Source organism: Emys orbicularis, chromosome 9, assembly GCF_028017835.1.
Source record: "Emys orbicularis isolate rEmyOrb1 chromosome 9, rEmyOrb1.hap1, whole genome shotgun sequence".
In the NCBI taxonomy this organism is placed as follows: Eukaryota; Metazoa; Chordata; order Testudines; family Emydidae; genus Emys; species Emys orbicularis.
Genome location: NC_088691.1, coordinates 46,703,236 through 46,764,183, shown reverse-complemented (window position 1 = coordinate 46,764,183; position 60,948 = coordinate 46,703,236). Strand labels below are relative to the sequence as shown.

The 60,948-nt window shown below is 47.6% G+C and overlaps 1 protein-coding gene across 1 annotated transcript; it reads left to right on the top strand.

Moving 5' to 3' along the window:
• The first annotated feature begins 646 nt into the window (after nt 1–646).
• On the top strand, nt 647–29,925 carry FAAH2 (fatty acid amide hydrolase 2). Its single transcript, XM_065411213.1, has 11 exons — nt 647–877; nt 2,346–2,428; nt 4,960–5,096; nt 9,316–9,525; nt 15,355–15,474; nt 16,367–16,502; nt 17,773–17,890; nt 20,851–20,970; nt 22,941–23,052; nt 27,970–28,164; nt 29,750–29,925. The coding sequence occupies exons 1-11, from the start codon at nt 647–649 to the stop codon at nt 29,923–29,925; spliced, it is 1,638 nt and encodes a 545-aa protein (XP_065267285.1).
• Nucleotides 29,926–60,948: the final 31,023 nt, after the last annotated feature.

Sequence of the window (60,948 nt, the reverse complement as noted above, 5' to 3'; positions counted from 1 at the left end):
AACAGTTTTATTATTTCTAAGAAATTCAAAATAAAAAATACAATATAAACATTTTCTTTTCTGATCACCATCTTCAGTGACATTATTGGCTCGCTGGGAGGATTTGAGGTCTGTCTCTGGCCCTAAGGTAAATTGTTTGAGACCCCTGGTCTAGGTTCTTATAATGCATTCCTCGCTGTAGTATCTGAGCATTGGCAATACTGTCTCTCAGTTACTAGCGTGACTTGAGGCCTTGGACAGAATTTTTACACATGGGTGGGGGTGGGCAGTGACTCCAGCAGTGCCAGACCTGGCTGGGGGATTGCCACCGCAGTGCTGTCCCTGGTGTGTGTGTGTGGGTTGCCCTGGCAGCACTGTCCCTGGCTGCGGGGTGGGGAGGTGTCGCTGACCACGGGATAGTCGGTGGGTGCTGCCCAGCGCTGGGGATTCCCCCCTTGATAAGCCTCTAACACACCCCTCCCCGCTCGACTGTGACCTTCCCTCCCCGCAGTGCCCCAGCACTCGCCCCTCCCTAGGGGGTGTGCTTCCTAGTGCCCCGCCCCGCGGGGCGGTGCCATTCCCGGCTCCCCCGCCCCGAGCCTGCGGATTGTGGAGGCGGCGGCTCCGCGCGCTGCATTGTGGGTCCCTCTCCTGCCCCTGCCTCGCTATGGCGCTGTCACGCGCGGAGCGCTGCCTTGTGTTGCTGCTGCGGCTCCTGTCGCGCGCCTTCCTCGTGCTGCTGAGCCTGGCGGCGCGCGCCTCCGCGGCGCTCGCCCCCAGGCCACCCGCGCTGCCCCCGCCGGCCGGGGCGCCCCCCGCGCGCTGTGTGCCACCGCCGGGCCAGCCGCTGCTGCTGCTGTCGGCAAGGCAGCTGGCTCGGCGCATCCGCCGCCGGGAGGTGAGAGCGGGGGGACGGGGGCTGCTGGGATTTGTAGTTCGCCTCCCGGGAGGTGCGCCCTTAGTGCAGGACTCCTGGGTTCCCTGCCTAGCTTTCCGCCCCGTGCGCCGCAGTGAAGTGGCCGCTGTGCGCTCCGCTCCCTTCTGGCACCCCCGGGGTAGAGGGGACCCGCTGCGCTCCCCGCCCTCTCTTGCCCCCCTGGGTGTGGGGGGGGACCCGCTACATACACTTGCTTCACCCTCCTGCCCCGCTGAGGTGGGGGAGATCCTCTCTATAGCTTGGCATCGTGCCTGCCTGGGGTGGGGGGCACCCTCTATATACTTGGCGTTGCACTTTGTGGGTAGCAGGTGGGAGTCCCAGTGCCAGGTGTGTGCTGTGGGATGGGGTATATGTGTGCGGGGTGAGGGCAGCCCCATTTCATCCCTTTGCTGGGCTTCTCTCAGCACCAGGAGAGAATACAGACAAAAGGGGCACCAGGTCCCAGATCAGGCTGCCTTGGCCAGGAGCCATCTTGGTGCACTCTCCTATGGGAAAGGACTAGTTCTCTCTTCTTCCTCTTGTCTGATAGATCATCCTGAACATCTGCTGGGGAGAGAGAGTCCTGGCTGACATGATCAGTCTGTTGACTCAATACTATGTGGGAGGAGGGGCTGTCTGGAGAGCTGATCGTGTGGAACATATGAATTCCATAAACTCCCAGCTAGACCTCTTCTTTCCTCTAGTAATGAGCTGATTGGCCTTGGCAAAACAAGCCATCCCTTTCTCCTGGTCAGGACACTACATAGTCCCACTTGGGCAGAATAATCCTTGAAATACAGGCAGTTCTGAGAGACGAGGGACTTTTGGGAATTCTATGTAGAGGAAGTGTACCTGTCATATGTCAATGGAGGCATGCCTTGATGGGGGAATGTGTCCACATACAATGCAGAAGTGACAGGTTCACCCTAACAAGAGCAGTGCAACATCTAGAGACTGCAGTGTAAACCTCAGTGTCTTGGCTAAATTCCATCTCTTGTCACTGCATTCCACCGATTCCCCATGCCATTTTAAGCTGGATACGCTTCTTATTCTGATCTGTGGTGTAGGGTTCCTAAATGATCTGTATCGAGGGGCTGTGGTGGCTGCATTTCTATAATGGCTAGCTGATCCCTATGTATTGAATTTGCAATGAAGAGATCCTGACTTTCCATTCATTTGAATGGGAATTCCAGGGAAATGGCTACTGGGGTGCATGGGTGTTTTGGGGGAAGTGAAGCGGTCAAGGAGGTAAGTGACCACCACCCAGTGAACTGTGATATAGGGGCTCAAGGGAGCCAAAAGGCAGTCCCAGGAGAGCAGTAATTTAGTTCCCTCTTTTCTTTTTCTCAAATCTCTAATTGCCCGAACATCCTGGTGACCAGCAGCCTCCCTCTCACCCTCTGTCCAGCCACCTGGTCCTAGTTGTATCTGTTATTATCGTCTTTTGCAGGTGAAATGCACTGTTGTTGTTCAGGCTTATATCAAGAGGATTGAGGAGATAAACCCGCTTGTCAATGCAGTTGTCAAGGCCAGGTGAGCCAGGGGAAAGGTGGGAAATGGACTTTTCTAGAGTCCAGTTTAGCAGCTGTTACAAGCCATGATTGGCAACAGGGCAAGATAACCAGCCTCCATGTGAGGTTCTTCACCTTTCCAAATGTGATCACCCCTCTCCCCCCCCCATGTCATGCTTGCTGGGGGAGGGGGTATGTTAGGACTGAATGAGTTGTCAACCAGACATGACTTATGCAACGAATCAGTGCTGAATGCCTCAACCATCTGTTAGAATTGCAAGATTAACCCGTAGTTTAGGTGAAAGTAATTGTCACTGACTCCTGGGGAGGTTGTGATAGGTGGAGGAGCTTTATAGATTCATAGATTCTAGGACTGGAAGGGACCTCGAGAGGTCATCGAGTCCAGTCCCCTGCCCGCATGGCAGGACCAAATACTGTCTAGACCATCCCTGATAGACATTTATCTAACCTACTCTTAAATATCTCCAGAGGTGGAGATTCCACAACCTCCCTAGGCAATTTATTCCAGTGTTTAACCACCCTGACAGTTAGGAACTTTTTCCTAATGTCCAACCTAGACCTCCCTTGCTGCAGTTTAAACCCATTGCTTCTTGTTCTATCCTTAGAGGCTAAGGTGAACAAGTTTTCTACCTCCTCCTTATGACACCCTTTTAGATACCTGAAAACTGCTATCATGTCCCCTCTCAGTCTTCTCTTTTCCAAACTAAACAAACCCAGTTCTTTCAGCCTTCCTTCATAGGTCATGTTCTCAAGACCTTTAATCATTCTTGTTGCTCTTCTCTGGACCCTTTCCAATTTCTCCACATCTTTTTTGAAATGCGGTGCCCAGAACTGGACACAATACTCCAGCTGAGGCCTAACCAGAGCAGAGTAGAGCGGAAGAATGACTTCTCGTGTCTTGCTCACAACACACCTGTTAATCTGTTCTTCTTGCTCATAGTACATACTTTCTTTGCTGGCATTTTCTGTAACTATAAGCAATATACACTAGCAAGTAATTAAACTTGACCAAGTGACTGTGGCCTTAATGGATCATACATATTCCAGTAATATGTAACTATCAATGATCATTCTCCAGATCAGAAGTGTTGGAATACAAGACAGAGGCCATTCTGTTCATAAAACACAGTGAGAACTGTTTAAACAATTAACATTCACAGCATGTTCTCACTGTTTCCATGGATAAATAGAGGATTCAGGGCTATCAACCTTATACCTTTTTATACCAGCCCTGAATTCACTGAGCCTCTTGCAGCTATTTATATTTGCTCCATTTTTCTTTACCCTCCCTGTACTCCTTTGCAACAAGGAAGAGGCTAAAAATATGAATGATTTTTTTTCTTGCCTTTCACAGGCAGAATCCAGGATAGTTTTAAATCAGTCAAATCATTTTAAAATTTGTGACATACGTGTGTGTGTGTGTGTGTGTGTGTGTGTGTGTGTGTGTGTGTGTAAATTATCTTAATTCTCTATTCTAATTGAATAATTACTTACAGTATTGATGGACAGAACTTTTCTGTGTCACTTGAGTCACAGAAGTCCTGCAAACACAAGCTTCCAGGTGAGAATACTGTACTTTCTAATTCCAGTGAGGCTGGAAATGCCATGAGCATGGCGTGTCTCCCAGGTATTCTGCTGCTTCCGAGTGGTTCTAGGAAACAGAGGCAGCTGATTCATTTCAGGGTTTGCATCTATGTTCAAGTTGGTTCTTACTTTGTTGGGACTAGTTCATTCATCCCTTTTTCAGACTCACATGCAGAAGAAACACAGAAATTTGGGGTAGTCCATCTCTAGCTATTGATGAATGGATGTTCTGATATTTGGGGACCAATCACACCTAGTGGTGAATGCATTTAATTGCAGGTCTGTCTACCCTAAAGATGTTGCATAGATAGGACATATACAGTGTTCAATTATTTTCTGAAAAAAGTAGAACTGGTTAGGTTACCAATTTCTGGTGTGTGTCTGTCATTCATTGTGTGGGAGCAGCCTGATCTATAACTGTAAAAGTATTGAAATAAGGTGGCAATCTGCCTTGTACTTCATATACCTCTTTTCTTCTGAGAATAGCAAGGCATTATACCAATATTAATAAACTTACTGCCCCAAATCCCCTGTCTTACAGATGAGGGATTCAGCCAAGCTCACACAGTGAGTGTGTGGCAGAGCTGGGAATGGAGCCCAGATTTCCTGATTCCTGGTCCTTTGTCTTCACTCCCCACCCCCTCCCTTGTTCAGGAGCTGGCCAGAGAAAGGCTCACCATGGTGAAGGGATAGTGATGGGGGTAGGGAAATGAGTAATGGGTTGCTTCATGTTGTTTCCTTTACAACCTATCTGCTTTTAACACATTAACCTACCTATTTTTCACTAAGTCCTTCTCTTTCTTTGACCACCCCCATCTAAAGGGCTGATTAGCCCACTCAGATGTTGGTTGGGATTTGGTTAGAGATGGACTGGGGGTTCATCTGAGTCCAGTCAGAGACTGACCAGTTTTCTCTCCCCTCCCTCTCCTTACCAACCATTCCCCTCAGGTTCGATGCAGCCCTTCAAGAGGCCCACCATGTTGACAAACTGCTCTTGGAAGGTCATGGAGATGAAGATTCCCTGCAGGAAAAATTTCCCTTCCTGGGGGTTCCTTTCACCGTCAAGGAGGCTTTCGCGTTGCATGGTGCGTTTACACACAGGCTTTACAAGCTGCTGTTTGGATTTACTCTGCAGCCTGTTGTCAGTTTGCTCCTTTCTCATGAGGGTCGTGGCTTTGGCATGGAGGCCAAAGTGGTGGAGCCTGCTAAACTGAATCCAACTGCCTCTTGAGAGAGACAGGGTGGGGGAGGTAATATCTCTTGTTAGACCCACTTCTGTTGTGTTTGAGCTTACACCGAAGTTGGTCCAATAAGAGATATTACCTCACCCACCTTGTCTCTCTGATATCCTGGGACTCGCATGGCTACAACAGCACTGCAAACAGCTTCTTCCCGTCAGTCTCTTTCCTCTCCCCTTTGCATGGCACTGTATTAGACCCACTGTGTGGGAATGTTAACTGGCCCATTGAAGTTCAGCCATTGCTCCCTAAATATTTGCTTTCTCCCTCCTAGCATGAGCTTCCCTGGACCACTTCCCGGAACACTCTTCATTTCCTCTTATTCCATCGCTTTCAGTGCCATCTCAATACCTCCTGCTCAACTGCATTGAGGTTCTCTCCTTTTGTAGCCTAATTTCTCATTTGCTAGTCATTGGTCACTCAGGTCAGGTCTGTGTCTTTTTTGTTGATCATTGTTCTGTTACTTTGTTTTTTTTTAAATACTAGATAGGTGTGACGGGTTGGATCACAGAAACCCCCTTGGGAGCTGCTCCTGTTTTCCCTGCCAGCTCAGGACTCCAGCACCCTGTCTTGCTGAGCCAGACACTCCCGTCTGCTCCAACACAGACCCAGGGTCTGAATCACTTGTCCCAAAGCTGCAAGTTTACCTGAAAACAGCTCACAGAAGTGTGCTTGTCTTTGGCACTCAGATGCCCAACTCCCAATGGGGTCTGAACCCAAATAAATCCGTTTTACCCTGTATAAAGCTTATGCAGGGCAAACTCATAAATTGTTCGCCCTCTATAACACTGATAGAGAGATATGCACAGTTGTTTGCTCCCCCAGGTATTAATACATACTCTGAGTTAATTAATAAGGAAAAAAGTGATTTTATTAAATACAGAAAATAGGATTTAAGTGGTTCCAAGTAGTAACAGACAGAACAAAGTAAGTCACCAAGCAAAATAAAATAAAATGCGCAAATCTATGTCTAATCAAACTAAATACAGATAAGTTCCTCACCAGTTCCAGAATGCTCCCTTTTACAGGCTAATCTCCTTTTAGCCTGGGTCCAGCAATCACTCACACCCCCTGTAGTTACTGTCGTTTGTTCCAGTTCCCTTCAAGTATCCTGTGGGGGTGGAGAGGCTCCTTCCTTAGCCAGCTGAAGACAAAATGGAGGGGTCTCCCACGGGTTTAAATAGACTCTCTCTTGTGGGTGGAGACCTCCCTCCTATGCAAAGTCCAGGTCCAAGATGGAGTTTTGGAGTCACCTGGGCAAGTCACATGTCCCTGCATGACTCAGTCTTTACAGGCCGAAGCCATTGTCCACATGGTATCTCGCATGTCTCCAGGAAGACTACTTATGTGTATTGGAGCATTCCAAGATGCATTGTTCTCCAAGTGTTTCCTGATCAGGTACTTAACCTGGCGAATTCCTTCCTAAAGAAGCTGACCAAATGCCTCACAAAGCTTACTTAGAAACCAAGCAAGCATACCGCCCATATTCTTAACCTCAAGTAGAAAATTATATATATGTACAAATAGGATGAAGAGATATAGTAGACCAGGGGTCGGCAACCTACGGCACGTGTGCCAAACACGGCACGCGAGCCGATTCTGAGTGGCATGCTGCTGCCCACTGAGAGGAGGAGGAGGAGGGGTGGAGGAGCCGGAATGCACCACGCTGTGGGAAGAAACGGGGGAGGGGGAAGCTTGGCTGCCGCAGGATCAAGCTTCTGCCTCCTGCCCCCGCAGGGGAGAGCGGTGGGGGGGTCCCGGCCCCCCGCCCCACTCAGCCCCCCCGCCCACCGCTCTCCCCTGCGGGGGCAGGAGACAGAAGCTTGGTCCTGCGGCAGCCAAGCTTCCCTCCTCCCCCGCTTCTTCGCACAACGTGGTGCATTCTGGCCCCTCCTCCTCCTCCCCCCAGAGGAGCAGAGCTGAGCGGCAGCGTGCTCGCTGCTCCGTAGAGCAGGCAGAGAGAGGTAGGGACAGGCCTGGGGGAAGGGGGTGGAACAGGGCATATCCCTTCCAGCCCCCTGCCATGAGCCGCTCAGGGCAGGGGGCTGGGAGCACTCCCATGAGCCGAGCACCCCAGCTTTCTGCCCTGCACCTCCCCACCCCAACACACACCCATCCTTCTGCCCTGCACCCCCCACATCCCCCCAGCCCTCTGCCCTGACCTCAAGTTGCCCCCAACACCCAGCCTTCTGCCCTGCATCTCCACACACACCCCAGCCCTCTGCCCTGAACCCCCCCCACACCCAGCCTTCTGCCCTGCACCTCCACACCCCCAGCCCTCTGCCCTGACCTCGAGGCCCCCCCTAACACCCAGCCTTCTGCCCTGCACCTCCACACACACCCCAGCTCTCTGCCCTGAACCCCCCCACACCCCAGCCCTCTGCCCTGACCTCGAGTCCCCCCTCACGCCCAGGCCTCTGCCCTGAACCCTCCCCCCAGCCTTGTGCCCTGCACCTCCACACACACCCCAGCCCTTTGCCCTGACCTCGAGTCCCCCCCCAACACCCAGCCCTCTGCCCTGAACCCCCCCCCACACCCAGCCTTGTGCCCTGCACCTCCACACACACCCCAGCCCTCTGCCCTGACCTCGAGTCCCCCCCAACACCCAGCCCTCTGCCCTGAACCCCCCCACACCCAGCCTTCTGCCCTGACCTCGAGTCCCCCCCCCCAACACCCAGCCCTCTGCCCTGAACCCCCCACCCAGCGGGCTGAGCAGGCTGGCGACGTAAGATCAGCATTTTAATTTAATTTTAAATGAAGCTTCTTAAACATTTTGAAAACCTTGTCTACTTTACATACAATAGTTTAGTTATATAATATACACTTAGAGAGAGACCCCTTCTAAAAAAACATTAAAATGTATTACCGGCACGCGAAACCTTAAATTAAAGTGAATAAATGAAGACTCGGCACACCACTTCTGAAAGGTTGCCTACCCCTGTAGTAGACCATAACCTTTACGGAGATATATTACATGGCACAGGCAGCACAAAACATATTCCAGTTATGTCATACATTTATAAGCACACCCTCCCCCCCATAAAGCCTTATGGGGTACGCTGTCACAATAGGCACATTAAAATACTTGAGATCAGTGGATAGTATCCCTTGCCCAGCACTTTGGTTTTACAGGTGTTCTGTAAATAACTGTAAAATACCCATGTAGCTGAACTTCACAAATGAACTCACTTGCTCCCCTAAGAGTTATTGCATTTATCCTCCCCAGTGTGCACAGTAGATGTCTTCCAGGCCATTCTGCTCTCCTTCCATGTGTGGAACCTGGGAGTGCACAGAGCACCCCAATTATATGTAAGGAAATCAGAACCCCTTTGAAGTGCAGATTGGCTAAGGGATTATTAACTAGTTTCTTCACTAGATAGAAGCAGCAGTGTTATGGTGCGGGGGTGGCATATTTTTGTTAAGTGTGCTTAGCTGTCTTGTTTACATTCTGTAGGCGCCGATTAGTTAGATTTTGTTTTTCATTCTGATCTTTTCATATTTTTACAGTTGTTTTGTTTGAAATGTGAGCGCTCAGGGTTAGGTGCCCTTTTACTAATCAAAATAAATAGCAAAAATATTCCCTGCATGTTACTATCTGGTGTCCTGATAGTGTTCTGAAAGGTTATCTTATTGCTGATGGGTTCTTCATAGGAAGGAGATGTACTTCTATGTGTTCTCCAAATTGCATCAGGATTGTGACACAGATTGCATAGCAGTCTTATTCCCAGCGGAGCGCCAAGATAGGGATTTTTGAAAGGTTTCCTCTCCCTGGGGCGGGAGGATGTGGATCCAAGCATCACTGTTAGGGGATTTGGGGATATCAGGCATGCTCTCTCGGGGTTTGGGGAATTGGCGATCTCTCCTAGAAATCAGTATTGGTCTGTTGGGGATGGAAGCAGGATGAGGCCCTTGTTATTTCATGGGGATGAGACGACCTTCTGGATCTTGGTAGCATATGGAATGATCGCCCATCCATAGGATCTCACACTGGCATAGCTTGTAATCTCAAGGGGATTGTTATTGCATCTCTGACCCACTATATCTGGTTTTTATCTTGTCACCATAGGGATGCCCAACACCTCTGGCCTGGTTAGCCGTCGCAACTTGATCTCCACGTCAGACGCTCTGGTGGTGTCACGGTTAAAGCAAGCTGGTGCAATTCCACTGGGTGTGACCAATTGCAGTGAGCTGTGTATGTGGTATGAGTCTAGCAACAATGTCTACGGCAGAACAAACAACCCATATGACCTGCAAAGGATCGTGGGTGGCAGCTCAGGTGAGGATCCAGGAAGCCAATACGGTAGTGCACAGATGAGTTTGCCAAATTCCTATTGTTGATCACTTTGTACTTTAAAAGCTCTGCAGATGGTTTTTGTCCATTAATTCTTTTGCGTAGAGACCGTCCGGTTTGGCCAATGTACATGGCAGAGGGGCATTGCTGGCACATGATGGCATATATCACATTGGTAGATGTGCAGGTGAACGAGCCCCTGATGGTATGGCTGATGTGATTAGGTCCTATGATGATGTCACTTGAATAGATATGTGGACAGAGTTGGCATCGGGCTTTGTTACAAGGATAGGTTCCTGGGTCAGTGTTTTTGTTCAGTGATGTGTGGACACAAGAATTAATGGACACAAATCTGACATCAGGAATCATAATACTCAAAAACCAGTGGGAGAACACTTTAACCTGTCTGGCCATTCAATGACAGACCTGCGGGTGGCTATCTTACAACAGAAAAACTTCAAAAACAGACTCCAACGAGAGACTGCTGAGCTGGAATTGATATGCAAACTAGATACAATCAACTCAGGATTGAATAAGGACTGGGAATGGCTGAGCCATTACAAACATTGAATCTATCTCCCCTTGTAAGTATTCTCACACTTCTTATCAAACTGTCTGTACTGAGCTATCTTGATTATCACTTCAAAAGTTTTTTTCTCTTACTTAATTGGCCTCTCAGAGTTGGTAAGACAACTCCCACCTGTTCATGCTCTCTGTATGTGTGTATATATATCTCCTCAATATATGTTCCACTCTATATGCATCCGAAGAAGTGGGCTGTAGCCCACGAAAGCTTATGCTCTAATAAATTTGTTAGTCTCTAAGGTGCCACAAGTACTCCTGTTCTTTTTGCGGATACAGACTAACACGGCTGGTACTCTGAAACCATTCATTATAATGCAACCACAAAGTTATTTACAAGCAACTCTGTAAAAAGCAAGCCCAATTCTGCATAGTATGTTGCCGGCATTCTGAGCAGCTGCCTGTCTTGCTGCCTGCCTCCCTGGCTGTCTGCCCAGCCTGTCTCCCATTATTGAACGCAGTGCATCTGTGAATAGGGGCATATCCAACATGTACAGCTGCTACAGAGAAATTTACAAGGAGAAGAGGAGAACATCTGTCCAAACCTTAGACACTTTCTTTAAGTTACCAGAGAAGACTCCAGAGAAACCTGCAGCCCAGACTTCAGACAAGCCCCCAGCCAAGAGCCCTTCAAAAAGTTCTGGAAAGTCAAAGCATATGTGATTTTATACATTTATTTGAATGCTGTTTACCAAACATTGATATTGCTACATTAGTCATCTATAATTCATTTAGTACAAAAATCTGGGTTATTGTGGTGAAAATAGTGTATCAAGCCTTGGTTCAGGAACCAATCCCCCTTTATACTATTGATTCCTATGGGAAAAGCGGTTTCAGCTTACAACGTTTCGACTTACAACACAATTCTGAGGAACAAATTGTGTCATAAGTCTGAGGACTCCCTGTATAGTGGTTCAAACTGGATTCTTCAGTGATGAACAGACAAAGAAAAGACTTCTGGATAAAAGCCTGATTTTTAAATGACTCAGGACCTTCTACCTGATCCAGCAAATGGCCAGGATCCTTAGGGGAGGATTGGAAGGACTTGGTTCTTTGAGGCCTCATAAGACCGTGTGCTTGTTCTGTGCTGAAGCTCTGGTGAACTTGTAACCACAAAGAAACCCCGAGGGTGAGGTGATCACTGGTAAGCTTATTAGTAGGCATGAAGGTTCTTTTATTGATTGTAATGTTTTCTCTGTAATGCTTTTTGCCTTAAGAATAAAGTAGATTTGCATCGGAAGTGCTGTGTCGTAACTTATATCTGTAATAGTCCCTCAGTTATCAGTCTCTGAAGAGAAAGCAAGCAGGTCTTTTTAGGTCGACTGTCTGTGCTGGGAAATACACAGTGGAGGCAGGGAACTGTTCACCCTGGATGCCCCAGTCTGGAGGGAGAGAGATACGTGTCTCCACTGAAGAGAGGCAACTTCTAGGGAGCTGGAAGCTTGAGAGTGGATGCCCTCGTTGGACCCCAGGGGGGAAATACAGGGGCAGTTGCACTGACCTGTGACATCTGTGGTGGCAGTGATGGAAACTGTAACAGTGTGACTTGCATAAGTGCAGTAAAAGCAAGTTCTATAGAAGGAAAAGCACAGAGGAGAAAAAAGTCTTTTTGGGAAAAGGAATAGTGAAAAGAGAGATGGGAAAATGGATTTACAACAGCTGCAGACAAATGGGCTGATTGAGCTATGCAGAGAAAGGGAGATCAGCTTGAAGACAGAACAAACTCATAGTGAGTTGATTTGCTCTATTCTAATGACCAGTCAAGAAACAATGCCAAGTTTGAAGAGAACCTCCAGCCTGCTGGCAGAGGGCCTAGCAGATGAGGAGAGTCTTGGAGCCAACACCTTGGAGAGAAGCAGGGATGAGACTGACAGATACAGCAACTGTGTTCTGTCCAGACCAAGAACACCACTGCAACAGGAATGGTGGACAGCCCAACATCTGGAGCCAGGCAAGCTCCAGCTAGAGAGGGATCAAGTGTGTGTGGAAACCAGCAGCTTGCAGACTGGGAGCAGCAATGTCAGTGTGAGAGAGAAAAGAGGGAGAAGCAGCGTCAGTATGAGGTGAGAGAAGAGGACAAGGATCACCAATATCAGATCGAGTTGGAGAAATTGCACCAGCAGAACCATAGCCAAGTAGGTGTAGCCAGTCCCCAGTTACCTGTCCCCATGGGTGGTGTAATCTCCAAATTACTTGCTTGACATAGGGAGTGTGATGACGTGGATCCTACATCCTTTTGAAAAGGGGTGTGAATTGAATAAGGTGGGGAAGGTGGACATGGCACCTGGCTCCTCTGCTGTCTGGGACAAAGGTCTTGGACACTTTTACCCTTCTGTGAAGGAAGGACTATAAAGATTATGATCGTTGTAAGCAAGCTTTGTTGCCAAGGTTTGAGCTGACCCCTGCAGTGTATAGGAGAAGGTTTCAGGAAGTTCAGAAAAAAGGGGACATGACCTGTGCTGAGGTTTCACCTCAAATTAAGGGTTATGTAAGGAAACGGGGAGCTGAAAGCCTGAGAGTGTGTGTCCTTCTACATGACTGAGGGGAGATGCAGTTGCACTGAACAGTGACGGATATCTCCTCTACTTCCCATCTGGCGTCACTTCAGGGCTTCCTTGCTGGAGTAGCTTCATGCTGGCATCAATGAGTAGTTCTGACATGTTTATACAAATTGGGCAAATCACATGAGCAAGAAGCTGCTCTTCTCCCACTGGTCCCCTTGTGCGTGTGTAGCTGGAGGCTCCTGTTCCATCTGTGTGCGCGATTGCTCCCCACTCAGATGGTTGGTTATCACTGCCAGAGTGGTTCTAGCAGAGTCCCGAGAGATCACATTATCTTTCACTCCTCTGGCCCACACTTGGGCCCCCCTCCTTCTGGCTGAGCAGGTGTAGACAAGACTGTATTTGGAGGGTGTTCAGAACTGACCAGAGGGGTTGCTGTTGAGTGACTCAATGGCTTTCAGGGGCGCTCCTCATGTCTCTGGGGGCAGGATATGCTGCCTCAACAGAAAGTACTTCTAGCCTTCAACAGCTTAGGGCATGAAGCTAGTGTCTGGTTTTGAGTGCAGTGAATTAAGATGGAAGATGGGGGATTGCTGGCTGGCAGGAAGGAGATGTCAGCAAAGAGTGAAGAGAAAGCTTCTCCTTCTCTCTTCCACTCAGTGACTGTTATGAGCAGAAGCAGTCTCTCTTACTCTGTGTATGTACAGCTCCTAGCACAATAGAGCCTGTCCTCGGTTGGGGCAGGTACGCACTGCTGTAATGTATGTAAACAATGGTAATTATAACCCCAGAAATTCTTGTCATCAGGGTTCTTTTGGAGGTGGGGCTGGGGCAGAAAAATCCTGCGTAAGGCTTGTCAGAGTGGAGGAGCCAAGGATGAATGCATCTGGTGTGGCTGATTTATGGGAGAAGATGGGGATGCAGAACAGCCACATGCACCATAATACATCTGGCTTCCAAGAATGCGAGTTACATCTACAGGATGGGAGACGGTCTTGGAAGCAGTGACTCAGAGAATGACTTAGGGGTCATTGTAGATAATCACCTCAACATGAGCTCTCAGTGCAGTGCTGAGCAGAAAGGACCGATGTGATCTAGGGATGTATAAAAAGGCAAACATCAAGTAAAAGTAAAGATCTTGCCTCTGTATGCGGCATTGGTAAGACTACTGCTAGAATAGAATAGAACAGTGTTCTAGGATCCTCACTGCAAGAAGGCTGTGGAAATACTGGAGAGAGTTCAAAGGAGGGCACAAAAGTGATCCAGGGCTGGAAAACAAACCTTATGATATGAGGCTTAAGAAGCTCAGTCTGTTCTGTTTCTCGAAGACAATGTAGTGAGTGGGGTGGCTTGGTCACTGTGTATAGGTACTTACACATGGAAAAGAGGTCTGAAAATGGGGGGCTTTTCAACCGTGCTGACAAAGGCATAACAAGACCCAGCATCTGGAAGATGAAGTTAGACAAATTCAACCTTGAAATAGGATGCAATTTCCTATGGCAGTGAGGGTGCCTGGAACAGCTGACTGGTGGGAGTGGTGGACTCTTCATTGCTTAGAGTCTTTAAAACAATATTAGCTGTCTTTCTAAAAGATATGTTTTAATTCAGCTGCTGGGAGATGTTCTGCAGCTAGGTTCATGGGATTTGTGGTGGACAGTTGTGGTCCCTTCTGGCTTGGTAATCTGGGTCTCCATGTTAATTCCCTTCTTCCTGGACCCTGGGGAGAACAGGATTGCCTGCATTGCCCTCAGCATACTCATAAGACTCGCAGTTCTGCATTTAAATAACTGTAATCCAGTCTCAAGCTTCAGGGCTTCAGCCAGTTGCCTGCAGGGATCAGGAGGGACTTTTTCCCCCTATGCGCAATTGGTGCATTCTGGTTTTGTTTGGGTTTTTTTTTTTTGCCTTCTTCTGAAGCAACAGAGATTCTTCCTAGGTGGAAATGGACCACCTGGACTGGGTGGATTCTCTATCCTTCATGGAGGAGAAGAGGCTGAAAGTCTGACAGCATACAAGCACAGACTTTCAACTGACCAGTTATTTTTGCAGAGGCATCAGGGGATGGAACAGGTTTTTGTGTGTGTGTGTGTGTGTGTGTGTGTGTGTGTGTGTGAATCTTGCAGGTTCTCTTACATTGCTTCTGCCTCTGTACCAGCTCGTTGCTGCAATGCCAGTGGGTCAGTGCCCTGAAGTTTAGAGAATCAGCTTTTTTAGATGCCTGGTTGGAGTGTCTTGCCCACATGCTCAGGGTCATACCGATCAGCAGATTTGGGGTCATGGAGAATTTTTCCCCCAGGTCAGATTGGCAGGGACCATGGGAGGTTTTTCCTGCTGCTGCAGCATGAGGTGTGGATCACTTGTTAGGCTCATCTGAGAGTATCTCACTTAATCAATTCCCTGCCCTCACATGGCCTCGGGCATTGGTGGCACCTTGGTCTCTCCTGGTCTCTGCCTGTGGCACCAACAGTTTAGTCTCCTGAGGACTGAAATAGGAAAAGTAATAGGGCTCAGCTTGGAGGTTTCTGGGTGAAAGTTAGCAGCCTATGATAAGCAGGAGGCCAGATCTGATCGTCCCTTGTGGCCTTAAACTCTGTGACTTCCTGCAGGGAGAGCAAGCAGAGCTCCTTTGTTCTGCCACAGGCTAGCTGGCTGCCACAGCGGCGAACATGAAGGCAGCATTACGCAGTGGGCATAGGGAAAAGTGATGTCTCTGGTTTTTGTTGTCATGCAGGTGGTGAAGGCTGCGTCCTGGGAGCTGCCTGCTCCGTAATCGGGGTGGGCTCAGATATCGGCGGCAGCATTCGGATGCCTGCTTTTTTCAATGGAGTCTTTGGACATAAACCTACCACAGGTACCAAGTGTCCAGGATTGAAAATTTGCATCTTCTCTCCCCCCAATGACACTGGATGTTTTCCCACTGGCAGGGTAACCACAGGCATCAGTGTGGGTGTGTGGGGGGAGGTGTTCCGTGTGCCCCCTTGTGGTGTATGTGTATCTTTTTGAGAGAGGATTTTCAGTACTAGCTTATTGTTGGATGCTGGAAGTCAAATTCCTCCCCAGTGTAAGCCCCTGGAAACTAGTGGAGTTACACCAGAGATGAATTTGGCCTGAGAAGTTAGAGACCCTGTCTCCTATATTTTAGGAACCAGAAGCTGAGACTGGCCAACAGGGGATGGGTCACTCAATGACTGCCCTGTTCTGTTCATTCACTCTGACGTATCTGGCATTGGCCACTGTAGGAAGACAGGACACTGGGCTAGATGGACCATTGGTTTGACCCAGTGTGGCCGTTCTTATGAGTCAAACTCAGGGAAAGTGTGGTGACATCAGACCTGACGCACTAGATACCAAATCCTTGCAGTAGGACATTGACAGGGTCAGTGTTTCTGACTCAGCAACAAAATGGCTGGGTGTTCTTGTAGCTACAGCCTCTCATTATTCTGTGAGCCTCTCATTACCATGAGGTTCTGTCAAGTAACTTAGTGGCTGGATGATCTAGTGTGGCTGGACTGTAAGCAGCCAAGCGGCATGCAGCTCTGGTCTGTTTCAGCTCTGGTCTGTTTCAGTCTGTTTCTGACTTTTCCCCCCAAGTGGCATGTGAATCATATGAGCATGTGAATGGTGCTCTCACATGGAGGAATCCCAAGGGCAGCTCTCCTGTGACAATCACCTTGGCTGAAGTTGTGTTTGCAAGGATGCACTCTGCCATGTGATGACTAACTCATGTGCCTCTGCGCTTCTAGGAGTGGTCCCCAATGATGGTCAGTTCCCCAATGCTCTGGGGGTGCGGACGGAGTTCCTGTGCACGGGTCCCATGTGTCGCTATGCTGAGGACCTGGAGCCCATGTTGAGGGTCATGGCTGGGCCTGGAGTCAGAAAGTAGGTTGCTCTTATCACTTTGTGAAACTCATCGTTGATCTCAACCCTTTCTGGCCAGTAAGGCATATATCTGATTATTTCTGATTACTCCTTTCACGTGCCATATGTTAAGTAACTGGTCCAAACTGGTGGATGACCCTATACTAGTCTATCAAGAGGGGATGTCTTAGAATTCAGGTTGCAGAAATCTTTAAGTCTTCATAGCAAAACTCAGGGACACAAACGTTCAGCATCTTGCACGACAGAGTTGCTCCTTCAGCAGCGGTGCCAGCTTGGCACCTGACACCTGGGATTAGTCTCTGTATTGGATCTCCTGTGTGCCAGTGCCATAGGCATTGACTCCTCACAGGCAGTCATCCCTCCCCCTTGTGAGTGGTATACATTCTGTCTATTTGAAGCTTCACACAGGGAGTCCTCTGCTGCAGAGTTTTGGTGGGAGTGAAATATACTGCTTGAATAGCTCTCCGCACAGGGCTCAGAACGTGGGAAATGGCTTAAAATAATTGCAGTCACTGTACAGTATCTTATAGGTTACTTCTCCCTCCTTCCTGGCCAGATTCTTACAGCCAATTCACCTCATCCCAGCCACCATGACCCTTACTGGCTGCTCTTGGATCCCTCTCCCTGCTCTTACCTCAGCACATTCAGGTGTAGTCCTTTCATTCCAGCAGACAAAAGCACACTAGCCAGTTGGGGGCCTGTGCTTTTGCTCCCTGAGGCCTCCCTATCCTGCATGGAAGAGAAGAGACTGAAAGTCTGACAGCAGACAAGCACAGACTTCCAACGGACCACAGTTATTTCTGCAGAGGCACCAGTGGTGAGAACAGGGGAAAACCTTGTAGGTTCTTCTACCCTGCTTCTGCCCCTGTACTGGCTCATTGCTGCATATGTGTCCTTTACATGTCCGTGTTCAGCTTTGTGTCTACCTCCTCACTAGCTGTCCAATGCACATTCTGAATGCTGTTCCTAACGCTTGCTGTTGGCTGAGCGATCTAATGTGGAGAGGCATCTTGGGAGACCAAGATTTACTTAAAAAATAAATGTGGAAACTGCTGACCCAGTGATTGTGTGTGACACTGAGGCAAGCAGTCAGATGTATTTAATGCCGACACCTAGGTATTTGTATGTCAGTAGCAACTGTCTCCTTTCTAACATGACAGAGGTAGTATAACATCCCGAGGACCTTTAGCAAGTGTGTGAGCAGTGTTTCCATCTAGGGAATAGCAGGAGATGGAGACTTGTGACTCAGGTATTGTTCCTTCCACCGCAGGCTGAAGCTGGATGAAAAGGTGTCACTGGAGAAAGTAAAATTCTACTGCATGGAGCATGATGGTGGTTCAGTTTTCGTGTCCCCTGTGGACAGGGAAATTCTTCAGGCTCAGAGAAAGGTAAGAGGGACTTGGTTATTCAGACGTTCGGATACCATGGTGAGACGCATGGTAGACAAACCTGGAGGGAGAGGTTCAGAGAGTCAGTTGGATAAGAGATGACCTGCTCTACCTATGTCTGTTCCATCTCTTGTTTATTGTGGCCCTTATATGCTAGTACTTTTGAATGGGATGCTAATCAGTTGAATCAAGAGCATGCTGGCAGGAGACCTGAAGTTAGCTATGATTAAGGCTACATTTTAGTCATGGGTATTTTTAGTAAAAGTCATGGACTGGTCATGGGTGGTAAACAAAAGTTCACAGCTGGTGACCTGTCCATGACTTATACCCATGACTAAATCTTGAGTGCTCTTGGGGGAAGGTACTGCGGGTGCTCGGGGGCACCGCAGGACCCCCACTGGTGCTGGGGGGGTGAGGGGTTGGGGATGGCAGGCTCCCTACCTGGCTCCGTGCGCTTCGCTGGAAGCGGTGACTTGTCCCTTGGCTCCTAGATGGAGGTGCGGTCAGGGGGCTTTGCGCGCTGCCTCTGCCCCAAGCGCCGGCTCCACAGCTCCCATTGGCTGGGAACCTAGGAGCTGAGGGAGGGACATGTCGCTGCTTCCAGGGAGCCCCCTGAGGTAAGTGCCGCCCAGAGCCCTCACCCCCTCCCACGCCCCTGCCCTAGCCCTGAGCCACCTCTCACACCCAAATTCCTGCTGCTGCTGGGGGGGGCAGTGGCGTGGTGGCTCGAGACTGCCCCAGCAATGGCTTGTACAGCTGGTCCAGGGGCTGCCCAAGCTGCTCAAACGGCCCCTGAGCCAGCTGCACCAGCCACTGCAGAAGTCCCGGAGGTCCTGGACTGTCACGGAATCTGTGACTTCCGTGACCAACTAGCAACCTTAGATATGATGCAAGTCATAAACCAAATGAGTTTGGTTGACTGTCTAATCTGCAGTGGAAGTTTGTTCACATTATATACTCCTGGGGGAATTCTGCACCATTGCACATGCGCAGAATTCATGTGTCCAGCAGAATTTTATTTTTTTCCGTAGAAAATACATTCTGCCCCAGAAATGCTGCAGTTCTGCCTTTCGCCCACCAGAGGCAACTGTGGCACCAGAACAGCCAACAGTATGAATGCAGTGGGCTGTTCTGGTGCCACAGTGGCCTCTGGTGGGGAAAAAGGTGGAACTACAGCACTTTCTGTGAAGAAAAAAAATTCTGTGTGCGCAGTGGCACAAAATACCTCCAGGAGTACAAGTTCATCACAGCACCTGGCCTGTTAGGACAGAGTGGGGCACACAGGGCTGCTGGGGGGGGGGGAATCACAGACTGGAGTTCAGAATGGCTAGTGGGGGGGACAGACTGGGGCATGGGCTTAGGAGCTAGTGGGGTGACAGTGTTGAGCCAGGAGCTGAATGGGAGTGGGGGACTGCAGAGACCCATCGGGATGGGGGGTGTGGGGACAGGGGCAGATGTGCCTGACAGAATGGGAGAGGCTTGGGATTAGCCAGGGTCTGCATGGAGGAGGCTCCCCAACTCCCTAACAATCCTGCTCCCCCCTCCCCCGCAAAAAATACCCATTCCATACTTCTCCCAACCACACCCAACAACTCTCCAGGTTTACTCCAGGCTCTTTCCATCTCCCTCAGCTCCTCCGTTACCCCTGACACTCCCAAGCCTTTGTACTGCTTCTGACAGGTGCAGGAAATACAGTTCTGTATTGTAATTTAAATGAATTACTCGAAGTTCTGTATTAATATGCCTAGTAAGGAATCTATTTGTCAAAAAAATGACAAGAATCTTTTTTTTTTTTTTTTTGTCTGTATTGTTACAGACATACTTGCTGACAGGTATTTTGAAATAAATTACCAAAATAATTGATACTGGTATGATTATATTATGTTATTTTGACAAATTAAATATGCAGAATTTTGCAGAATTTTTTAAAATATTGTGTGCAGAATTTTTAATTTTTGGCACAGATTTCACCCAGGAGTTAATTAAATTATAAAACTACCAAATAATTTGCATCACTGTCAATCTCTGCACAGAGGAGACCAGGACTGAAATAGCCAGGGCATATTACAAATTGAGATTGTAGTGCATTGTCAGAGTTGTATTCGGGAAACTTGGCACTTATTGTATACATCATTAAGAGATGGGATCTGACGTAATGCTGAGCCAGCAGCACAGAGCTAGGACACTGCTGCTTAGGTCCTGTCCTTCAGATGAGATGTTAAACTGAGGTCTTTTTACTTATTTCTAGTACCAGTTTATGTTGAATCTTAAAGATCTAACAGTTCTAATGTCCAGCTTTTGGACAAGTCATACATGCAGAGTAAGCCATGAATTCTTTACACAAGAATAGGCTGTCCAATGTTCTTGCCAAATTCCAGTTTGGATAATTATATTTTACCTGCATAAAAGTCTCCTTGTTTATATTTGGGATTTTTTTAGAAGGGAAAGAGCCATAATACTAGTCATAAAAATGTAATGTTTATAAAATCCAAGGGTGGGTCTTGAGCCACAGTTGTGTGTAGAATGCCTTACCCCTTTTGCCTGCACAGTCATTGCCCAGTAGAGTGTTCTACCACTGTACCTGATGATGAAAGATGCTATATTAAAAAAGTCCTGTTCTATTGTGGTCCCCTTGATGCTAGCTTTGGGGTACCCTGACTTTGTTCAATTGACAGTTGCAATGGGAATTTTCTAGGGAACATCAGATCTTCATCAAATGGAGCAGACTCTACCTGTTGGCCTTGAATATGGAGACTTACACGCCTTGGACTTGTAGTACCCAGCTAAATAATAAAAATAGGGGTGGTTCCACATTCTGTGTGACAACTCTGTGGGCTGTTTGGCCCACTGGCCTTAGCTACCTTAGCTTTACCTAGACCCACCAATCTCTCATTGCTTCTGCGAGTAGTGAAATACCACATAACATGATGGATACGCTCTTCCCCTTGTATTTCCATAAGGTGGTGGAGCACCTGGAGACTCAGTGTGGGGTCCAAGTTCAGCATGTAACAATCCACAAGATGAAGTACGCTTTCCAGATCTGGTCTGCTATGATGTCTTCCCGGGACAGTGATGGGCAGGTGCGTCTGATTCTGACCAGGACACAAGCATACTGCAGCGGAGAGGAATCTGTCATTTGTCAGTAGAGAGAGAGGGACGTGTACATGCTTGATAGGTTTTGGACCCAGCTGCATGTCTCCTCTCTTCTTCCACTGTCTCGCTCCCCACTTCCATCTCTATCTTCGTGTAACTTTAAGTATTATCCTCTTGCGTCAGCCACTCGTGAGGTGACTGTAAATCCAGTGATCTAGCAGGTGAGGGACACCTTTTAGCATTCTTGCTTTGGCCTTTTCTGTGCAAGTCCTTACAGGCGCAGCTAAGCAGGTAGTTTTCTAACTAGCTACCTTGCTTTCTTTTCACTGTTTTCGCTGTCAGCAGCAGAGGGGTGATGCAGGTCAGGACTGAAGTGCATTAACACTGCTGGGAAGTGGAGACAGGCAGGACTGAAACTAAAGATGCTGTTTATAAATTCTATAGGCAATTGCTTGACAACACTTGTTTGTTATGAAATACACTCGAGACCAAATAACCAATGTCAGTCAGGTTTATTACTATGAGCCAATAATAATACAGTACAGGGAAAAGGTTCTATGCGATACTGGTCTCCAGGAGCAGATCCATGTAGCGTTGTTACAGTCACCTTAAGCAGAAAGTCTGCTCCCAGAGTTACATGTTTCAGCTGGTTAGTATCTATAGGATGATTTTACAAGTTACATATTCCTTTACATGTCACTAAAATTCAATCCATCAGTTTGTCGCAGTTCCTTAACTTGTTCTGTTCCTTTCGTTATCTTTGTTTTGGATACTAGCATTCCAGGTTCTGGTCCGTGAAGGTTCCTTCTTGGTTTGCACCAGGGTAGAACAATCATACGTCTTGTCCTCTTCCTTTGGCACATTCCAGTACTGGTCCATGAGAATAACACTCTTCCTGTTGCTATGGTAAAATACTCATAGATCCTGATAGCTTTCCTATCTACTTAAGCCAGGTTTACTTCAGGTAATGCCAGGTGTTATGGGATACTTACCATAAGTGAATAGGATTATAGTATAGGTATAAGCTAAGTTAGGTTATATAACTGCTATGATATTTGTTCTTAACGCTATTTTTGCTTAGTGTGTGTGTGTGTTTATATATGGATGATGTATGTAATAGCCAGCATATAGAGGTCAACAGTGCTGCAAGTTAGTGTTAATTTTCATTGGCAGGTCTGTATGATACAGCTTTTGTATTATAATACCTACCTGCTCTGTGCTTCGCTTAAATTGCTGGTGTCCATCTTCTCTCTCACTCATTTTATTTATTACTTCTGATTCTTCTTAGTGTTTGTCCTGAGCTCCAAGCACTGTACAACAGTATTTCATGTCAAAATCCCATAGCATACTTAATGGGCTACATATGCAAATAGCAAAAAGGCTCATCTCCTTGAAAGACACAATCCCAAGCAGCTCTGCCATGTCCCCATTCCATCAATCTTCCTCTTCCCAAGATCAAGAGAGAAAAGCACTAACTTTCATGTAAAAATGGTGAACATCCATAAAAAATATTTACTTCTGCCCCTCTTATTGCATCATCCGGGGTACACCATCAGTAGACAGTGCCAGTGGTTGAGCACTCTCCTTGCTGATGAGGATTTCCCCACAGCCAATACAAAATCTCCCTGCCAGCTAAAAATATACCACCTCAATTCCTCCTTTCTTCTTTCTGTGGTGGGCCCTGTCAGTTGGTTTAGCAGTGTGTAGGAAACCTGTCCACGCCCCATGTGAGTCTTGTATTTAACAATACTTTTCTGTTCAGCTATAGATGGGGATTGGTCACTTTTGGTGCAGTATGTGGTCTCCCCACCCTGCTCCACAGAGAATGCAGATAATCTGATGACTGTGATAATGCTGCTGGTAATGAGGGGTTCAGAGCTTTCTCTTATCCCACCACTCACTGCATATTAACTACAACCCCCTGCCAGCATTGATGTGATGTGTGTGTTAATTGCAGGAAGCACAGCTGTTCACAGACCTGCTTGGAGATCACGGGAAGCCCGTATGGCCGCTGTGGGAGCTGATGAAATGGTTCCTGGGGATGTCTTTGCACACCATCCCTGCCATTGGTAAAGTCAAGCCATCTCATTTAATGTGGCTTTCCATTTAAAAAATAAATAAACCCAAGTTAAAATGAATTTGCAGTTGTTTATAATCCTAATTTACAGCCTGCAGCTATGAAACAAGCTCTCTTTGTAAGATTATGATTGTTTGGCCAGATTCCAACTTGGGTAAATACATTCTGCCTCCTTAAATTCCTCTCCAGCTCTTCCAGTTGGAAAAGGTATCCTTCACATCCTATCCTAGACAATAGCGATGTGCTGTTATACACAGTTGCCACATTCCACCCAAAAGATCGCTGCATTTAACAGGGCATGAGTGATTGTATAAATAGTATAGCGTATACAGTGCCATAAGTGATGTAGCACTTGGAGGAGGTAAAGGATATGTATGTTTGTGGCATATGACTGAATAGAAAATATTGGTAGCTATGGTATGGAGTTGGATGGGAGTTCTGTTTTCTGGCTATTGAGTTTTTTACTGGAATGTTGCCTCTTCGTTCCAGTTTTGGATTGGATTTTCTCTGGGCTCAAGGCAGGTACAAATTATTTCTAATAATGTATAGTAAGCGTCTGCAAATATTTGAAGTATGCAAATGCCAAGGATGAAGAAGAATTATTTAGGATGATTCTTTGCAAAGGAAAATGTAAGTGGAATATTAGGAAAAACTTCTGAATGCTGAGGTCATGAGGTTTATCTGGCTATGGCATAATCTCCTGAGGGAAATGGCAGAAACCTCATAGATTCATAGATTCTAGGACTGGAAGGGACCTCGAGAGGTCATCGAGTCCAGTCCCCTGCCCGCATGGCAGGACCAAATACTGTCTAGACCATCCCTGATAGACATTTATCTAACCTACTCTTAAATATCTCCAGAGATTGAGATTCCACAACCTCCCTAGGCAATTTATTCCAGTGTTTAACCACCCTGACAGTTAGGAACTTTTTCCTAATGTCCAACCTAGACCTCCCTTGCTGCAGTTTAAACCCATTGCTTCTTGTTCTATCCTTAGAGGCTAAGGTGAACAAGTTTTCTCCCTCCTCCTTATGACACCCTTTTAAATACCTGAAAACTGCTATCATGTCCCCTCTCAGTCTTCTCTTTTCCAAACTAAACAAACCCAATTCTTTCAGCCTTCCTTCATAGGTCATGTTCTCAAGACCTTTAATCATTCTTGTTGCTCTTCTCTGGACCCTTTCCAATTTCTCCACATCTTTTTTGAAATGCGGTGCCCAGAACTGGACACAATACTCCAGCTGAGGCCTAACCAGAGCAGAGTAGAGCGGAAGAATGACTTCTCGTGTCTTGCTCACAACACACCTGTTAATACATCCCAGAATCATGTTTGCTTTTTTTGCAACAGCATCACACTGTTGACTCATATTTAGCTTGTGGTCCACTATAACCCCTAGATCCCTTTCTGCCGTACTCCTTCCTAGACAGTCTCTTCCCATTCTGTATGTGTGAAACTGATTTTTTCTTCCTAAGTGGAGCACTTTGCATTTGTCTTTGTTAAACTTCATCCTGTTTAACTCAGACCATTTCTCCAATTTGTCCAGATCATTTTGAATTATGACCCTGTCCTCCAAAGCAGTTGCAATCCCTCCCAGTTTGGTATCATCCGCAAACTTAATAAGCGTACTTTCTATGCCAATATCTAAGTCGTTGATGAAGATATTGAACAGAGCCGGTCCCAAAACAGACCCCTGCGGTACCCCACTCGTTATGCCTTTCCAGCAGGATTGGGAACCATTAATAACAACTCTCTGAGTACGGTTATCCAGCCAGTTATGCACCCACCTTATAGTAGCCCCATCTAAATTGTATTTGCCTAGTTTATCGATAAGAATATCGTGCGAGACCGTATCAAATGCCTTACTAAAGTCTAGGTATACCACATCCACAGCTTCACCCTTATCCACAAGGCTCGTTATCCTATCAAAGAAAGCTATCAGATTGGTTTGACATGATTTGTTCTTTACAAATCCATGCTGGCTGTTCCCTATCACCTTACCACCTTCCAAGTGTTTGCAGATGATTTCCTTAATTACTTGCTCCATTATCTTCCCTGGCACAGAAGTTAAACTAACTGGTCTGTAGTTTCCTGGGTTGTTTTTATTTCCCTTTTTATAGATGGGCACTATATTTGCCCTTTTCTAGTCTTCTGGAATCTCTCCCGTCTCCCATGATTTTCCAAAGATAATAGCTAGAGGCTCAGATACCTCCTCTATTAGCTCCTTGAGTATTCTAGGATGCATTTCATCAGGCCCTGGTGACTTGCAGGCATCTAACTTTTCTAAGTGATTTTTAACTTGTTCTTTTTTTATTTTATCTGGTAAACCTACCCCCTTCCCATTAGCATTCACTATGTTAGGCATTCCTTCAGACTTCTCGGTGAAGACCGAAACAAAGAAGTCATTAAGCATCTCTACCATTTCCAAGTTTCCTGTTACTGTTTCTCCCTCTTCACTAAGCAGTGGGCCTACCCTGTCTTTGGTCTTCCTCTTGCTTCTAATGTATTGATAAAAAGTCTTCTTGTTTCCCTTTATTCCTGTAGCTAGTTTGAGCTCATTTTGTGCCTTTGCCTTTCTAATTTTGCCCCTGCATTCCTGTGTTGTTTGCCTATATTCATCCTTTGTAATCTGTCCTAGTTTCCATTTTTTATATGACTCCTTTTTATTTTTTAGATCATGCAGGATCTCGTGGTTAAGTCAAGGTGGTCTTTTGCCACATTTTCTATCTTTCCTAACCAGCGGAATAGCTTGCTTTTGGGCCCTTAATAGTGTCCCTTTGAAAAACTGCCAACTCTCCTCAGTTGTTTTTCCCCTCAGTCTTGATTCCCATGGGACCTTACCTATCAGCTCTCTGAGCTTACCAAAATCTGCCTTCCTGAAATCCATTGTCTCTATTTTGCTGTTCTCCCTTCTACCCTTCCTTAGAATTGCAAACTCTATGATTTCATGATCACTTTCACCCAAGCTGCCTCTACTTTCAAATTCTCAACGAGTTCCTCCCTATTTGTTAAAATCAAGTCTAGAACAGCTTCCCCCCTAGTAGCTTTTTCAACCTTCTGAAATAATAAGTTGTCTGCAATGCAGTCCAAGAATTTGTTGGATAGTCTGTGCCCCGCTGTGTTATTTTCCCAACATATATCCGGATAGTTGAAGTCCCCCATCACCACCAAATCTTGGGCTTTGGATGATTTTGTTAGTTGCTTAAAAATAGCCTCATCCACCTCTTCCACCTGGTTAGGTGACCTGTAGTAGACTCCTAGCATGACATCTCCCTTGTTTTTTACCCCTTTTAGCCTAACCCAGAGACTCTCAACACTTCCATCTCCTATGTCCATCTCTACCTCAGTCCAAGTGTGTACATTTTTATTATGTAAGGCAACACCTCCTCCCTTTTTCCCCTGTCTATCCTTCCTGAGCAAGCTGTACCCATCCACACCAACATTCCAATCATGTGTATTATCCCACCAAGTTTCAGTGATGCCAACAATGTCATAGTTGTATTTATTTATTAGCACTTCCAGTTCTTCCTGCTTATTACCCATACTTCTCGCATTTGTATATAGGCATCTAAGATACTGGTTTGATCTTTCCTCCCAGTTTTGTCCTGACCCTCCTTTCTCTCTGCCAATATAGCCCACACTCCCTCTTGTTTCCGACCCATCTCCCAGGTCTCCATGTTCCCCACTTACCTGTGGGCTTTGCTCACCTGTCCCCGTCGAACCTAGTTTAAAGCCAGTCTGTGTCCAAATAGGGTCTTTCCCCTCCTCGAAAGGTGAACGCCATCTCTGCCTAGCAGTCCTTCCTCGAATAGCATCCCGTGGTCTAGGAAGCCAAAGCCCTCCCGGTGATACCATCTTCGCAGCCAGGCATTCACCTCCATGATGCATCTGTCTCTGCCCGGGCCCCTACCTTTGACAGGAAGAATCGAAGAGAATACCACCTGCGCTCCAAACTCCTTCACCAGTACTCCCAGAGCCCTGTAGTCACTCTTGATCCGCTCAGTGTCACACCGCGCAGTATCATTTGTGCCCACATGGATGAGTAGCATGGGGTAGTAGTCAGAGGGCTGGATAATCCTCGACAATGCCTCCGTAACGTCTCGGATACGGGCTCCCGGCAGGCAGCATACTTCCCGAGATGAAATGTCAGGGCGACAGATGGGCGCCTCCGTCCCCCTCAGCAGAGAGTCTCCGACCACCACTACCCTACGTTTCCTATTCGCAGTGGTGGCAGCAGACCTCATTGCTTGAGTCATTTAAAACTATATCAGATAAAACATTGGACAGTGTATTGTAGGGTGTGGTCTCATACTGGCAGATTTTGTGGGAAGCACAGGGGAAGAGTAGACCCAATAACCTTCTAGAAATTATGGAATGAAAAGTTCTGGTTGTTCTAGATTCTCATCTGGGTCAGTCCATGCTTCTGGGAACATCTCAATGGGCAGGGGATGACATGCTCCTGATGACACTGTGAGAAGACCGGAGTATTTTCTTTCTGACTCAGACTTAGAATGGGTCTCTTTAAAACACAAAAACTCTCCAAGTGCTTCACATAGAGCTGTTTGAACCCTTTCAACCTTGAATTCTTTGCCATTACATGTAACAAATGTGGCTCTTAGACATTAAGGAGTTAATAATAATCTTCCCAGATTCTTTGGTCAATATGGAGAGGAATGTCACATTCAGTCATCCTGCATGTACAGGCAGCACCTGCTCTAGCCACATGCAAGCCAGGAGGGAGACAGTCTCCTCCCACCTGCTCCTGGAGCAATTCCCATGCTCCCGTGTCTAGTCTTGCTGAGAAGGGGATATTTGCCCACGGTGCTTTGTAAAGGAGACTACACTTTGTGATGTGCTGTCTCTTGTTTGCCTCCCTGTAATGCTGCATGTGTGTGTGCTGTTGCCCTATAGCCCTGGCACTGACAGAGAAGCTGATGAAACTCAACCCTGGTGGGAATGCCAAGCTGGTGAGCATGGGACACAGCCTGCGGACTGAGATGATGAACTTGCTGGGGACTGATGGGATACTTTTGTACCCTTCCCACCCCATAGTGGCACCTAAGCACTACTCTCCCTTGGGGATGCCTTTCAACTTTGCGTATACAGGTGAGCAGCCCTTGAGTGGTGGGAGAAAAGCTGGCAATCTCAGCTGTGCCAGAAGTAATTGGATAGCATTGCACTATCTCAAAAGGCCTGTTCCCAGTAGTGAGGGCAATCAAAAAAGCGGGGGGTGGAGGGGGGATCATGAGAATCTTTCCTTTTAAAAATCGGGGAAATGTATTCACAGGTTCGAGAGAGCAGTCTAGCCATGTGCTGTCTCACCCTGGAGAGCTTTCTCACCCGGGATGCACTGCGCCTCTCACTTGTGCCGCAAAGCAGTTGGTACCAAGCAGTGGTTGTGTTGGTGGTCCCTTGGCCCATAATCCTAGATGGGGAGCTCTCTGGAGCAGGCCTATTTTTGTTTTACTCCTTTGTATGCCTCTTAGGGCCTGCTCAGAACCTCTAGGGGCTACAGTAGTATAGATGCTACTGCAGAGCTCATTCTGAGATGTGATTTTTCTGGTTGCACATCAGGAGACTTGTGCAGATACTCTGCAGGGGCATTTCCCTTGCACCTGCCCATTAATTGAAGAGTAAACCTTTAAAAGAGTGGGAGCAGAAACCCACTTATCTTTGGGATGAACACTTGAGTTCTTGCTTCTGTGTTGAAGGAGCCACATAAGTGCTATCTGAACACAACACTATATCCAGGTTCACATGGGTGGAGATAGTGGCGTGGATGACCCTCCCCAAGACATTTTAATTGGGGCAGTTACCTTGCTAATGGAGTCGTAGCCTGTGGCAGGTGCTACTCCCCACCCTGTAAGTGATGGGCAGTGTCTACAACCACGCTTTAAATCCATATGGCATTTCTGGGCCTCCTATTGGTGATGTCCATTTGACTAAAGTGTGACTGCAGTAGCATGGGAACCCTCATATCAGGGAACCTAACTGGTCGCCTTCATCCTCTTTACAGGATGGGTGTTAAAGCTGTATCACGTATGCCCCTTTCTAGCGAACATCCAAGGGTTACCACCCATCCTGAGATTTCCAGGATTTGCCCCATTGATATGCTTTACATGGCTTTCTCAAGTCTTGAGTCCCTTTGTCTGTGTTGCACTATGATGCAGTGTGGTTTTGGAACAACTTAACACTGTATAGAACATCATCGTGAAAAAGGGCCTCTCGAGGTCATGACCTTTTGATGCACTGTGGTGATGTTGCATGACTGTTGTCATCTCATGTGATGCAGTAGTTTGACCTTGTGAGACAAACAGTTTAGTGGCACTTGGAGATCCCCTGCTGGTTGGAGGCTCCAATATGCAGATTTATCATTAAAATTGGCAGATTCCTAGATTCTAAGGCCAGAAGGGACCATTGTGATCATCTAGTCTGACCTACTGTATAACACAGGCCAGAGAACTTCCCTAAATTAATTCCCGTTTGAACTAAATCAGATCTTCTAGAAAAACATCCATCTTGATTAAACATTTTCGAACTGTCCTTGCAGTCTGTACTGGGTCAAACTCACTGCTTGCCCTGTGAACTCTCCAGAGGCCACAGCAAGTGACTTGGGTGAGAATGGATTACTCACATGACCAAGGATGGAGCACTTTGTGTCTATTCTGATCTGCCCTTCTCTTTCTTTCAGCTGTTTTCAATGTCCTGGGCTTGCCTGTCACCCAGTGCCCACTGGGCTTGAGCAGTGAGGGACTTCCCTTGGGAATTCAGGTGGTGGCAGGCCCGCACAATGACCATCTGACACTGGCTATGGCTCGATATCTGGAGAAGGCTTTTGGAGGCTGGGTTTGCCCTGGAAAATCATAACACTGATTCCTAGGACCCCCTCATGGCAGGAAGACGGAGACAATCCTTTTCCCAAAAGCTAGCAATGGGCATCAGTGCCTGTTTGGATCCGAACAGTAACACTCCCTCCCACACAACCCAAGCTCCTTTCTGGAGCAGCGTGGGCAGGCTAACTCAGCCAGGACCAAGTGCTCATTCTCCTCCAATCAATGGCCAAGTGCTACTGCTCAAGCTCATGTTTTCAACTGGCATTTTCTCCTCTTCCTGCAGACGACGATGGGAAAGGGAAGGAGGGAGCGAGCGAGTGAGTATCCCCAGCCAGCTTCTTTCTGTAGGAACCTGAGTTCTCATGGATTCTGAATGGAAGGCTCATGCCCTTGCTGGGGGAGATGGTAGCATGTGCCCAGATTAGGTGGGCTGCCATTGTGAGACCACTACTCTTTATTTTCAGTTATTTTCTTTCTCTGTTATGTTCGCCTCTTAAAGACAAAGGAAAGGGACAGGGAGAAGGGGCGGGCTGGACCGTGGGTACTAAAGGATTATTTAGGGAATAATCTTCCAGCATGGTGCCTGCTGGAGAGCAATGTTCAAAACTCCCATGAATGTGTAAACTTGCTTGCTGTGCAGCTGGGATGCTCTACTTTCTCATCTCCTGCCTAACTTAACTGTCCATGCACAACCGAGTCACTGGTTACCTGCAGCCCAGCTGAGCTGAGTCGAAGTGAACAGGTTTTTGTATTTCCCCCACTAACTGTAGAATGGAAAGGGGTTGCATGTGGTGTGTTTCTGCTTTAAAGCATTTAACGCTAAAGGCAGTGCGCCCAGCCTGGTAGCACCACCTCCTGTCCTCCATGCACAGCTGCTCATTCAGGGGCAAAGGAAGCACTGGTCTTTGACCTGCACACTGACAGCCATGGAGCTGAAACCGTTTGGGCTCAGAGTGAACTCTTGCTGTGAGAGACCTGCTCTGCTGGGATCATTATTGCATCAGAAAAAGGGAGAAGACATTTCTCCCAGTGTCATGAGATGGCTTCCCCAGCTCTTCCTTTCTCTTCCACTCCATTGGGACAGTAGATTGTGGCTAAGCTGCCTAAGACACTTTTCTGAAGGAGATGAGGGAAAAGAAACGGTACTGCTAGATGTGGAATTTTGTCCTCCTTTGGCTCTGGGCCCTAATTCCATGTAGCCCCCAAGTGGGCGTGCACAAGCACTATGGGCTACCAGCTGTTTCTTTTGAGCAATGGTGTATGTTTATCAAATGTAAATAACTCAGCTGGTATTAAAGAGATTGCATCCCTCCAGTTCATGGCATAACTGTGTCCTCTTTGAAAGCTTGCAATTGTTGCCATATGGTCCCAGGCTTTGTGGTTTCACTGGATGCCACCAACTAAGTGGCTTGGGCTGAGTATGTTCCTGCACATGAGACTCCAAGGGCGCTGTTCCCCTGAACCATGTCCCAGTATCGTGGTGGTTTGCTGTATTTCACATGAGATGTCATTTGAAGCTGTTTCCAATTGTGGTCGTTAAAAGGTCCCATGGTGTGCACGCACTCCTGTCGAGGGCTAGCTTATCCAAATTCCAGCACATACAATCACATTAGCGTGTGAACTTAGTCCATGTTTTTCTTTGTCATCTTCCTAACCCTTGTTCTGTTGTGGTGTATGTGGAGTATAGTTATCACCCACCACTCCAGAGGTGGCTGCATTTCAGTGGTAGAAAAAAAATTGGTTATATTTCTAAGTTGTGAAAAAACAAACTAAAATCAGCCAGCACTGCCTGATGAGTGTCTCCTTTAGTTATTCCCCTTGTTATTGAACAGAACATTTTAACATCTTGCTTCTGGTATTTGATGGTTACCATGTTTAGATTCAGTCACAAGTCAGCAGCATCTATTTGTTTGAGAGGCCAAATTGCTAAATGTTGCAGATCATGTACTCTGTGCACATACTCTTCACTTTTTATTTAACCCAATGCCCTAATTTTGGTCATACCCAGTTCCTTAGCTACAAGTAGATGTGATGTGATGGGTGCAGTCTGGGAGCCGTTGGAACTGCTGTGCCCCCTAACAATTCACCTGGGTTGGCCTCTCTCACACTGCTCTGCTGCTGCTAATAGCCAGCCTCTCCAGGCCCTGTTGTCACCCAACACAACAGCAGGTGGCGCCACACATCCAACTGAGTTACCTGGGTGCTTTACCGAAGCCATTTAAGGATCAACTATGGAAGCACCAGCTCCCCAGCCTTGCACACTTATTATAAACCCAGAATTATACTGCCTTGCACTGCACAGGGATATGTATGGTGCAAGCTCATTAAATTAATCCGCTTCCCTTGATGTGGGGAACAAGCTGAGATTTTCCCAAACACTTCAAAAACACACTGGTTAAGATAAAACATAAAACAAGTTTATTAACTACAGAAAGATAGATTTTAAGTTATTATAAGTGATAGCAAACAGATCAAAGCAGGTTACCTAGCAAATAAACAAAACCGCAAACTAAGCCTAATATACTAGACAGATAGGATTTGAATTAGCAATATCTCACCCTGACTGACGATACAAGCAGGCTTGCAAATTCTTGAGGCATAGGCTGCCTTTGCTGTGCAGCCTGGGTTCCCCTGGCCCATTCCAAGTCTTTTGTCTTTTAGAGGTTCTTCCAGGTGTTGAGTTGCGGGGGAGTCAAGACAAATCATGTCGTCACTCCCCACCTTATATAGACACTCCCTATGGTGGGAACCCTTTGTCCAAGCTAAGTTCCCAGCCCCGTTTGTGGAAAAATACAGGTACCAAAATGGAGTTCAGTGTCATGTAGTCTGGTCACATGCCCTTGCATGTCTTGCTAAATCATAGCAGCCATTATTCATAGGCTGGCTGAAGGGTACCCAGGCGAGGACAAACCTTTTCCATGGTCCATTGTCTTTGCTGATGGCTATTAGCACTGTCTAGCTCAGGGGTCGGCAACCTTTCAGAAGTGGTGTGCCGAGTCTTCATTTATTCACTCTAATTTAAGGTTTTGTGTGCCAGTAATACATTTTAACATTTTTAGAAGGTCTCTTTCTATAAGTCTATAATATATAACTAAACTATTGTTGTATGTAAAGTAAATAAGTTTTTAAAAATGTTTAAGAAGCTTCACTTAAAATTAAATTAAAATGCAGAGCTCCCCGGACCGGTAGCCAGGACCCAGGCAGTGTGAGCACCACTGAAAATCAGCTTGCGTGCTGCCTTCGGCATGCGTGCCATAGGTTGCCAACCCCTGGTCTAGCTTCTTCATTGTTGTACCTGAAAGGCTTGTTGTGGATGTTTCCAATTTCACAACATCTTTCAGTAACACACACTGACGTTGCACTCCATACGCTTTATGAAAATATGCTTATGAAGGTGAATATGACAACTGGAATATGCTTTACGCTAAATACCCATTGTATGGTATCATTAGAAAGCTTGTAATCTACTGAGTGTGTTCATCCTATTTGTTTGCATGTATTATTTCTATGTCTGGAGTTAGAAAAATAAGATATAAACTTGTATTACTGATGTAAACATTTTAAGTGGAAGCCATTAAGGGTGCGTCAGAATCAATGAACTTTATTTACCTGCAAGCCTTCCTGCGTACATGTGGGCCAGCGCATGGCTAATGAAGAATGAGGTCTCACAGGGACATGACCATGTCACCTGATACTGAAATCCATCTTAAATCTTGTACTTTTCCATTTAGAAGGAGGGGTGGGGGCCAAGCACAGACAAAAGATCCCTGCCTTGTGCCAAAGCTATGTAAGGGGGTGGAACAGGACAAAGAGGCTGCCAGTCATGAGAAAACCCCTGCTTACCACCCAAGATGTCTGCTGGAACTAACAAGGACTGTACCAAGGGAAAGGATTGGGCCCAGACTAGGAAGGAGTCTAGTCTGTGAAAGAAGCTTATTGGAACATCTCTGAGGGTGAGATATTACCTGTAATCAGTTCCTTAATGTATTAGGCTTAGACTTGTGTGTTTTTGTTTTATTTTGCTTGGTGACTTACTTTGTTCTGGCTGTTATTACTTGAAACCACTTAAATCCTACTTTTTATACTTAATAAAATCTCTTCTGTTTATTAATGAACCCAGAGTAAGTGATTAACATCTGGGGGAGCAAACAGCTGTGCATCTTTCTCTATCAGTGTTCTAGAGGACGGACAATTTATGAGTTTACCCTGTATAAGCTTTATACAGAGTAAAATGGATTTATGTGGGATTTGGATCCCATTGGGAATTGGGTGTTTGGGTGCTGGAGAGATAACCTGATGAGCTGTTTTTGGTTAAAGGCTGCTTTGGGGGCGTGGACCAGACCCTAGGTCTGTGTTGCAGTGGAGTAGCACGTCTGGCTCAACAAGGCAGGGTCCTGGAGTCCCAAGCTGGCATGGAAAACGGGCTCAGAAGTAATTTCAGCACATCAAGTGACAGTCCCAAGGGGATCTCTGTGACTGAACCCGTCACACACACATAGCAAAACTTCATAACTTCACATACAATGATAACACATACAAGCCAATGAGATACTAATGTTTAGCAGTTCAAGACTTTTAGAATGATACCCCACAAGGCATACTTTGTACAACACATATCTTAATTACATGACAGTGGTGAATATGGGGGTGCCAGGGTATTGCTTTGGGGCACAGAGTCTCACAATAGAAACTTCCTGGGTTCTGCTTGTTCAACCTATTGTAGAAAAATAATGCCATTGTTTAATGACCTCAAAGGAAAACCCCTAGACAAAGCAGATATTGTGATACCTCTGCAAAATTCTACCCCAGGGCCAGTGAAACAGGTTTTTTTTCTCCATACAAGCCATCATATTAAATGTTTGGGCTCATAAGTTTTCATGACAAGTTTTCAAGGCTATAGTAACTCCATTTTAAAAAAAATCATGCTTATTGGTTTGAAAGTCAGGAATATACAAAAGGAATTTGCACCAAAGCATTGGTGCAAATTCTCATGTGTGAAACTGGCAAGGTTTTTGGATACAAACTGAGGAGGCTGCTTGTCCTCAGGGTACAGTAATCAAGCTATGATTTATGGTCCTGTAACGATGCCAATAAATCAGGTACCATTAATACCTGAGAATTTGAAAGTAGAAGGCAGCTTGGGTGAAAGTGATCATGAAATCATAGAGTTTGCAATTCTAAGGAAAGGTAGAAGGGAGAATAGCAAAATAGAGACAATGGATTTCAGGAAGGCGGATATTGGTAAGCTCAGAGAGCTGATAGGTAAGGTCCCATGGGAATCAAGACTGAGGGGAAAAACAACTGAGGAGAGTTGGCAGTTTTTCAAAGGGACACTATTAAGGGCCCAAAAGCAAGCTATTCCGCTGGTTAGGAAAGATAGAAAATGTGGCAAAAGACCACCTTGGCTTAATCACGAGATCTTGCATGATCTAAAAAATAAAAAGGAGTCATATAAAAAATGGAAACTAGGACAGATTACAAAGGATGAATATAGGCAAACAACAGGAATGCAGAGGCAAGATTAGAAAGGCAAAGGCACAAAATGAACTCAAACTAGCTACGGGAATAAAGGGGAACAAGAAGACTTTTTATCAATACATTAGAAGCAAGAGGAAGACCAAAGACAGGGTAGGCCCACTGCTTAGTGAAGAGGGAGAAACAGTAACAGGAAACTTGGAAATGGCAGAGATGCTTAATGACTTCTTTGTTTCAGTCTTCACCGAGAAGTCTGAAGGAATGCCTAACATAGTGAATGCTAATGGGAAGGGGGTAGGTTTAGCAGATAAAATAAAAAAAGAACAAGTTAAAAATCACTTAGAAAAGTTAGATGCCTGCAAGTCACCAGGGCCTGATGAAATGCATCCTAGAATACTCAAGGAGCTAATAGAGGAGGTATCTGAGCCTCTAGCTATTATCTTTGGAAAATCATGGGAGATGGGAGAGATTCCAGAAGACTGGAAAAGGGCACATATAGTGCCCATCTATAAAAAGGGAAATAAAAACAACCCAGGAAACTACAGACCAGTTAGTTTAACTTCTGTGCCAGGGAAGATAATGGAGCAAGTAATTAAGGAAATCATCTGCAAACACTTGGAAGGTGGTAAGGTGATAGGGAACAGCCAGCATGGATTTGTAAAGAACAAATCATGTCAAACCAATCTGATAGCTTTCTTCGATAGGATAACGAGTCTTGTGGATAAGGGAGAAGCTGTGGATGTGGTATACCTAGACTTTAGTAAGGCATTTGATACGGTCTCGCATGATATTCTTATCGATAAACTAGGCAAATACAATTTAGATGGGGTTACTATAAGGTGGGTGCATAACTGGCTGGATAACCGTACTCAGAGAGTTGTTAATGGTTCCCAATCCTGCTGGAAAGGCATAACGAGTGGGGTTCCGCAGGGGTCTGTTTTGGGACCGGCTCTGTTCAATATCTTCATCAACGACTTAGATATTGGCATAGAAAGTACGCTTATTAAGTTTGCGGATGATACCAAACTGGGAGGGATTGCAACTGCTTTGGAGGACAGGGTCATAATTCAAAATGATCTGGACAAATTGGAGAAATGGTCTGAGTTAAACAGGATGAAGTTTAACAAAGACAAATGCAAAGTGCTCCACTTAGGAAGAAAAAATCAGTTTCACACATACAGAATGGGAAGAGACTGTCTAGGAAGGAGTACGGCAGAAAGGGATCTAGGGGTTATAGTGGACCACAAGCTAAATATGAGTCAACAGTGTGATGCTGTTGCCAAAAAAGCAAACATGATTCTGGGATGTATTAACAGGTGTGTTGTGAGCAAGACACGAGAAGTCATTCTTCCGCTCTACTCTGCTCTGGTTAGGCCTCAGCTGGAGTATTGTGTCCAGTTCTGGGCACCACATTTCAAGAAAGATGTGGAGAAATTGGAAAGGGTCCAGAGAAGAGCAACAAGAATGATTAAAGGTCTTGAGAACATGACCTATGAAGGAAGGCTGAAAGAATTGGGTTTGTTTAGTTTGGAAAAGAGAAGACTGAGAGGGGACATGATAGCAGTTTTCAGGTATCTAAAAGGGTGTCATAAGGAGGAGGGAGAAAACTTGTTCACCTTAGCCTCTGAGGATAGAACAAGAAGCAATGGGCTTAAACTGCAGCAAGGGAGGTCTAGGTTGGACATTAGGAAAAAGTTCCTAACTGTCAGGGTGGTTAAACAATGGAATAAATTGCCTAGGGAGGTTGTGGAATCTCCATCTCTGGAGATATTTAAGAGTAGGTTAGATAAATGTCTATCAGGGATGATCTAGACAGTATTTGGTCCTGCCATGCGGGCAGGGGACTGGACTCGATGACCTCTCGAGGTCCCTTCCAGTCCTAGAATCTATGAATCTATGAATCTATGAATACTACTCTGGGAAGCTCTTTGAATTCTTTGAATAAGAGCAGAGATGAGTGGGTATCACTGTGCTAATAATGGGGTCTCGTACTGAAGGAGTCCTCTGAAATTCAGAGGCAGTTGGCCAAATGATGTCCCACCTTTAGAGGTGTCCTATAGTGGGGAGGGTGTAGGAAGCTTTCTCAGACCTTTGGTTCTGTCTAAAGGGGGGAGGGAGTGGACGGTCCATGCCTGGGTGGGATATGGGTGCAGATAGGATCCTTTCTCCATGGATAGTGCTGGCCAGGCCTGTTGGTCAAGTGTAGCAATAGGCACGTCCCAGCACACTGCCCTCAGTGATCAGACAGTGTTATGCCTTGCTAAGCTATAATGCCTGCTGACCACCTCCACTGGGCTGTTAGACCACCTCCTCCCCTCCACAGCATGGTTCAGCCTCACAGAGGGATAGCTGAGCCCTGTGAATGTATAGGGATTCATCAGTATTGCTGAAATGCAGACTGTGACGAAGTTGGGGCCCCAGTGACCTGTTTACCTGGGACGGAAGACAAAGGACAGGGGAGGAGCTGTTGGGGCCCCTGATATAGGATGCCCATCTGGAAAGTGCAGGGTCTCGGGACTGGAGAGAGAGAGCAGGCAGAACCTACCTGGATGCAGGGGAGACTCAGATGTACTGTGCTGAGGGAGCCAGGCCTGAGGGCCCTGAGAGTTTCCTATGCTATGTTCAGATGCTCAATAAACCCTCCTGTTTTAAGTTGGTTGAGAGTCACTCTGTTATAGAGAACAGGGTTGCATTATTCCCTCTGGGAGTGGAGGCCCTGGGGGTCCAGAGCAAGTGGACTCCCTGAGGGGGCCCATGGCGAGAGACAGGTGTGCTAAGGCTCAGAGAGGTGTGGTTCCAGGAGGTGGAGGGGCTTAACCCCCAAGAGAGAGTGGACCCCCGAGAGGGGCTGTCACACTGAATGGGGTTCCCCCCAGGGACTGTACGGGGTCAAGAGTGGGCACGACCTGTGAGTCTGTGACACAGCCATCTCTGGGGTGGAACAGGGCAGCAACACTATACAGCAAACTTTAAGACTAAAAAATGTTGGACAGCACTTAGAATGGTTTTGGCCAGGAAACACGAGCAAGGCATTGTAAACCTTTCACTGGTCCAACTGAAAACTCTCTATCTTGTCAAACACTCAAATTTAATAAAATTTAAAAAAATGTTGTTGGACCCTTAGAATGAAGATGCGTTTCCAGTGAATGCCTGCTTGGAAACATTCAAGCATGCTCGAGTGATAGGCAGTATTAAAGAGTTAATAGACTGAGGATTTGCTGTGCTCTAGGCTTCTGCATGTGTCATAAATATTTGCTTTGACCTTACAATGCTATTCAGAGGTGTGTCAGATTAGCAAGTGAAACTGGCAGCCACCATTGGATTTGACAAATACAACAAAGAATGTTAGGCTAGGCTGTATTGTTTCACCACCTGCTGAGGGCACTGCTGGCTCAGGAGAGGGAGGCAATGGTGCGGATAGAATTAGCACGCTGTCCGCCTGAGCCATGCATGAAACCATCAACAAGGAAGGAAGAAAAGGAGACGAAACCAGGAAAAGGATATGAACCACAGAAGTCATTCAGAGTGCAGTTGTTGGTAAGTTGGTAAGTTGTCGCCCAAAGCCTCTCAGAGCCCAGCTGCGGGGACTGCTCGCTTGGAAGAGAGACAGATGAGACAGAGAAGGATCAGGTATGTGAGGAGAGGGAGGGAGTCAGATGTAAAGGACTGTCCTGCCAGTAACCCAGGTCCTGCTTTGACAGAGCTGTTTTTGTTCTCCAAAGACCTGGGGAAATGTGTGTAGCGCATACGGCAGGGGCATAGGTGCTGGAACTAGGAACATAGGTGCTGCCACACCCCCTGGCTTGAAGTAGTTTCCATTATATTCAGGGTTTACACTTTGGTTCAAGGGCTCTCAGCACCCCGACTATAAATATTGTTCCAGCACCCCTATGGCATGGCTGCATGTGTGAAACAATTTTTTTTCCCTGAGGCCCATCTCTGCAGCTGCAATAGGCCCTGTGGCCCACTAGTAACACTTCTTGTGGAAAATTTTAATGTAATTATTACATACATATGAACTATAACACTGTAAATCAACTTTTCGTGGCCGTGGCGGAAAGAATGAAAGATCTCCCTGTGTCTTCTCAACGTATCTCATTGTGGATCACATCCTGCATTCGGGAGTGTTATGGCCTGGCGAAGGTGCCCGCCCCGCCGATTATTGCCCATTCCACCAGGGCACAGGCCTCCTCGGCGGTTCCTGGCGCAAGTCCCCACTCAGGAAATTTGCAGGGCAGCTACGTTGTCCTCGATACATACATTTACGACGCACTATGCAATTACACAACAGGCCAGAGACGGGCCGTGCTCCAATCTGTGCATGACTCCGACCCCACCTCCTGAGCTTTGGCTTGTGAGTCACCTGCTTGGAATGGACATGAACAATCACTCGAAGAAGAAAAAATGGTTACTCATTTTCTCGTAACTGTTGTTCTTCGAGATGTGTTGTTCATGTCCATTCCATTACCCGCCCTCCTGCCCCTCTGTTGGAATAGCCGGCAAGAAGGAACTGAGGGGGTGGAGGGTCGGCGGGGCCCTATATTAGGCGCCATGAAGGCACCACTCCAGGGGGCGCCCAGGCCGACCCTACGGACGCTGCTAGGGGAAAAACTTCCGGCTGGCGTGCACACGGCACGCATACTCCTGCTTGGAATGGACATGAACAACACATCTCAAAGAACAACAGTTCCGAGAAAGTGAGTAACCGTTTTTTACTCTAGCTAGGATAAAAACTCAAAAGGGATAGAAACGCTCAAGCTCCAGGGGATCAGGTAACTATTAATTGCCATGTTTAGGCAGAAACTTTCCCTAGAGGCGGGATACTTCATAACTACATGCTGAAGCAACTAGTATTGTCCCCTGTTGGAGACAGGATGCTGGTTTGAGCTGAGGGACAATGTGTCTTCCTTGTGGTTAAATAAACTCAAAGTCTGGGATGCTGCAGAAATGGCCACTGATTGACAAAGCAAAGAAACCATGATTCTAATAGCCCAGTCAGGGCCGTCTGTGTTTCACTAACACACCATGGCATTCTTGAGAGTATCTGCTGCACCGGCTGAGCTGATGCCAGTGGACTCCCTCATCTAGTAGCCTTCCATCCAGATTGGGCTTGCCCTCCCCAGTGCTGTCGCCTTGAGACTGGGTGTTCAAATGCTCCTTCTCCCCTGCAGGCAGATTCACCTCCCCAAAATCCCAATTCTTCCCATGCTGCAAAGGGAAGGGGGAGTTCCTGCCTGCCCACACTTAGCGCACACGTCCCTCAGAACAAAGCTCTGCTCTGCCTTTGAACCATCACTTCAGCAAGGAGGAAGCAATTTCCCCAGCACAATCTTAAAACTATCTATAGTATTTCTAAAAAAGTTTAAGGACCAAAGGAGAAATGTGTGTGCTACAGAGGTATTGGCAATGCTTTGGCTGGCCTGCACAACTCACTTGTTAATCACTGCTCATGGGTAAGATGCTGATAACAACTTCGTACCACACTGCACTGTGATGCCCTGAGGAGATCCCCTTCTGGATTCCACTTTGGAATAATCAAAGCAATGACTAGCTCCCTGTCCCTCCCCACACAGCTCAAGTACCCAGCCCTGGTCTTTCTGCAGAGGACAGTGCTTGCTAGGACAATGTTTTGGGGTAAAATCTTGGCCCCACTCAAGTCAATGGCAAAACTCCCACTGACTCCAGCAGGGTAACTTTTGAAGAAAGGGTGGAAAGGGCCATGACATCTGGTTCACCTTCAGGAAAGGGGTGAGGTTGAGCAGGGGGTTGGACTAGATGACCTCCTGAGGTCCCTCCCAACCCTGATATTCTATGATTCTATTCTATGATTCTATGATAAGAGAGCAGTGTGAAAGCTTGCCATGCCCCTGTTCTGTAGATAAATGGAGGATTCAGGCTCCAAAGCTATCAAGCAGGCTCCGTGTTCACTCAGAAATACTACATGTAGCTGTGCTCCTTGCACCAGACCTGATGTGGTGAGGAATAGAGACCCTTGTTCATCCCTCCCACTTTCCCCCCCAGACATACACATTACGAGTAGGACCCTACCCAATTCACAGTCCATTCTGGTCAATTTCACGGTCATAGGATTTAAAAAATCATAAATTTCATGATTTCAACTATTTAAATCTGAAATTTCACAGTGTTGTAATTGTAGGGGTCCTGACCCAAAAAGGAGCAGTGGCGTGGGGGGGAGAGAGTTTGCAAGGTTATTGTAGAGGGTGTTTGCGGTACTGGTACCCTTACTTCTGCACTGCTGCTGGCAGTGGCACTGCCTTCAGAGCTGGGCAGCTGAAGAGCGGCAGCTGCTGGCCAGGATCCCAGCTCTGAAGGCAGAGCCACCAGCAGCAGCGCAGAAGTAAGGATGGCATAGTATGGTATTGCCATCTTTACTTTAGCACTGCTGCCTGCAGAGCTGGTCCCTCAGTCAACAGCTGCCACTCTCCCGCCACCCAACTCTGAAGGCAACCAGCACAGAAGGGTGGCATAGTATGGTATGATATGGTATGGTATTACCACCTTACAGCTGCACTGCTGCTGCCTTCAGAGCTGGGTGCCCGGCCATCAGCCGCTGCTCTCCAGCCACCCAGCTCTGAAGGCAGCGCATAAGTAAGGGTGGCCATGGCGCCAGGTTTGTATAATTTTTGGTGGTGCCCAGAACGGGTCCCAGCCCACCCTGCTCCACCCCGCCATCTCCCGGCGTCGCTCAGGGGAGGGAGTGAAAGCCAGAAAGATGTGGTGCAGGGACTTGGGGGAAGGAGTGGAGTGGGGGCATGGGCGGGGCGGGGCATGGGCGGAGCAGGGGTGGGAAGACACGGGGCGGGGCAGAGCGGAGCAGAACGGGGCGGGCTGGGGCCAGGTCACTCGTTGCTGCCAGGACCAGGCCCCCTGCTAACCCCCAAGGCCACCCTGGACCCCGCGTCTCCCCAAAGCGTGGGGCCCCCCAAAGCATGGGGCCCGGGGTGGTTGCCCTGATCCTTCCTATGGATGGAATGGCTCTGAAAATATAAGCCCAAACATTGGTGGAGCCGGGCCCAACTTCTTGAATATTGGTGGAGCACGGGCACCACAGGCCCATATAACTCGCCGCCTTTGAGGGTGGCAATACTGCAATGCTCCTAAAAATAACCTTGCAAACCCCCCGGCAACTCCCTTTTGGGTCAGGACTCCCAATTTGAGAAACTCTGGTCTCCCCCATGAAATCTGTATAGTATAGGGTAAAAGCACACAAAAGACCAGATTTCACAGGGGGGAGACCAGATTTCATGGTTTGTGACATGTTTTTCGTGGCCGTGAATTTGGTAGGGCCCTAATCATGAGGGATTCCCTTAGCTCTGCCCAATCCTGAGCTGCTTGGGAATTCCCCATCTGCTGTAACCATTTGCAGGCCACCTGGAGAAGTTTGTCCAGGGTTGTCACGCTATCTCACACCTGACTCAGCAGCAGCCCAGACTCAACACTGCCCGTCCCTTCCCTAGGATGCACTTTCTGTCCTATGGGCAGCTCTAGTCAGACAGGAGCAGGCTCTGTGTAGCAAATCACAACAGTGAGGGCTGGAATGTGTCTGGCCTCACATCAAGGCGTGGCGTGGCATGGCGTGAAGACTAGCCTGCCCTGGGTGACATACAGCAGCAAGGGTGCTCCCTGCAGATCTGTGTGTGTGACTCATGGCCAAAGACAAGCCAGTCGGTGAGTCACTCACACCAGTGGTTGCCATGGAGACAGTGGTGTGCTGGTTTGTGAGCCCTGTGCCTGCAGGGGGTAGGTGGCAACCACAAGACACAGACTCACGTGACATGGGCATGCCTTCCCCAGCTGTCTCGCTCTTTTCTGGCTGTGTTTCACTAGTCCTGGTTTCCAGTCCTCTCAGATATTTGCATTTGGCATGAGTAACCCAGTGAGGGTTGTGCCCTTCTCTCTCCATTCCTCCCTGCAGGTGACTGGCTCCAAGACGCACATGTAGGACACAGGGACAGATGGAAGTGGCTGTGCCGGTAGCAGTGCAGGACCATGCCTGTTGTATTGAGTGTGCTTCTCCTCCTCTTTCATCAGACCCTCCTACTGGGTAAGCTCCCTTGTGACACTGTGACCTGGCAAGGAGAGGGTGGCTATGGGGGTACTAAAGGATTCACAATCCTAGGCAAAAATGGTTACGCAGCCTCAGGACAGCTGTGCAGTGTTGGACCCATAGGATCTCTCTCTGTCAAATACCTGGAATACCTAAATGTACAAGCTCAGTGAACGGTGCAGTGGCTTTGCTACTGAAGAGTCCAAGTAAAGGCTGACCTTTGCTATAAGCAAAAGAAAAGATTTCTGACAGCCTGCCTTGTTAATATCCTAACAGGACAAGTCGTTCAAAACTCTGCATAGCTTAGAGCCTTGTTACTGATAAGCTATTGACAGTTTATTAGGAAAAAAATGCTTTAGTGAAAGCGTGTGGCTGATGGGATAAAGAACCAAAACAGCAAGATCCCTGGGCAGTTTGAAACTATAATTGAGCATCTGTGTGGAACGCAGAAAGGAGAAACTGAATAACAATAGAGTCCTCTGTGTACATATGGATTATATATGTTATAGGGTGTGCATACATGCATGATATGTACGCAGTGAAATCTTTTCCCACCTCCATAAAGAGATGACAGAATTTTTTTTATCACATTGGGGTTTTTCTTATGCAAAATAACTTTTTGACCAACACACGTTTTCCTTTGGATTGAAATTTTGGCCACAAAACCAAAACCAAATAAAAAAATCATGTTTTCATTTTGGGGAGGGTTTTACTTTCCTTTGTCTCCTATTTTTCCACTTTTTTCCAGTGGTAGAAAAAGAGAAAGATAAAGGAGGTTTTTTTAAAAAGGAGAAGAAAAAGAAAACCTACAACTTTTTTTGGTGTTCAGGTTTTAATTTTGTTGGGAAAAATTAAAAATTCAGCAAAAAAATTCAAATGAAATGCATGTTTTATACTTTGATCTATTTTTTTAACACAAAACATATAGTGTTTTTCAAACAGCTCTAATTCTAGGCAGACTGTGCACTAGCTTCCCCCACCCACGCACTTCTAGTTCATCTGTGCAGGCCAGCAAAGCGAGGCCAGGAAGCAGGGACACTGCACTAGACTGAGGCTTTGTTTACACTGGCACTTCATCGGCAAAACTTTTGTTGTTCAGGGGTGTTAAAAAAACACACACCCCGAACGACAAAAGTTTTACTGACGAAAAGTGCCACTGTGAACAGCGCTTTGTCAGCAGGAGCACTCTACTGCCAACAAAACCACTGCCGCTCGTGGTGGGTGGAAGTTTTTTGTCGGCAGGAGAGCCCTCTCCTACCGACAAACAGCAGCTACACGACGCACCTTTTAGTGGCACGGCTGTAGCAGCACAGCCATGTCGCTAAAAGTTGCGTAGTGTAGCCATAGCCTAAGACTGGTCTGCACTCTGCAGGTTTGTATAATCACTCTGTGTGCGCTTGGGCACAATGGAATATCAGGTTGCTTGAACCTCAGATTCCATGGGTGTAACCAAGAGCAGAACTAATGCTAAGTACTGTTGTTGCTGAGGAAATAAGACAATTGTGCAGGATAAATCCACATGCTGCAGTGACCTCCTTAGATACTGAAATGTTATACTTTGGGTATCCTTAATATGCTGCAGGTCTCTGCCTGACAGCTGACCAATAGGAAAGCAGCACTCTCTTCCCTTAGGTTTATAATGCTATTGATCTGCTTTCCTTTGTTTTCATTTCAAGGGATGCTGTCTCCTCCACAGAATGTGACGCTAACATCTGAAAATTTCCATATTCTCTTGGTGTGGGAGCCCGGTTCCGGCTCAGGCAATGGCACCCAATACGAGGTTCAAAGTTGCCAGCGGTATGTTACAGCCGTGAGCAGACTGACTCTTCTTCAGCAAGTTTTGTGTATTCCTAGGCCCATCTTTAATCTCTCTGCATTCTAGGGTCCTAGTTTCTTAACGGTCAGGTTATCCACCGTTCTGGACCCTTGCCTGGCTTCCCTCTTCTACCTAGAGCTGGGTGAATAATTGATTGTTAGGTTCCACGGCAGTTTTGAAAAATCAAACAAAAATTCAGTTCAATCCAAGCCGAATCCTGGATTGCGATCATTTTCTACAAATCGAAAAAAATCCATTTTAGGTCAAACTTTTTTAAAGGGCTAGATTCACAACCTGGAGGGTAGAGCAGGAGGTGGTGGTGGTGGTGCCCTTCTTATAATGTGTAGGGTATGCACCTGAGATGTCCCCAGGTTCAAGTCCATCCTCCAATGGCTAATTATTTATACAAAGTGGAACAGTTTCAACAGGAGAGACTTGCTCCAGATTATCCCAAAGCCCAGTGGTTAGAGCACTGCCTGAGGCAGAGAAGGAGGAATTAAACCTGGGTCTCCCATCTCCCAGGTGAGTGGCCTAACCACGGGGCTGAAGGTTATAAGGAGGGCACCACCGGCAGCCATTTTATGAATGGTGTCTGAGTCCTGAATAACAAACTTTGGGCAGAAACCATTCAGACAGTTTGTGTCCAATTTGTGAATAATTTCAGGTTGACTGAAACTGCATTTTTCAGAGAATGAACTATTTGTCTGAAACATTTTGGTCAAGTCTAATCTGGCCCAAGCAGCCCAACCAACAGCAGACATGTGAACCTCCCACCAGAAAGGGAGGAACTGAGCAGGAAGTGAGGGCACTATGGCAGCCAGAGGGTTGTTTTTTAATTAAGTAAAAATATATGCATATTTTCTGACCCTTTCCACTGGCCAAGATGGTAGTGGATGGGGTTGAGGTGGAGCAGAGGATCAGTCTTGGCTATTCCCTCTTCAGTCCACAAGATTCCCATCTGACTCATCTGAGCAAGGTCTTTCCTTCTGGAGTCTCCCTGTCTGAGGGGGGATTAAGTGGAGCTGGGAGGAGGTGGTGGGTAAGGGTTGCAGATGGCTTCTTCTTGTTGCGTTACTGTGGCTGCTTCCACATGCAGCTCTTCTAACTGGACCAAAGTGGACACCTGTTGGAGAAACAGCACCAGATCATCGCACACATGCAAACTGTACTTCGAAGACATACACAAAATGTACTGGGCCAGGGTGAGAGCCATGGATGGAGCCCAGATGTCCGAATGGGCCATTTCCAATGAACTACAACCGTACAGAGACAGTAAGGACCTTTGGGAGCCCAAGGGCAGGAGGAGGGGCATAGCAGTGAGTGTGTGCAGGGAGATTCCCCAGGGGTTTGAGTTCCTGGAGGTGGTTTCCTGTGCTTGCTGGGGGAGCAAGATGGGAGGGGTTTATGGGATGGTTGACACTGATGGGGAAGGCAACGGGGTTCCGAGAAGGTAGGAATGATCTACCAGGGTAGAAGAGGATAGTGATTTAGGTCACAATGTTTTGAATAGGCCTGGGGAGTACAGGAAAGATGAAATCCAACTTCTGGGAGAAATTCTGTGTGTGTGTCGGGGGTGGGAAGTTTTGGGTTGGATGGTCGTGGTGGTCACAATCACACCTGGCCTTGGAATCTGTTGAGTCTCCCTGTTCATCCCGTTCTTTCATGGGCCATGCAGAGAACAGGATATGGGGTTGGGAAGGAATTTTTTTCCTTGATGCACAATTGTATGGTTGTTGGTTTTTTTCCACCTTCCTCTGAAGCATCAGAGATCAGCCATGGCTAGAGACAGGATACTGGTTGGGGTGGACCAGTGCTCCGAGCTGGTACAGAGAATCCTCTGTCTTAGACGCCTGGCTGGTGTGTCTTGCTCACATACTCAAGATCTAACTTATTATCAGACTAGGGGTCAGGAAAGAATTTTGCCCCTGGTCATACTGGCAAGGACCTTGGAGCTTTTTGTCTTCCTCTGCAGCATGGGGCCATGTCTCACCTGATCAACTCCCTGCCATGGAAGGGCCTCAGGCACTGGTGACATCTCGGTCTCTCCTGGTGCCTGGCCTCACAACAGTTTAGTCTCCTGAGGACTGAAATGCTTGGGTTTGACTGAAGTTGTTGGACTCAACACAGTGTGTTTGGGTGGAATTTAGTGGCCTGTGCTGTTCAGGAGATCAGATTGGATGGTGTAATGGTCCCAGATGGCCTTACACTGTATGAAGTTATGCAAGGGGATCATGAGGCAGTAGTGAGAGTGGATAGAGTGGTCAGAGGAGGGCAGGTGAAATGAGGACATGTTGAAGCCCTGGGAGTGAGAGATTGAAAATAGAGGGAGAGAGAAGGGCTGAGAGCGGCAGCTTGAGAAGTGAGGAGGAGATGGAGTCAAGGGGGCAGGTTTACAGATTAAAGGTGGATAGTGAAAAATACCCCTCTGAGTCAGAGATGGGGTGGAGGAGGAGGCTGGCTGGGAGAAGGTTCTTGCTGGATGGGTGTCTTGTCCTTGATGAATCCCATGAGATCCTGGTGAGGGGAGGGGTGAGAGTCCAAGGCAGGGAACATTTTCTCTGGAAAGATGGGGGTGCCTCTCTCTGAGCTAATGCAGATTCACATTTTGAATGTGACTGAAGGTGCTGAGATGCCCCGGTGGTGACCAGAGCAGACAGCTAGACAGACAGGGACACAAAGAACAGCTGCTGGGCAGGGGTAGACCTAGGAGTCCGTGCAGAGTCATCCTGCCAGAAAGGAGCCAGCTGCTAGCAGATTCATGCAGAGTCCCAGACAGAGAGAAGGACCAAGTGTCTTCCAAGCCATACTTATGTGTCCCAGAGCCTTCCCCCAACCCCACAAGGATGTCCCTGTGGAGAAGTGAATGAGGAGGGTTTGTGCATAGCAGGTTGCCTGAGTCACAGCAGGGGAGGCTGGGGGAGGAGGTTTTTTTCTCATTCTTCCTTGTAACTGCCTTGTGTTGTTTGTAATCTTTTCTGAGGTCACAACCTGCTCATATCTCATTGTCAGATCTAGGAGAGCTGGTTACTCCGGCCAGTCTCCCCAGGCACTTTCCTGTTTGTAGCCATTCTGCTGTGCTGCTCTCTCAGGGAAGGCAACGTATCTCAGGTGTTCCTTTAGGTGCGTTTTAGGGCCAGCCAGAGGTGAATCGGGGTATTTTTGAACATGGATTCAGCTGGCATGGCTTCATTCTCTGACTGCAGAGAAGTAAATTAGAGGTAGAGAACTGCCCAGCCAATATGCCTTCACTGTAACCTGTAGGGACCCATTGAAGGGTGAAAGGTTAGTTCAGTTCCATGCCCATTCATTCCTTGGCCATTTGCTGATATTGCTGTTTGTAATGATGGATTTACATGGTTGACGTATGTCCCACCACTAGGAACTAGACTGAGACCACCTCCTCATATCACATGGGCTGTTCATCAACTGTCAAATGATAACCCCTGTCACTCACTGTCAACCTGATCCTGATTTGAAAACAGCAACCTGGATGAGACAGGGCGCAAGCCATTTCCAATCCTAGAGAGACAAGGTGGGATAGGTGACATCTTTTATTGGACCAACTTCTGTTGGTGAGAGACAAGCTTTTTGAGCTCTGTAGAGCTTGTGTTCAGGTCCTGAAGAAGATGAGCTCTGTGTAGCTTGAAAGCTTGTCTCTTTTGCCAACAGAAGTTGGTCCAATAAGAGATATTACCTCACCCACTTTGTCTCTCTAATATCCTGGGATCAGTACAGCTACAATAACAAACAAATTGCCAAGCCTGTAATCCCGGACAGGTAAATTCTGATTCCAGAGGCTTTGTAGGTGATAGTATATCAAATAGATGGAGACACCTTGGTTTTCAGATACTAGGTGAAGATGTAGATGTAATACTCTAATTTTTACCCTTTGATCTGAGTAAATTTAACATGGGAGTGAGAGTCTACAGTTGCCACTTGAGGGATTTTGTCTGACAGTAGAAAAGCTCAGCTGCTGTCATGACGTAGTAAGGCACATTGCAGTGAAATATGATGGTTTGTTGTATCGTCATGTTGACATTGTCATGGCTGGATGCAGGGAGAATGTCATCCAGCCTTTCAAGGGCCTCAAAAATGACTTCAGGATTTGTGAATGCTGGCAGGTCATCCAGAAGGATCTTTGAAGAAATGCAGAAGCGGGTGTCACCCTTTGGTGCCAGGTGCCATGTTTGTGTGGAGAAGTGCCTCTATTTTCTAGACAGAGTTGGAACAGGAAACTATCTGGGGAGGTAAAAGGAGCTCTTGAAGAGCATAAGGTTGGAATTTATCGCTTCAACTATCTTTAAAGGAAAGGGCGTAGGAATCCCAGCAATAGAGGATGATACCCTTGGAGTCTAGCTGGAGAAGAAGATTGGGCAATGTCTTTTCTGTGTCCAGTCTAGACAGAATTAGATATGGCCAGTCTTCCTGAAAATCCTTGACTGATTTAGATTGTAACCTCTTCGGGGCCCAGACCAACTTTCCATTATGTGCAGTGTAACCGAGATACCTCCAGGGTGTGGTGTTCTGTCCCCTCTAATGGCACCAAGACCACTGAGAGAGATAGAGATAGAGATATATAAAGTCTGCTCTACAGCCTTAGCTAAGAGCCAGTTGGCTTTTAGCTCATGCGGTAGAAGCTCATGCACTAAGCTCTAGAGGTCCCAGGTTTGATCCCACCCACCGGGGTCTGTCGATGTTACAACAGCGCCTAGCACAATGAGGCCCCAGTCCCAGAATAGAGCATCTGAGCACTATAGTAATACCAATAGTAATTAATAAATCCTGGGCACAAATCCCTATAAAAATTGTGAACTTGTGAATCTCAGTGAAAAGGAAGTGTTATGATACTTAGCAGAAAATGTTCCAGAGAACACTGCCAAGCAGAATTAGGGACATCTCTGGACTAGAGACATTTCTTAGCATTTAAAAAAAATTCCTGTGTTTTTAATCTCTCCAGTGGCTTTTGAGTGTGCAGTTTCCATGTCCCGCATTATGTGCCCATCGGTTGGTTTTGGTTAAGACATTAGAAAAAGCTGAAACACAGTGGTTAGCACTGCAGTTGCCACTCTTGCTGTATATTTGCACTGAGCATGCTCACACTGTTGCATGTTGGTTGGTATGTGTAGTGTGTGTGTAAAGGCTGCATATTGAATAGGGCTGATTAACTGAGGACAGGTGCATCACTGTTTGGGAAGGAATGGCAAAGGGGATGGGGATTAAAAGTGGTTGGTGCCACTATTAACTGGGTTAATGCCTCTTTCCTTTGTTCCAAGCTTTCTGCTATTGTACTCTGAGTGTCTCTGATGTTCAAGTGAAACAAAAGCATAGTCGCTTTGGGAACTTCTTGTTTCATTGTAAAACTCATGATTTAATGGGGAAAAAGAGCTGGAATAAATGGACTGAAACACACTGTCTGAAAATAACCCAGTTAAAGGATTCTGTTACTGACTGAAACTCCTACTGAGCTTTGACAGTGATGCAAGGGAGTGTGAGATGGAGAGCTAGATTCACTCCCCTTTCAATGGTGCTGGGTTGAACCAGCCAGATCAAACCAAAGCTAAGAGCAGTGAGGGAGCCATAGAGCCTGGATCTTCCGCTGGCCACGCAGTCCTTCCAGGTGATGTGTGGAATAGCCCAGGATAGAATAACAGTATTAAGTCCTAGGTAGGATGGAACAGAATAGCACAGAATAGTCAGGGATTGGATTTCCCCCATAGGAGCGTTTGCTCAGGACAAGGCTGGGGTTCATTGGTGGAGCAATGGAGGTACTGAATAATCACCCTGACTGAATACATTCTCCTCTTGCTCCCAGGCTGAGGATTTGTGACTGACACAGTGAATGAACACAAAGATGGAATGCTAGAGACAATTGAAATTTTTCTGTTGCAAAAGGCTAGGGTTAGGGTTAGTCCAACTGAAAATAGCTTTTTGATGAACTGACAGTTTTTTGCAGACATCTCGAGTTTGGGATTATCAGTTTTTTGACCAAAACCTGAAAAAAATGTAGAAAAATTTCAATGAAAGTGTGTGTGTGTGTGGGGGGGGGGGGAATCAATTTCATTGAAATGATACACTGGGGGAAAATAATTTCCTAAGCAACTCTACTGAAATCCCATCATCCCAGGAGCTGGGTGTCTCTTTAGGATTGAGCAGTCCTGAAGACCAAGTCCCATCTCAGGTCTCTATGTGCAGCCAGAGCTTGAGCCTTAGCTCTACTTGAAGATTTATATTATACTATAACTCCAAGTCTGAGTTGTAGAGTCCTGCTGGGAAAAGCCAGCCCATCTGGCTCTTGAGATAAAATGCGCTCAACCCTTCTGCCCAACAAGGCTATGAGTTACAGCAGTGGTCTCCAACCTTTTTACACCCAAGATCACTTTTTGAATCTAAGGGCAACCCAGAATCTACCCACCCCTTTCCCAAGGCCCTTCCCCTTCCCCAAAGCCCCGCCTTGCTCACTCCATCCCCCCCTCACTCTGTCGCTTGCTCTCCCCCACCCTCACACACTTTCACCGGGCTGGGGTAAGGGGTTGCGGTTCGGGAGGGGGTGTGGGCTCTGGGCAGGGGCCGAGGGGTTTGCAGTGTGGGAGGGGGCTCTGGGCTGAGCCTGGGCAGGGGGCTGGGGTACAGGAGGGGGTGAGGGGTGCAAGCTCTAGGAGGGAGTTTGGGTGCAGGAGGGGATCCGGGCTGTTGCAGAATGTTGGGGTGCAGGAGGGGGTATGGGGTGCTGGCCCTGGGAGGGGGATCAGGGCTGGTGCTTGGGGTGCAGGAGGGGGTTTGGGGTGCAGAAGGGGATATGGGGTGCTGGCTCCGGGAGGGGGCTCAATGCTGGAGGTTGGGATGCAGGAGGGGGTACAGGGTGCTGGCTCTGGGAGGGGGTTCAGGGCTGGTGCTTGGGGTGCAGGAGGGGGTTTGGGGTGCAGAAGGGGATATGGGGTGCTGGCTCCGGGAGGGGGCTCAATGCTGGAGGTTGGGATGCAGGAGGGGGTACAGGGTGCTGGCTCTGGGAGGGGGTTCAGGGCTGGGGCACAGTGTTGGGGTGAAGGAGGGGGTACAGGGTGCTGGCTCTGGGAGGGGGCTCAGGGCTGGGGGTTGGGGTGCGGCCACTTCTGGGAGCAGCACAGGGCCGGGATAGGCAGGGAGTCTGCCTTAGTGGCAGCCCCACTGCACTGCCGGAGATCGTGATCGACTGGGAGATCCTCTAGGACCACTTGGTGACCACTGAGCTACAGAGTTCCAGTGGAATATTCAAAAATTCCTTGGACACTTAAATGCCTTGGACTTTCAGGCTGCCTAGAGGCAGCAGTAGGCTTAATGAGGCCTGAGATGAGTGTAATCTGAGAAGCACAGAGCAGATTGGCAGGAAACAGGTGCTAATGGGAAGAAGTGAGGTTTTTTACCCACGAAAGCTTATGCCCAAATAAATCTGTTAGTCTTTAAGGTGCCACCGGACTCCTTGTTGTTTTAATGGGTGGTAGTCAACTGAAAATTTGCAATAGTTTCTGTAGCTTCCAGACATGGCATATGTCACCACCAGACAGCACTACTGCCAGACCTACCATGAAAGAGGATGAAGTTACCAAACTCTAGACAGGAATCTACAAAAAAAGAAGGTGATTAGTTCTAAGAAAATAAGTAGCCTGACAGTTGTGCCTTTTCTCTTTGATTTTCACAGCAATTGTGGGTCCCCCGATCCTGACTCTTATGCTGGTGAATGAGAATCTGACCGTAATTCTGTCTATGCCACTCACCCCTTATCGCAGGAGAAATGGCACTTACAAGTCAGTCCAGAAAGTGCTACTGAACTGGAAGTACCGGATCAGCCTTTCCGAAAAGGGTGTTCACATCAACAATGTAAGCAACAACATTCACAGTGTGTTGGGAGGAGAAGAGGAGATTACACACTTCTGTGTGATGTGAGGATGGGCAGAGTGGTGGGTGATATCAGATATTGTGCTGGATGAACCTCACACGGGGCAGGGGTTGGGTTTGGTTTGGATAGAAGAATGTCAAAGTTTGGATGCTTATTTGAGCTTCCTGAGTCAGCAACATTGGGTTGGAAATCTTATGGGATCAGGATTACTGGTCCTTCAACTTCTGATCCCAGCTGGCACCCTTCCTGGTGGTGGTTTGGTACCTCTGGTTCTGGGACGCAGATGTTTGGAGATGAGCAAGAAACTACTCCTGTGGACATTTCAAAAGGGATTGAGTTTGTTTCTAGAACTGGGTTCTAGCAAAGGCTTGAGGATAGGGGTGGTTTCTTATTTTTCCAAACTAGTTCACCCATCCCTAATCAGGAGATGGAGAGGGAACTCTTGTAAGTGAAGGGCAGAGAGACTGGAATAACTCAGAAGCCATTAAATGGCATGTGTAAAGGGGGAAGACATCAAGAACAGAAATGTGGACAGCACTATGGATTAGGTATGGAAAGTACTTATTAGAGGTGATTAAAGACCCCTGAGTGATGGGGTAACATAATCTGCACTGGAACTAGCTGACAGGTAGCTGCAGAGAGCAAAATGCAAAGGCAGGAAAGATCCAGAGAAAGGCAATGAAGAGAGACTGACAGAGCAAGAGTAGTTAAGTCAGAGAAGAGTTGTGAATGTGAGGGACTGGTAAATCAGACACTTCTATTTTCTCTTTCTCCTAATGCAAAGGGGACACTAAGTGGAATGAAAAGGCAGCAAGTTTCAAACTGACATAAAGAAATGTTTTTTTTTGCATAATGAACACGTCGGATTCCTTGCTACAAGATACTGAAACTAACAGCTCAACAACGTTCCAGAAAGCATTAGACATTGGGCTACTGTGTTCATCGACAAGAAAAATGACTGAAATTACATTAGCTAAGATAAAAATGCACATGGGATATTAACCTGCATAAATCAGCCACTACCTATTTCTTCAAAGGAAGAAACTGATCCCACAGCCATGTTATTGCGGAATTGTCCATTGGGGAGGTTTTAGACCAGGGCTGGGCAAACTTTTTGGCCTGAGGGCCACATCAGGGACTAGAAATTGTATGGCGGGCTTTGAATGCTCACAAAATTGGGGTTGGGGTGTGGGAGGTGGTGCGGGCTCTGGGGTGCGGCTGGGGGTGAGGGGTTTGGAGTGTAAGAGGGTGCTCTGGGCTGGGACCGAGGGGTTCGGAGGGCGGAAGGGGGATTAGGGCTGGGGCAGGGGTGCGGGAAGGGGTGCAGGTTCTGGATGGGGTTGTGAGCTCTGGGGTGGGGCTGGGAATGAGGGGTTTGGGGTGCAGGAGGGTGCTACAGGCTGGGATCAAAGGGTTTGGAGAGCGGGAGGGGGATCAGGGCTGGGGCAGGGGGTTGGGGCATGGGGAGAGGCTCAGGGGGGTGCAGGGTCCGAGTGGCACTTACCTCAAGTGGCTCCCGGAAGCAGTGGCATATCCCTTCTCCAGCTCCTATGTCATGAAGGTGACATGAGTAAATTTTTGCTCCATGGTGCAGTTGTTAGGCAGGTGCTATCATGGCAATGTCTCTGTCTTTCCTTAAGGTGTCCTTTCAGCCAGAGGGCAAGATAACTTCGCACACATTTGAGTATCTGAAACCAAATACCGATTATTGTGTCACAGCCCGTGTGGTCAGACAGCAAAGCAAGGTATCTGTGCAATGTATCAAGACTCCAGACAGTCCAGCAGGTAAGACAGTTCCAGGGCAGTGCCACTGCTGTATTCCCTGTTCAGACTTCTGGTTTAGATCTGGGGATGGATTGATTGGTCAGGGCCATGGCCATCAAGTACAACAGAGACAGAAAGTTGAGTCTGTGAGCAGGGCCGGCTCTGGCTTTTTGGCCGCCCCAAGCAAAAAAAAAAAAAAAAACCTGCGGCGCGGCCGAAGCGCAGGTGCAGGGGAACCGGCTAGCGGAGGGGAGGGGGAGGGAGCGGGCGGGAGAGAGAGAGAAGGGGGGCGGCCAGGGTTACAGCAGGGCGCTGCCACGCAGCCCCTCCTGCCGCACTGCACCGCCTGCCGCCTGCCGGGAGGGCTCTGCTCCGGCCGGCGGGGAGGGAAGGTCGAGGACTGCCCTGCCGGGCTTGCTGCAGGGCGCTCCCGTCCTCCGCGCAGCCGCCCCTACAGGGCAGCCGGAGCGGAACAACAACAAAAAAAAAAGCGGCCGTGCCGCCCTAGGATTGGGCCGAATGCCACCTCGTTCAATCTGCCGCCCCAAGCACCAGCTTGCTCGGCTGGTGCCTGGAGCCGGCCCCGTCTGTGAGAGGAGGGTGACCTGATAGGCTGTGTGATTGAATTTGTCGAATCTGCAGAGCCCAATGAGCATAGAGAGTCATTGCTCCCACGCATAGGCATGCGCAGCACATTTCATAGATTCATAGATTCATAGATTCTAGGACTGGAAGGGACCTCAAGAGGTCATCGAGTCCAGTCACCTGCCCGCATGGCAGGACCAAATACTGTCTAGACCATCCCTGATAGACATTTATCTAACCTACTCTTAAATATCTCTTTCATTAGGGTGTGCACCCAGGGAGCCCCGCCCCCACCCTGCCCCCATCCACTCCCTCCTACTTCCCACCCCCTGACTGTCCCCCTGCTCCTTGTCCCCTGACTACCCCCTCCTGGGACCCCTGCCCCTAACTGCCCCCCAGGACCCCACCCCCTATCTAAGCCTCCCTGCTCCTTGTCCCCTGAGTGCCCCCCTAGGACTCTATCCCCTATCTGTCCCCTGACTGCCATGACCCTTATCCACACCCCCGCCCCCAGACAGACCCCCGGGACTCCCTCGCCCCATCCAACCACTCCCTGCCCCCTGACAGGACCCCCAGAACTCCCGACCCATACAACCCACCCTGCTCCCTGCCTGCCCCAACCCCTCTCCACACCCCTGCCTCCTGACAGCCCCCCCCAGAACTCCCGACTCATCCAACCCCCCCCAGCTCCTTGTCCCCTGACCACCCCCTCCAGAGACCTCCCACTCTAACTGTCCCCCCAGGACCCTCCTTGCTCCCTGTCCCCTGACTGCCCTGACCTCTATCCACCCCCCACCCCCTGACAAACCCCGGGACTCCCATGCCCCATCCAACCCCCCCTGCTCCCTGACTGCCCCCTCCAGAGACCCCTCACCCCTAACCACCCCCCGCGGGATCCCACCCGCTATCCAACCCACCCTGCTCCCTGTCCCCTGACTGCCTCCCCTTATCCAAACCCCACCCCCCGGCCCCAGACCCCTTTCCATGAGGCTCCTAGCAGCATGTTTGGCTTCGCGCAGAGCCAGACACGCTGCCCCGCAGGAGCGGGCAGCCCTGCCCCTCAGAATGCTGCGCGCGTGGTGGCATGGCTCCGGATGAGCGGGGAGCGTGTCTGCCTCCCCGCGGAGCCAAACACTGTCCCGCAGGAACGTGCAGCCCCAGCCCCCAGAGCACTGCGCGTGCGGCGGCATGGCTCCAGGGGAGGGGGAAAGGCGGGGGAGGGGCCGGCGACTTGCTGTGCTCGGCCACACGCTGCGGCCCGGGAGCGCAGACCCCGCAGCTTGCCGTGCTGGGAGAGTGGGGCCATTTCCCACCTCTGCATTAGGGTGTGCCTGGGCACACCCAGCACACCCCGTGCGCACGCCTATGCTCCCACGGTGTAACATGCCTGGAGGTTTGCTAAGCATTTCAAACCCTGTTGTTTCTGAGGGTAGCCATTTAGAGATGATAAGGAGTTAACTACAGATGGCATGTTGTGCCCCTCTTACCTGGATTGCAAATAGCACTCAGGTGCTAATGTCCTCCCACCCACCCTGTAGCATGTCTGGCCATTGAACAAGACCCAGCTGTGGGCGTGTTCCGGTAGGAGAACAAATAGAATCATAGAATATCAGGGTTGGAAGGGACCTCAGGAGGTCATCTAGTCCAACCCTCTGCTCAAAGCAGGAGCAATCCCCAACTAAATCATCCCAGCCAGGATTTTGTCAAGCCTGACCTTAAAAACCTCTGAGGAAGGAGATTCCACCACCTCCCTAGGTAACCCATTCCAGTGCTTCACCACCCTCCTAGTGAAAAAGTTTTTCCTAATATCCAACCTAAACCTCCCCCACTACAACTTGAGACCATTACTCCTTGTTCTGTCATCTGGTACCACTGAGAACAGTCTAGATCCATCCCCTTTCAGGTAGTTGAAAGCAGCTATCAAATCCCGCCTCATTCTTCTCTTCTGCAGACTAAACAATCCCAGTTCCCTCAGCCTCTCCTCATAAGACATGTGCTCCAGGCCCCTAATCATTTTTGTTGCCCTCCACTGGACTCTTTCCAATTTTTCCACATCCTTCTTGTAGTGTGGGGCCCAAAACTGGACACAGTACTCCAGATGAGGCCTCACCAATGTCGAATAGAGGGGAATGATCATGTCCCTCGATCTGCTGGCAATGCCCCTACTTATACAGCCCAAAATGCCATTAGCCTTCTTGGCAACAAGTGCACACTGTCGACTCATATCCAGCTTCTGGTCCACTGTAACCCCTAGGTCCTTCTCTGCAGAACTGCTGCCTAGCCATTCTGTCCCTAGTCTGTAGCAGTGCATGGGATTCTTCCGTCCTAAATGTAGGACTCTGCACTTGTCCTTGTTGAACCTCATCAGATTTCTTTTGGCCCAATCCTCTAATTTGTCTAGGTGTCTCTGTATCCTATCCCTACCCTCCAGCATATCTACCACTCCTCCCAGTTTAGTGTCATCTGCAAACTTGCTGAGGGTGCAGTCCACGCCATCCTCTAGCAAAGGAGAGCAAAGTCTGCATGATGCAAGAGTGACTTGCAGGCTCCAAGAGGAGCACAGCTATCATGAAGGATTTGCCAGTGGCTCAGCCACTAGAGCTGCTTCGGACCAGTGGCCCTTGTTGGAGATGGGGTAGGAGGCACACTTTGCTACATCTGCTCAGAGAACCTGGACATCAGTGGACTAGTACAAGTCCAGCGTTAAAATAATGAGGAACAGGGGGAGTGCAGTTCTCCCTCTCCCCTCATTCTCTACAGCCCGTGGTGCAGCAAGGGCACCCTTTCAGTCAGTGACCACGCCCCAGCTGGCTAACGAGGGGGCGCAGAGTAGCACCTCCTTTGGTGTAAGTGACGGGGGTAACTCACACTGCTTGGTAAGACACCCATGTGGCGTGTAGCAGTCCGAGTGATCAGGCCCCGAAAGGTGGCTCAGTGTGAGCATTTCTCCCTCCCCCCGCTTGAACTGTTCTTAATTCTTTTCAGATTTCCTCTGGGACCTTGTTCTTGTTCTGGTTGCCCTCCTCATGCTGCTTCTGCTGAGCACCGTTTGCTTCTATTTCCTCAAGCTCTACATGTATTCAAGCATCTCGAAAATGCCCTTCCCCAAAACACTGGTGAGTGAGCAACAACTCCTGTCAAGCGTCAGTAAATGGCACTGTATTGTTACACTGCCGAGGCCATGCAGCAGTTAGGCTGTGCACTGGCTGGACATCCCAAGCCCTCTAATTCTTACAGAGCATGCCTCCTGTTCTGGAACTGGCAGCTCTTGGGTCGCTCTGCTGGGCTGTGAGTTCACACAGATACATTTGGTAGGGATGAACAGTGATTGACTACAGAATCGTTGAGTGAATGAAATACCTAACGGAGAGCACTGGAGGGAGTTTCGGGAATGAGACAACAGGGGAAGAATGGAGAATAACAAAGAGGGTGGAGCTGAGATGTTTTCTAAGTAGGGCTGTCAATTAATCGCAGTTAACTCAAGCGATTAACTCAAAACAAATTAACTCATATAAAAAAGTTAATCGCGATTAATCACAGTTTTAATCACACTGTTAAATAATAATAAAATACCAACTGAAATGTATTATAAATATTTTGGATGTTTTTTCTACATTTTCAAATATATATTGATTTCAATTGCAACACAGAATACGAAGTGTACAGTGCTCACTTTATATTATTATTCTTGATTACAAATATTTTCACTGTAAAAAGATAAACAAAAGAAATACTATTTTTTCAATTCACCTCATGCAAGTACTGTAGTGCAATCTCTTTATCATGAAAGTGCAATTTACAAATCTAGATTTTTTTGTTACATAACTGCACTCAAAAACAAAACAGTGTAAAACTTTAAAGCCTACAAGTCCACTCAGTCCTACTTCTTGTTCAGACAATCGCTAAAACAAACAAGTTTGTTTACATTTACAGGAGGTAATGCTGCCTGATACTTATTTACAATGTCACCTGAAAGTGAAAACAGGTGTTCGCATGGCACTGTTGCAGCTGGCATTGCAAGGTATTTACGTGCCAGATATGCTAAACATTTGTATGCCTCTTCATGCTTTGGTTTGAAGATTGCACTATCTTTTGGTTTTTTTACAGTGCAAAAATTTGTAATAAAAATAATTATATAAAGTGAGAACTGTATTCTGTGCTGTAATTGAAATCAATATATTTCAAAATGTAGAAAACCATCCAAAAATATTTATACTAAATTTCAATTGGTATTCTATTATTGTTTAACAGTGTGATTAAAATTGTGATTAATCACAATTAATTTTTAATTGAATTAATTTGTTCTGAGTTAATTGCTTGAATTATCTGTGATTAGTTGACAGCCCTAGTGCTAACTACTTACGTTAAATATTTGTAAATTGCATGGTAGAGATTGCACTACAGTACTTGTATGAAGTGAATTGAAAAATACTATTGCTTTTGTTTATCACTCACCATGGCCAACAAAATGGCAGATGACATTCAATGTTGATAAATGCAAAGTAATCATAGAGTCATAGAGTCATAGACTTTAAGGTCAGAAGGGACCATTATGATCATCTAGTCTGACCTCCTGCACAATGCAGGCCGCAGAATCTCACCCACCCACTCCCACAACAAACCCCTAACCTATGTCTGAGCCATTGAAGTCTCAAATCATGGTTTAAAGATTTCAAGGTGTGAATCCTCCAGCAAGTGACCCGTGCCCCACGCTGCAGAGGAAGGCAAAAAACCCCCAGGGCCTCTGCCAATCTACCCTGGAGGAAAATTCCTTCCCGACCCCAAATATGGCGATCAGCTAAACCCTGAGCATGTGGGCAAGACTCACCAGCCAGACACCCAGGAAAGAATTCTCTGAAGTAACTCAGATCCCACCCCATCTAACATCCCATCACAGGCCATTGGGCATATTTACCGCTAATAGTCAGATCAATTAATTGCCAAAATTAGGCTATCCCATCATACCATCCCCTCCATAAACTTATCAAGGTTAGTCTTGAAGCCAGATACAGTAACTCCTCACTTAAAGTTGTCCCAGTTAACGTTGTTTCGTTGTTATGTTGCTGATCAATTAGGGAACATGCTCGTATAAAGTTGTGCAATGCTCCCTTCTAACATCGTTTGGCAGCCGCCTGCTTTGTCTACTGCTTGCAGGAAGAGCAGCACGTTGCAGCTAGCTGGTGGGGGCTTGGAACCAGGGTGGACCGGCAACCCCCATATCAGCTCCCCACTCCCCTAAGTTCCCTCTGCTGCAGCCACCCAGCAGGCTAGCAATTGCAGCTGCCCTCCCCCCACTGCCATGTGCTGCTCCTGCCCTCTGCCTTGGAGCTGCTCCCCGAGACTCCTGTGCAGGGGGGAGGGAAGGAAGTGGGGGGCTAATGTCAGGGTTTCCCCCTCCCCCTGCTCCTGCACCCCGCTTACCCCATCTTCCATAGAGCACGGGGGGACACACCAGGGCTCAGGACAGAGGGAGCTT

Coding starts and splice junctions, on each gene's coding strand:
- FAAH2 (XM_065411213.1), top strand. CDS start 647: ATGGCGCTGTCACGCGCGGAGCGCTGCCTTGTGTTGCTGCTGCGGCTC. Junction 5,097..9,315: donor GGAGGCTTTCGCGTTGCATG/GTGCGTTTACAC, acceptor TTGTCACCATAG/GGATGCCCAACACCTCTGGC. Junction 20,971..22,940: donor CCCGGGACAGTGATGGGCAG/GTGCGTCTGATT, acceptor TGTTAATTGCAG/GAAGCACAGCTGTTCACAGA.